At 34.3% G+C, this 72,089-nt stretch overlaps 3 protein-coding genes across 3 annotated transcripts; 2 read left to right on the plus strand and 1 right to left on the minus strand.

Annotated features, from left to right (window-relative positions):
• The first annotated feature begins 18,370 nt into the window (after positions 1–18,370).
• Positions 18,371–21,680, plus strand: LOC133291846 (ADP,ATP carrier protein 1, mitochondrial-like). The gene is made up of 4 exons (XM_061490174.1): positions 18,371–18,390; positions 19,734–20,202; positions 20,306–20,677; positions 21,269–21,680. Exons 2-4 carry the CDS (start codon positions 19,744–19,746, stop codon positions 21,563–21,565), a joined length of 1,128 nt encoding a protein of 375 aa, XP_061346158.1. The 5' UTR covers positions 18,371–18,390; positions 19,734–19,743; the 3' UTR covers positions 21,566–21,680.
• Positions 21,681–27,843: 6,163 nt separating this feature from the next.
• LOC133291847 (E3 ubiquitin-protein ligase BIG BROTHER) lies at positions 27,844–34,501 on the plus strand. Its single transcript, XM_061490175.1, has 8 exons — positions 27,844–27,991; positions 28,397–28,573; positions 29,197–29,425; positions 29,998–30,032; positions 32,269–32,313; positions 33,214–33,341; positions 33,907–34,015; positions 34,111–34,501. Exons 2-8 carry the CDS (start codon positions 28,433–28,435, stop codon positions 34,159–34,161), a joined length of 738 nt encoding a protein of 245 aa, XP_061346159.1. The 5' UTR covers positions 27,844–27,991; positions 28,397–28,432; the 3' UTR covers positions 34,162–34,501.
• A 24,740-nt stretch (positions 34,502–59,241) lies between these two features.
• LOC133291848 (uncharacterized) lies at positions 59,242–59,809 on the minus strand. The gene has a single exon (XM_061490176.1). It carries the CDS (start codon positions 59,735–59,737, stop codon positions 59,537–59,539), a length of 201 nt encoding a protein of 66 aa, XP_061346160.1. The 5' UTR covers positions 59,738–59,809; the 3' UTR covers positions 59,242–59,536.
• Positions 59,810–72,089: the final 12,280 nt, after the last annotated feature.

The following is a 72,089-nucleotide window of genomic DNA, read 5'->3' on the forward strand; positions in this document are numbered from 1 at the left end:
AGCAGCAAACAAAGTAATCATGGACGGTCTTAAAAACCGGATGTTTGAGGTCGAAGAAAGTTGGGTTCAGCAGCTATATTTCGCCCTTTGGGGATACAGAACATGTACCCAAACTGCAACAGGGGAACCCCTTTTCGACTAACATATGGTTGTGAAGCCATGATTCTGGTGGAAATTGGAGAACCTTCTTGGAGGAGGTTGAATAGTGTCAAACAAGGCAAACTACAAAATAGCAAACTGCTGACTATTGAGTTAGATCTTGTTGACGAAGCTAGAGTTATAGCTCACTGCCAGGATATAATGGCCAAACAGCAAACAACGGTCAGATATAATAAAAAAGTGAGATCAAGAATCTTTGAGAAAAATGATTTGGTACTCAGGAGGACATACATTGGCAATAAAAACGCCAGGGACGAAAAGCTAGCTGCAAATTGGGAAGGCCCATACCGAGTTAAAGAGAAGCTCGAAAAAGGAGCTTACATCCTAGAGACAATAGAAGGAAAAGGAATTAAGAGAACCTGGAACACGGATAAGCTAAAGCTATATTACAGCTAAATCCGGGATCCGCCTTATGAGTTTTGCAATAATTCAATTCAGTTATATTTTCCTCTATTAGGGGTTTAACTAAAGCCGAATATGTCGGCAAATTTATGTAGCTAACAATTTGATATCAATAAATGAGGAATTTTTTCTTTTAAAGATTTATCCTTATATATTTCTGATGCATAAATGTAAAATCCGAGGTACAAGTGCAATCTGTCACGATGACTCTGATTAAGTCGAAATGCTTCTTACTTTGGTCAAAGAACCAAAAAGAACAAGTGATAATGTTGTCTTTACCTTAGATAAAATTGGGTTATAAAACTCAAACTACAATAAATGGTTAAGTTAGTAAAGACAAGACCCATTATTAATACAAACTTACCAAAACAGTTAAGTCAAAACAAACATGCGTCATGGAAAATGACATAAAGCGGAATTCGTACAATGCTTTGACCTCGGTCAGGTCAAGAATATAACACTCGTAAAATGCGCGGGTTTAATAAATTTATCTGAGTTGAAAAAATCACCAACGAATAGGGGATAAAACTCAGATAAAACTTAACATATAAGTCGTAAAAGAACGGGTTAAAAAAGTAAAACCTACCCGAGTTGCAACTCAAACAGGATAGAGCAACTCAGACAAGGTTTGAAATACGTGACAATTGCCTAAGTTATAAACTTAGATGACAAAGGCACAAGCCCATTTGTCAAAAAACAATGTCGTACTGAATCTTTAGAAGTGTTCAGTAAAAGTTCCAGGAGAACACGGCATACTATGAAAATCAAATACCTAGATAAATGCATCTATAGTAAATTTAGAAAGTAAGAAATGCAAGGCGTCAAATAATAAGGCGGAATATGAGGAGATAAGAAAGGCTCAACGAGCAAATTAAAAACTGGAGTAAAACCGGCAATATTCAAAATAAGTTAAAAGGGGGCTCAAAGGCCCCAACTAAAAATTACAAAATAAAACCGGCATTCCGGTTCTTCACGCCGCAGGGGTAGCAGGTCGAGTGCTAGCCTCTTCACCTTCCTCCACCATGATTCCCTCTCCGCCTTTTGTCCAAGTAACAGAATCGGAAGCTGGAGATTCTGGGGGAGGACCAACAATCGCGCCTTTGCTGACATAAGCCTTAGGATGTATCCGATTGTGTTAAATTGCAGTTCTGGGTTAACAACCTTCAACTGACTAAGAGCGTTGTCGAAAGAACCCACTACTGACTTTTCAAGTTCAACCTGGTAACGTTGGGCAGTGGATTCAGCTTCTTTCAACTTCGCCTCAACCCCCTCAAACGTAACTTTGAAATCAGTCAATGACTTGTGATTAAAGGCATGTAAGGATTGAAGTTCATTATGCTCTTTTTGAAGGTTGGTGAAATTCTATTTAGCCTTCGCTAACGCTAGAATTGCCTGGTCTTTTTCCTCCTTCACCTGGGCCAAGTCAGCAACGACCTTGGCTTTTTCCCCTTGACATGCATTCAGTTCATTAAGGGTGCGAAGATAGTTATTCTTCAAAGATAGCAGCGGCCTAACCATGGTGGACATTTTCATACGACCCACCTCCATATCCTCCAATTCTTTTACTTGTGTTGAGGTGAAAGGAGACGAGTTAAAGAAAATCTCGGAGGGACAAACGGTATCCCGAAGAACACCAGTTATTTTGGATTTCCATAAAGCATGCTTGGAAATCCTGGAGGATGGTGGAGGCATAGCAGACTTCGACGCAGCCTGGGAAGAAACAGGGGCACCCTTATCAGGATTTCCCTTGGCCTTATCACCAGGGATTCCTCTGTTCTTCTCGGCAGCAAGGGCAAGAGGCTTCTTAGATTTTTCTTCTGGGGCTTTCCTTTTCTTGCCTGTCGAATCAATAACCGCCGCCTTGGAACCCCGGTTTAAAACTGACAGCCAGCTAGGTTGATCGTCCTTTTGACCTTGCTGCCCGTCTTGATGTTGGTCTGCCATATCAGGAACTGCAAAACAAAGCGGTAATCGGGGTCATAAAACGCAATAGCATAAGCATCATAAGTGTAAAAGTAAACATAATTAATTCTGCATCAAGCTCTTCTTCAGACTTATAAATGAGAGATGTGACACTAGCATATTTGAATGACCGCAGATATGTACCAATGGCGATTGCACTATTGATGTCAGCAGGGTTTAACTCCGACTCGTTGAAGCGGTAGTTTGAAGGAGGAAATTGGAAATGGTCAGATGACCAACACAAGGAAAACTTTCCCTCCACATACTCGGTACCACGGTTATAGAGAAACCATACCTCTTTATCGGGATGTGCAGAAACTTTAAAGAACTTATCTTTAAAATTCTTAAAAGACTCAGTGTACACTCGAAAAAGCCTACGACCTGAAATACCCCCTATGGTAACCCAACCTTTTCGTTCTGGCGGTTCACGACCAGTTCGACAGGCTGAAGAGCAAGGTATGCACAAAAATGCTCAAATGCCTTAACAAAACCCCAGCCATTGGGGTGAAGTTAGGTCAGTGATATATGAAGATGATTAAGAATATCCATTTGGAACTCGGTCAAAGGAAACTAAATTCCAAGTTGAGTCACGACATCACTGTAAAAGAAAAAGAAACAAGGGTTCTCTTCTGTTCTCCTAGAGCAAACCGGCTCATCTTCTTGCGGAGGGGCTATATCATAGTTTTCCAGTTGTCCAACGGGAAGACCAGCCACATCATCTGAACTCATCTCGGACATTGTATTTAAACCTCATTACCCAGGGAGACCGGGATACCAGAGAGGCTGTGGGAGACTCAAAACACGACTCGGCAGAACCTGACTCATCTACAGCTTCTTGAGGAGAAGATGCCATAAAACCTAAAACAAAGAAAACAACTCGATCAGAAGAAGATAATGGGCATACCTGGATCAAAAATGCTATCATAAGAATCACTAGAAAAAGATGAAGTCGGCAAGTCGAAGATCATAATGGGATCATTTGCTCCACCAGATGCTGAAGTAGATTCCAGTATATCTCCATGTCGGCAACTAGCCAAAGTAGACTCGGCCAAAGAGTCACATCCTTGCTCGATAAGCTTGGAACTCAGATAGACACAAGAGTAACAAGGAACACTCCTTGGGGGAGGAAAAAAATGGTGGAAATCCCGGACGGAGGACAAACAACTGTGATGGAGCATAGGTCTACTAGAAAACTTGGACCCGGGTTGGGAAATTTGATGAGAAGCACGTTTGTTTAAATTAAGACGACTACTACCCCGGCTTGAGGAACCTCTACCCCGGGAGGGCCCTAACTCCCTACTAAACAACCTGAGCCTCCTCCGAGATCTGCCACCACGGCAACTGCGAAACATGGCTTCACGTTCTTCCTCTTCAGTCCTTGGAATTCCCCAAAGCCAGAAACGAGCACCAGGGGGAATCTTTTTCAAAACTTCAGAATCTTCCTCCTTCTCCCCTTACAAAACAAAGCTGAAGAATGAGGGGTTTTCCCCCTTATTTGGTTAAAAAACGAAATGAGGCCAAGATTTAAAATAGCAAAAAGGGATGACGAAGGCAAGGTGATGAACACTAAAATGCCAGAAGGGAAGCAATACACAACCCATTGAAGGTGCAGACTGTGGGTGTAATGAGAAAACAAAAGAAAATCAATGCAAAGGCTTATACAGGGCAAACAATTCAAAATTGAAAAATCATGCTCGGAGACAGATGACCAAACGTAGGCATCTCAAAACAGAAGCAAAAAAACAGAAGATGAGTGAAATACCTGTTGAAAAAGATGAACTAGCAAGAAGATGGAGAAATGCATTTGAGACGCTGAGACTCGAAGAAATGAAATTGCTGCACAATGCTCAGAAGGAAAACAAAAGCACGTAATATGAGACAGAGGCTTATATAGGCATGAATAGTGACCACTGGATTTATGAATGGCAAAGGTAAGGGCTACTAAGGTCATTACTCTTGTAAGTGGTAAGTGGTAACCGCAGCAATCATGCGAAATAACCGCAGTAGTCGTGGCTAGTAACCATAGTAATCATAGGTGGTAACCACAACACTTACGAATGGCAAAGGTCAGGGACACCAGCGTCTTTGTACTTGAAAAAAGGCAATGATTAGACAACTGAAACGATGCTACTAATAAATGCGCACAAAATGCGAAAATGGCTGCAGTACGCTAAAGCATACGGACAGTAGCACGTGGCAGAAGGGAATGAGTACCACTCATAAACCAACAAACAAGACAATATATACATATACAAAGCTCAACCGAGTTGAACGCCTGATGCTTGGGGCAACCCGCCAGTTGAATCCCAACGACTCAAGCATATCCGTTACCCGGTTGCCTATGTAAAACTATTTGTCGGGTTCATGCAAAAATTCGTCGTCCGCATAACCAATAGGAAAAATCAAGGCACGTGTATAAGGTATGATGCTTGGGGGCAACTCGCCAGTTGGATCCCAGCGACTCAAGCACATCCCAAAGCCGAGATAGGTATAAAGGCTGACGCTTGAGGACAACTCGTCAGTTGGACCCCAACTACTCAAGCTCACCCCTAATCCAGAAAAAAGAGATACGAAAAATATCTCACCGGGTTAATGCTCAGCCCGTCGACATAAGGGGCAAGAGACACCCCGATGGAAAAAACTCCAGAATGTGAGGAGCATGCAATAAATTTTTAGCTACCTAACTTCAACTTTTTGTACATATAGAGTTGGCAAATTTTTGAGTTATTATGTTTAATATAAAAGAAGAAGAACAAAATTTTAATTTAATTACAAAAAAATATAGGCGAACCAGTCCTCCGGACAGACTCCACTTTGCAACCTCTAATTGTCAGCATTATTATATACCAGCATGCAATAAATTTCTATATTTATCCGCACGAAAAAGTTCTTATATTTGCATCTAAGTTTTTATATTTTATTTCAGACATGGACTTTCGTTTATTACAATCAGATTTAAAAAATAATAATAAATAAATATTTTTTGCAAGGATTTGCGTCGTTTGTATTTGAAATTTTACAAATTTGTATTTACAAAAATTAAAATCAGATTTAGGAATTTAATTATAAAAGAAGAATGATGAAACTTAATTTAATTATAAAAATGTTTGGTAGGTCGGCCCTCCGGGCCGAGCCCAGTTTGCCACCTATAACTATTTGCATGTAATAGATTTTTATATTTATTCACAAAAAAGACTCTTATAATTGCGTCTTGGATTTTATATTTTATCTCAGATATGAACTTTCATTTATTACAATTAGATTTACAAAATAATAATAAATAATAATTTTTTTGCAAGGATTTGTGTAGTTAGTATTTGAAATTTTATAAATTTATATTTACAAAAATTGAAATCTGAATTATGAATTAAATTATAAAATAAGAATAGTGGAATTTAATTTAATTATTAAAACGTGTTGGGAGGCGGGGCATGCAGGCCCTCTGAGCCAAGCCCAGTTTGCAACCTTTAACTATCACCGTTTTATGTAAATAATTATTTTTTTGCAAGGATTTGTGTCATTAGTATTTTGAATTTTACAAGTTTGTATTTACAAAAATTAAAATCTGATTTAGGAATTTAATTATAAAAGAATAAGGATAAAAATTTAATTTAATTATAAAAATGTGTTGGTGGGCCGGCCCTTTGGGCCAAGCCTAGTTTGCCACCTCTAACTATCAGCATGCAATAGATTTTTATATTTATCCACACAAAAAGTTCTTATTGTCACTTTTAGGTTTTTATATTTTATCTCATAGACGAACTTTCATTTATTATAATCAGATTTAAAAATAATAATAAATAGTTTTTTTTGCAAGGATTTGTGTCGTTTGTATTTGAAATTTTACAAATTTGTATTTAAAAAAAATCAAAATCAAATTTATGGATTTAATTATAAAAGAAGAAGGATGAAATTTTAATTTAATTATAAAAATGTGTTGGTGGGTCGGCCCTTCGGGTCGAGCCCAGTTTGCCACCTCTAACTATTAGCATGTAATATATTTTTACAATTATCCACAAAAAAAGGCTCTTATAGTTGCGTCAAGGTTTTTATATTTTATCTCAGAGATGGACTTTCATTTATGGCTTTAATGTTTTTAAAGTGAATATAGATAAGTTATCTACATTCGCTCCTAAAACGACGTCATTTTAGGTTAAAAAATTAAAATATTATAATGAAAAAGATTATTATAACGCTGAAATAAATTATAATTACAAAAATATCTTGATTTTTGCCTCAAAACGACGTCGTTTAAGGCTCACTGTATCTACATTGACTATAGAAAAAGCGAACCCTTCATTTATTACAGTTAGATTTACAAAATAATAATAAATAATTATTTTTTTGCAAGAATTTGTGTCGTTATTATTTGGAATTTTATAAATTTGTATTACAAAAATTGAAATATGAATTAGAAATTTAATTATAAAAAAAGAATAATGGAATTTTAATTTAATTATAAAAACGTGTTGGAGGGCGGGGCGCGCAGGCCCTCTGGGTCAAGCCCAGTTTGCAACATTTAACTATCACCATCCTTATATTTTTTGTTTAATCTATAATTTTATATTAAAATTAAAATTTCTTATACATATATATATATATATATATATATCTTTTTCCCATTACAGAAATATTAAATGCTGAACTATTTTTCACTTATCAAGTTCAAAAATCAAATTTATAAAAATTTGAATTTTAAATATTATATAATTTTCCACCTAATAAACATAAATTTAATATTATTAATAGGTTTCATAATTTTTCATACAGAAAGTAGTCATAAACATGCATAGAAGGATGTGCACATTCTCCAAGTAATAATTTCTAGTTTTCATTTACAACATAGGAAATTGTTTTTTTTTACTCTTACATCAAAAGAATGAAAGTTTAATTTATTTCTTATATATTAAATTAAAACTCGTATTGTTATAGTGATTAAATTTTATTTTTATTTTTTTTTACAGAATGATAAATGCCATTTTTTATTTTCGTTGTGCATATTTTTTTATATTTGTAACACAAATATAATGAACAAATATGAGTTGATACTAAAAGTATTCTACTATATCGAATGTTTGGTGAATTGAATTGAATTGCATTTAATCTAATCGAATTTTTTTGTATTAATTAGACATATTTTTGAAAATTTTAATGTTTTTCTCTTTTAATTTATAATTTTTATATTTTTTAATATTGGTTATACATATATATTTAAAACGTTTATGTTAAAAAAATACTTGTGTGGAAATGTTTTTCTCTTTTTGTATTACGTTTTAAAGTTAAATTTTTAATTTATTTAAGGTTTAAATAAGTTATTTCTAATTTTATCATTTAAATTTCAAATTTAAATTATTTTTTATCAACTATACATATTTTTTTATAAATTTTAAATAATTTTTTGTTTAATCTATAATTTAACATATTAAATTTAATTTTATTATATAATTTTTTTCACTACAGAAATATTATGCGGAATTCTTTTTCCACCTATCAAGTTCAAAATTTAAATTTAAAAAGTTTGAATTTTGAAATATTAAATATTTTTCCACCCAATAGACATAATAACAAATATTATGAATAGATTTAACAATTTTTCATACTAAAGTATGTGTATTTGTGACATGTATATTAGACGAAGAGTTGACAAATATCAGAAGAAGAAAAATATGTTGGCTGATGGGATGGGTCGAGACCAATTTGTCATCTCTAACTATCAATATTTTATAGAAGTAGATAATAGGTTTTTATATTTTAAAATACAAAAAAAAAATATTTCTACAGTGATTGCAGATAAGTTATCTGAATTCACTCCCAAAACGATATCGTTCTCAGTTGAAAGATTAAAAATTAGAATGATAAAGACTATTATAACAATGAAATAAATTAAAATTACAAAAATAGATTAAATTTATAATTTATTTTCTACAGAACGATAGATATCATTTTTATTATCTAAGTTTAAAATTTAAAATTTAAATTCTTTTGTATTAAGGATACATATTTTTTGAAAAATTAATTATTTTTATCTTTTCTATAATTTTTATTTTTGTATATTTATTATACATATAAGTTTAAAACTTTTATTTTTGTATATTAATTACCAAATGAAAAGACACAGTAATACATATCCTATTTATACACAAAATAATTCATCTTTTAATAATTAAGTCCAATAGTGGGATATTAATAGGGTTAACAATTATCTACGCAGAAAATAGTGGGATATTAATGATGACCTCTTTTCTCACTTTTAAGTTTAAATTTTGAATTTGAATACTTTTTCACCTACCAATGCAAAAAGTAATGGGATATTAATACTTTTCCACCTACCCATGCAGAAAGTAGTGGATTATTAATACATGTGTCTTCCATTATATATTTTGAACTATTCTTCCCACCCACCTTTTTATATTTATCAACAAAAAATTTTCTTATAGTTGCATCTATATTATTAGGGATAGGTTATTGTGCCTACTCCCATTTTACCTACTTTTGCCTACCCCTTTTGTTACCGTTCGATTATCATCTCATCCAACGATCCATATTTGTGATATAAAATAAATCTTTTTCTCTCTCTCTTTCTTCTCACTTTCTTCCGTACCCTTACTCTTTCCTCCCCTTTCTCTCTTCTGCTGCCATATACCTTCTTCTTTTTTCCTTTATCGTTAATCTTTGCCCAGATGAACGGCGCGGAAGCATTTGAAATCAATTACCACAGCATTTGAAATCATCGTATGATGGTTCCAGAGAATGCCAACATCGCTAATATGGATCGTGATTTACATTTTTTGTGATTTTTCAATCATCGTTTCAATATTTTGAAAAATAAAACAAAACAAAATAATGAATAACCAATCATCAACAATAAAATAGAAACGATTTCGATTGAAAGAATTTCACATCCTTATAACAATTACTAAAGGTTGAATAAAGACGATTTCAAAAACCATTAAGGGTGTGGATCAAAAGAAATTGTTTCAAAAAGCATAAAGGGTGTGGATCCAAAGTAATTGTTTCAAAATCCAGGGCGTGGATCAAAAACGACGATTTCATCCTTATGGTAATTGTTTCAAAAAATCATAAATCCACATAACAAAAAACACAAACTATTTCAGAGAAGGGGCTTATTTGTAGTGCAGACAAGAGTTTTAGCATAAACATGATGTTGTTGAGCAGAAAAATCTCAGCACCATTCCCAGCAGCAAGCAAACCGTGATGCTGTTTGCGGAAGATAAACACATATATGTAATTAATTAGAATATAAAAATATAGATTTAAAAACACCTCCGGTAACCAAAATCAATATTCATTGCGTATCCCTAAACAAAAATCTCCAAAAGGTGCTTATTCCTTAGGGTTCATAGAGCGGGTATTAATTTCACTGAGCATATAGGAACTGATTAAGGATGTGTTGGGATCTGATTCGTTTATTTGTCGTTTCGTTTATTTGAATCTTTCGATTGTTGTATTATGTTTTGTGTTTATTTGTATTTTGTTTTGATGTTGTATTGATGATGTAATTTTTTCATCGATAATGAGGAAGAGAGAAAGTGCATAAGAGAGAAAGGATGCGGGAGAAAGTGAAGAGAAAGAAAAGGAAAAAAAATGTTTATTTTATTTCATAAATATCTACCGTTGGATGAGGTTGTAATCTAACGGTATTGAAGGGGTAGGCAAAGGTAGGTAAAATAAGAGTAGGCACAATAACCTATCCCATATTATTATCTATCTATGTTTTTTATAGTTGTCTCAAAATCGACTTTCTAAAGTGTGTGCATTTGTGGCATATATATATTAGATGAAGAGATGACAAATATTTGAATTATTATATTTAATATTCTAATAAACACTTAGCCACACAAAAACGAGTTTGTTAGACAGTAAATATAAGAAGAAGAAAAATAGGTTGGCGGACAGGATGGGTCGAGACCAATTTGCCATCTCTAACTATCAATATTTTATATCAGCATATAATAGATTTTTATATTAAAAATTACAGAAACATATTTCTACTGTGATTGGAGATAGGTTATCTGCATTCACTCCTAAAATGACATTGTTCTCGGTTGAAAGATTAAAAAATTATAATAATAATAATAATAGGGATAGGATATTGTGACACCCAAGTTATGTTACACCCATGTGACATCCAGTCAATCTCACCGTTAGATCGCTTATGTTGATCCAACGGTTATATTTATTTCCATCTTTGTATGGTCATGATTTCCCAAATTTAATATTTTATATTTATTTCTACCTTTGTATGGTTATGATTTCCCATATTTAATGCTTTCACTTTAAATTTGGGAAATCATGACCATACAAAGATGGAAATAAATATAACCGTTGGATCAACATAAGCGATCTAACGGTGAGATTGACTGGGTGTCACATAGGTGTAACATAACTTGGGTGTCACAATATCCTATCCCATAATAATAATAAAAACTATTATAATCCTGAAATAAATTAAAATTACAAAAATACCTTAATTTCCGTCCCAAAATGTCGTCGTTATGGGTTTAATGCAAATATGTTATTTGCCGTTGTTGCAGAAAAAAGAACCCCTTAAAAATAATAAGTTATTCCTGATTCATATTTTAAAGTCACATATAATTATGTTATCAAAAAAAAAAAGTCACATATAATTTAAAATAATTAAATTTAATTATAAGTATAATTTTACTTTATTTTTAAGTATATATATTCAACTCTTTGGTTATACTTATTTATAATTTTTAAATTATTTTAATTTGGTTATTCATATGTATTTAAAACTTTTATATTAAATATGTTTTTAATAAAATACTTGTACGAAAAAATGTTCTCTTTTTGTATTACTTTTTTAAATTAAAATTGTAATTTATTTTCTTTTAAATATTTTCTTTTAAATTATAAATATGTCATCTATTATTTTTTTTGCATTTAAATTGTTTTTTATCAACTATACATATATCTTTATAATTTTAAATATTTATTTGTTTAATCTATAATTTTATATTAATTTAAATTTTTATATATATATTTTTTCCTACCGCTGAAACATTAAATGCTGAACTATTTTCCGAGTCTTAAAGTTTCAAAATTTAAATTTGAAAAGTTTAAATTTTAAATATTAAATACTTAATAGCAAATATCTTTTTACGATGCATAAGTTAGTTTGTCAGTGGCACTGCTCACTGAATGGTCATTCTTTTTTTAATGATTAAATTTATAATTTATTTTCTACAGAACGGTAGATATCATTTTTAATATCTAAGTTTAAAATTTAAAATTTAAATTCTTTTGTGTTAAGGATACATATTTTTTGAAAAATTAATTATTTTTATCTAAGTTTAAAATTTAAAATTTAAATTCTTTTGTGTTAAGGATACATATTTTTTGAAAAATTAATTATTTTTATCTTTTCTATAATTTTTATTTTTGTATATTGATTATACATATAAGTTTAGAACTTTTTTTTTGTATATTAATTACCAAATGAAAAGACCCAGTAATACATATCCTATTTATACACAAAATAATTTCGTCTTTTAATAATTAAGCCCAATAGTGGGATATTAATAGGGTTAACAATTACCTATGGAGAAAGTAGTGTGATATTAATGATGACTTCTTTTTCCACCTTTAAGTTTAAATTTTGAATTTGAATACTTTTGCACCTACCAATGCAAAAAGTAATGGGATATTAATACTTTTCCACCTACCCATGCAGGAAGTAGTGAATCACTAATACACGTGTCTTCCACTATATATTTTGAACTATTCTTCCCACCCACCAATTTGAAATTTCAAATTTTAAAAATTTCCAAAAGAAGAAACAATTCAAATTCTTCCAAGTGTGAACACAAACCTAAGAATGAAGGAGAGAGTGACACGTCATCAAAGTTGCCAAAGTTTGGATGAAGATTTTATATATTATTGCATTCCTATATTTCTTTATTAAAAAAAATAGTTCTACTAAATAATGTTTCATTTTAATTAGGTAATATTTTTATCTAAGCCATCTAAATACTTTTCCAATGCAGTATCTGGAAAGTTTGAGGGGATATTATGATAAAAACGAATGGATAGATTGCTTGAGTTTGCCTTTTCAAATACTGTTAGTTGTAAAACGAAACAAAGCAACTCTTGGTATTCCATAATCGTAATAATAATAATCAACCATAATATGCTTTACAAACCATTTTTTGATGACTATGATTATGCATGATTATTTTTTGTATATGAAACGTTATTAAGATGACAATCCATTGGTGGCTTGTCCTTTTCCATTGTAGTAATTTAATTAACATGAATATCCATTTAACAACGTCTGTTCATTTCTATATAAATTTTTTAATGCATAATCTTATGGGAAAAAAAAATAAAGACACTCAAAAAATTTAATGACATGGTGGCTCCTTGTTTCCTAAAACATAATGATCAAGACATGGTGGCTCCTTGTTACATGTATTATATGAAACATTTTTTTTGCTTGTATGTGTTTTAATATAAATTTATTTTATTAAATTTTATTTATTTTTCAAAATTAAAACAAAGGAATTAGTATTTGAATTGCTCCTCATTTTTGTTGAGTTAAATTTGGAGGATTTCAATGATTAATAGACTAATACATGTAACAACTATAATTATTATTGGTTCAAGGAATATTAAAAGATATATAGCTTATTCAAGACAAACATGTGAGAACAAAATTCTAGCAACAAAAGTATAGAATTAGAGCAACATTCTAGCTTATTCTATCTTGTCTTCTTCTAAATCACCATTTGAAACTATGTTGCTGGGTTGCATTGATCTAACATCGGGCACACTTCGAACATCCTTTGAAGAAATAGATGATGGTTTTATGAGGTCGAAGTAGTATCATTCATATCAAACTCATCACTTCCACCATCACGGTAAACATATCTGTCAAGAACAAAAATAAATTAAAGAACAACAACAATAGTGAGAAACAAATTATGTATGGACAAAAAAAATAGAAGGGAAAACTCATCTTGCTCTTACAGGTATTAAAGATAGAAAACATAAGGACTTTAAGATAAAAGAGAAATCGTGTTGAATTTTGAGATGGTGCCCAAGGCTAAACATAAATATTTAATCATTTAAAAGTAAGGACATTTTATTATATCATCGCGTTCATGATATTGTGTTATGGAAAAAAAATACTTGTAGAAGAAAAAAAGATAGAGAAGAATGTCATACCTTCCTTTGAGGAAGTAAAGAAATACATATTCTAGTGATTCCAAATTATCCCGTTAGCTTTACTCTACAATAATGCTACAAAAAAATTAAAAAATTACATGTTCATCTAATAGAAGAACAACTTGATAAGATGAAGAAGATAAATAGACAAAGAAGAGAAGAAACATACGCACAAAAGCTAATTACCAAATGAAAAGACCCAGTAACACATATCCTATTTATACACAAAATAATTTCGTAGCCCAATAGTGGGATATTAATAGGGTTAACAATTACCTATGCAGAAAGTAGTGCAATATTAATGATGAACTCTTTTCCCACCTTTAAGTTTAAATTTTGAATTTGAATACTTTTCCACCTACCAATGCAAAAAGTAATAAGATATTAATACTTTTCCACCTACCCATGCAGAAAGTAGTGGATCATTAATACATGTGTCTTCCACTATATATTTTGAATTATTCTTCCCACCCACCAATTTGAAATTTTGAATTTTAAAAATTTCTAAAAGAAGAAACATTTTAAATTCTTTCAAGTGTGAACAGAAAGCTGAAAATGAAGGAGAAAGCGACACGTCAGCAAAGTTTAGTTCTCCTTTCTATATAGTAAGATAAGGAATAATTATGCTCTATTATTCTCCTTTTATTATAGTTAATTATATTTATATCCTCTTCTTAAAAAAAGTATACTTTTGTTTTGTTAAGTATATATATATATATAAGAAAAAAATATTTCTACAGCCACTTTAGATAAGGTTATCTACAGCTACCCAAAAACTACGTCGCTTTGATTAATGAAAGGTGTTTCTGTAATTTTGTTTATTTTTTTTATCATATGCATTTTACTGAAACAACCTTCATTAATTCACCTAAAATTACAGAAACACCCTTCATTAATCAAAACGACGTAGTTTTTGGGTAGCTGTAGATAACTTTATCTAAAGTGACTGTAGAAATGTTTACCGCATATATATATATACATATATATATATAAATAGGGGTGTTCGCGGTCTGGATTAGATCAGTTTTGGAAGTAAAAATCATCTGATCCAATTCCTTCAGTTTAATCATGTAATCATTCATTCGGTTTGAATTTTTTTCCAAATCCGATCCGATCCAATCCAATTTTATTCGGTTTGGATTGGATTGATTTCCGGTTTTTTGAAAAGTCTAAGATTTGTATGATGATTATTGTGCAAATAACATATCTTTTGTATGTATCGGCATTGTAAAGTTTGTATGATGATTATTGTGCAATCTAGAAGCATTATACAACAAAAAGTTAAATTATCATCTTTTTCTTCCAACAAAAAAATTATAATATGGTTGGTTGATATACGAAGTAACCAGTTGTACTATATTAACCTATGTAATAAAATATCATATGTATCTTACCAAAAAGAAAAGAAAAGAAGCATAACATAGATCAAGCACAACCCATTTTCTCCAACATGACAGGTTAATGGGACTTGAATTTAGAATTTTGCTATATGGTTTTTGGGCTATGATTGAGAAAGGCCCAAGTAAGTAGATGGTAAGGTTAGAGAATCATTGGATTAGTTTGGATTGGATTGGTTTTCACCAACTCATCCAAAAACCGATCCAATCCAATTAATTTTTGCGATTTTTTTTTGGTTTTTCGATTTTTTGGTTTTCGGTTAATTCGGTTTTCGATTTTTAGGTTCGGTTACCGCGGTTTCAATCGGTTTGGATCGGTTGATGAACACCTATATATAAATATAAATGGGATAAGATCCTTTGATACCGGTGTCAAATTTTAAAATTTGACACCAAATCCTAACATTTGATTTCCGCCAATTAATGATTATTATTTATTGGAAATCAAACTTATTAATTAATATTAAATTTCAATAAATCATAACCGTTGATTGACGGAAATCAACGGATAGGATTTGGTGTCAAATTTCAAAATTTGACTTCGGTGTCAAAGGATTCTACCCTTATATATATATATATATATATATATATATATATATATATATATATATATATATATATATATATAGGGCAGGTTCTTTTTACACCAGTGTAAAACTAAAAAGTTTTAGTTTTACACATCTCAACCGTTAATAGACATAAATCATCGGTTGGTATTTATAGGGTAATTAATGGTTAATTAATATTAATTAATTCGTATGTCTTCCTATATTATAACCGTTGGATGTATGAAAATCAACGGTTGATATGCGGTGTAAGACTTATTAGTCTTACACCAGTGTAAAATGATCCTGATCCTATATATATAGGGTTCGCTTTTTCTGCAGTTACTGCAAATAAGTTATCTACAGTAAGCCCAATACGACGTCGTTTTGGGGGGGGGAAATCATGGTATTTTTGTAATTTTAATATAGTTCAGGGTTATTATAGTCTTTATAATTATAATTTTTTAATATTTCAATCCCAAAACAATGTCGTTTTGGGAATAAATACAGATAACTTATCTGCAGTAACTGCAAAAATATTTTTCTCATATATATATATAGTAAAACATTTCTCCAGTCAATGAAGATAAGTTATCTCCGGTGAACACAACACGACGTCGTTTTGTGACGGAAATCAAGGTATTTTTGTAACTCTAATTTATTGCAGTGTTATATTAATCTTTATAATTATAATTTTTTAATTTTACGACCCCAAAACGACGTCGTTTTTGGCTCACTGGATATTTGAGAAATATTTTTCCCATATATATACAAAAAATATTTTTGCAGTTACTGCAGATAAATTATCTGCATTTACTCCCAAAATGACGTCGATTTGGGATTGAAAAATTAAAAAATTGTAATTATAAAGACTATAATAACCCTTAAATAAATTAAAATTACAAAATACCATGATTTCCGCCCAAAACGACGTCGTATTGGGCTTATTACAAATAACTTATCTACAGTTTCTGCAGAAAAAGCGAACCCATATATATATGGGTAAAGGATTTCTCCAGTTACCGGAGATAAAGTTATCTCCAGTGAGCTCAAAACGACGTCGTTTTGGGGCGAAAATCAAGGTGTTTTTGTAATTATAATATATTGCAGGGTTATATTAGTCTTTATCATTATAATTTTTTAATCTTATAACCCCAAATTGACGTCGTTTTGAGCTCATTGGAGATAACTTTATCTCCGGTGACTGGAGAAATACTTTTCCCTATATATATGTGTGACTTATCATTTCTCAAGTTGCTTGAGATAATTTTATCTTCGGCTACTAAATCATAACTGTACAAAGATGGATCAATGGTGATAAAGGAAGAGAGAGAAAAAGAGAATCATAACTATTCAAAGGTGAATCAATTAATATAAGGAAATAAATAAATAAAATGACGTAGTTTTGGGTGGCCGGAGATAAACTTATTTCAAGTTGCCAGAGAAATATTTTTCCCACACACACACACATATACATATATATAGGGGTAAATATTTTTACAACCACTTTAGATAAGGTTATCTACAGCTACCCCAAAAACTACGTCGTTTTGATTAATGAAGGGTGTTTCTGTAATTTTGAGTGAATTAATGAAGGATATTTTCGTAATTTTATTTTTTGACAGGGCAGAATCCTTTGACACATGTGTCAAACTTTAAAATTTCTCGAATGATAACAGTTGATTTTCGTCAATCAATGGTTATCAATTTTTTGGGAATCAAACTTATTAATTAATCATTAATTCACAATAAATGATATTGATTGACGAAAATCAACGGTTATAATTTGGTTTCAAATTATATATATATAGGGAAAAGTATTTCTCCAGTCACCGAAGATAAAGTTATCTCCAGTGAGCTCAAAACGACGTCGTTTTGGGGTTATAAGATTAAAAAATTATAATGATAAAAATTAATATAACCCTGTAATATATTATAATTACAAAAACACCTTGATTTCCGCCCCAAAACGACTTCGTTTTGAGCTCACTGGAGATAACTTTATCTCTGGTGACTGGAGAAATCCTTTCCCCATTATATATATGGGATTTACATTTCTGCAGCTGCTGTTGTACGTGCAGCAATCAAATATTTGCCATATATATTTTGAAAGCATTAAATACGGGGAATCATAATTGCCATCAATCAAATTTTTTAATTAATTATTAATTCTCAATAGATCACAATCATTGATTGGCAAAAATTAATAATTATGATTTGATATCAAATTTCAAAGTTTGATATTGATATCAAAGAGTTTTATCTGTTTTTATAATATGAGAAATATTAGTCTCTAAAAATATAGGAAAAAATATTTATGTTTTTGCTACAAAAAAATTTATCTACTACACTCACATAAAAATAAGTGAGTCTTTTTGAGAAAAGATTAATCAAACTCGTATTTACTTTTACTTGAGTATGATAAAGAAATTTTTCCTACAGTATGCAAAAATATATTTGGTAACTTTCTTAATATTTATAAAAAAAATTCATCAATTTTTTTGAATCAAAAGGAATATTTGTTTAAAAAAAAGAAATCCACGTGGCAGTTTCTTATGGGCTTACTGTCACGGCTCCAGTGGGGTCAGCTTTGGTGTGTTCAAAGCACGTCTCGTATTTCACTCTCAGCCCTAAGCCATTTCGCATATCGCATCGTTAAAACCATTTGCATTTGCGAAAGGTCCTCACTTCTCCAACAAACTCGCGCAGCCACCCACATTCCTTTCGAAGGTTAATAAAATCTGTTCTCTATTGTTTGATCTTGGTCTCTCGTTTTTTTTAACCCATTGATCTTTTGTTTTTCGCTTCTGGGGTTGTCGTTTTCTGAGTGTAGTATCCAAAACTGTTGCATTGGCTTCATCTGTAAGCAAAATCTATTTTTTTGTTGTTTTTTTGAAGTGGGTTTGTAGAAAGTGCTTTCCTTTTCACTCTTCCATTGATCTATCAATGTTTCAATGAATTAGTAGTTTTGGGTGGTTTTTTTTTTTTTCTCTCTTCTATTTCAATTTCGTTTGTTATCATGGCCCTCGCTAATTGATATGTTTGTAAAACTTGAGATTTTAATGTTCTGTTTTTTTCAGAGTTTTGTTTGCTTTTGAAGTTGTGTTGCTATATGATATCTCACAAAATGGGTTTTTTTTTTTTTTGGTGATTTATACTGATCATTATTTTAATATAAAAAATATGAAAGATTAATAGTTATAGTGATCATTATTTATGATTTATAATGTTTCATTTTCTGCCTTTTTGGATGACATAACATGACTGATTGATTGTGACTCTTAAGAGTACTTTTATAATATGTATAAATATTGTTAGAGAATAATATAAATCATTAAAGAAGTCTTCACCCAACACCTTGAGGTTTTGGGTTGAAGTGGTTCTTTACATGGTATCAGAGCCTCGTGTCCCAGGTTCGATCCTCACCGCCTCCCACTTTAAAGTGGAATTAAAAAAAAAAGCACAAGGTAAAACCAAAAACATTGGGCCTGTGCAATATCCACACTTCTAGTCCAAAGGGCTCTTGCGTGAGGGGGTGTGTTAGAGAATAATATAAATCATTAAAGAAGTCTTCACCCAACACCTTAAGATTTTGGGTTGAAGTGGTTCTTTACAAGTATAACAGAAGCTTTCTTGTATATAAATGACACGATTGCTGATTATTAATCATGTTAATGTTTAGGAGCTGTTACGTGATATGTTCCATTTTATCATGGAAAAACGTGAATTTATTATTACAGCTACTCCTTTGATATTAGAGCTTGTCAATGTTGGTATGATATGATTTTTATGTTTTTTTTTTCTTTTCCTGTTGTTTGCCTTGCCCGGCTGTGACTTGCCTCTGACATTGTTTGGTTATTGTTTATTATTTAATATAATGAACTAAACAAGTGGATACATACATTACAATGAAGGATTATTTCTGCTTACTTTATATTTCAGTTTACAATAAACCTTTCTTGCTTGTTTAGATTTTTACCATGTGTTTTGTGTCTGTTCTGTTTGATCACATTCTTATTTTTATCTTCCTTATTTGACATTGGGTATGTGCATTGTTCAGGAAAGTCACAATGGTTGATCAGGTTCAGCACCCTAGAATCATGGAGAAGGTTGCAGGCCAGCTCCATCTCCGTTCTGGTGTTTCCTTGTACCACAGGCGCTCATTTGGGAATTACTCGAATGCTGCATTGCAGTATCCAGTGATGCCAGCATGCAGAGCTACAACTGATTTTTCTACTGTTGCAACAACAGGCTCTCCTATCTTTGTTGCAGCTCCTGCAGAGAAAGGAAACTTTATGGTTGACTTTCTCATGGGTGGAGTTTCAGCTGCTGTATCTAAAACTGCTGCTGCTCCCATTGAACGAATTAAGCTTTTGATCCAGAACCAGGATGAGATGATTAAAGCTGGTAGACTTTCTGAGCCCTATAAGGGTATTGGTGATTGTTTCAAGCGAACAATGCAGGATGAGGGTGTTGTTGCCTTATGGAGGGGCAACACTGCAAATGTCATCCGTTATTTCCCCACTCAGGTTACTTAATTTGTTTTTATCCCTTTTGATTTTTACCCTGCCCCTTTACAACTCTTTTGGTTTATTTTATGTGATGCTAAATTTGCAATTCAAATTCTACTAGGCTTTGAACTTTGCATTCAAAGACTACTTCAAGAGGCTTTTCAATTTCAAGAAGGATAAGGATGGTTACTGGAAATGGTTTGCTGGCAACTTGGCCTCAGGAGGTGCTGCTGGTGCCTCATCCCTTGCATTTGTTTACTCCCTTGACTATGCCCGTACCCGTCTGGCTAATGATTCAAAGGCTGCTAAGAAGGGTGGAGAAAGGCAATTCAATGGTCTTGTTGATGTTTACAAGAAGACATTGGCATCTGATGGTATTGCTGGTCTTTACCGTGGTTTCAACATTTCCTGTGTTGGAATCATTGTGTATCGTGGTCTCTACTTCGGAATGTATGATTCCCTGAAGCCAGTTCTCCTGACTGGATCTTTGCAGGTTGGTTTCATCTCTCTTATTATGCATTATCTTCTGTGTCATGCAATTTGAGAAAATTCTTCTAGTATGACCAACTCAAGTGTGTTAGTATGTATTTTTGCTCTCGTTTTTTTTTTTTAAACAAAATAAGGGGGCGAACCGGAGCAGTGGTAAAACTGTTCCTTCATGACTGAAAGGTCATGGGTTCGAATACAGGAAACAGTCTCTTTGCAATTATGCAAGGGTAAAGCTGCGTACAAGGATTTCCTCCACCCCACACTCGCTAGTCGGGTTTAACGGGAAGTGGTTTTCGCTAGTCGGGTTTAACGGGGAGTGGTTTCAAACAAAATAAGAGGGCAATCTTGGTGTAGTGGAAAAACTATTTCTATTGTGACTAAAAGGTTACGGGTTCGAATTTGGAGAATAGTTTTTTTTGCATATATGCAAAGGTAAGGCTGTATATAAGAATTGCCATCACTCCGCCCTCGCTAGTCAGGTTTTAATGGGGAGTGGTATTGTTTAACAAATTGATGCAAAGTAGGTTCTTTTGATTTTTCTTTAGAACTTAAATCATTTGCTGACAGTTATTACCATTTTCCTTGATCATTACAGGATAGCTTTTTTGCTAGCTTTGGTCTTGGGTGGCTCATTACCAATGGTGCAGGTTTAGCATCATACCCAATTGACACTGTTAGAAGAAGAATGATGATGACCTCTGGTGAAGCCGTCAAGTACAAGAGCTCCATGGATGCATTTGCACAAATCCTCAAGAACGAGGGTGCCAAGTCCTTGTTTAAGGGAGCTGGTGCTAACATCCTCCGTGCTGTTGCTGGTGCTGGTGTGCTTGCTGGTTATGACAAGTTACAGGTGATAATGTTGGGGAAGAAGTACGGTTCCGGTGGTGCTTAGTTAATTTTTCAGAGCCTTATTCGTATTTTAGCTTTAGATGGTGATGAAGATCATTTAGTTATGAGAAATGACTAATCATGGCGGCAAATTTTGCTCAATAATTTTACTCGATGGGATTTGGTCCCAAACCCGTTTTTTATTTTTAACTTTGGATCAGAATTTTATATTTCAAGCATGATTTATTGAGTGGCAGGCAAAGCAATTGTCACTTTGAATTACATTTTGTTTGATTTGGAATTTTGAGAGATGCTCTATATTTTATATATTATTCTTGCGTTATTGTTATCTCTAGTTTAAAATGCTTTTGCACCATTTGATTTTTGTACGCGCCTTACAACGGAACGAAGAAAAACTATTAGCACGGTGGAGGCTTAGATTCGTTATTATTCCTATGTTTCAGTCCCTTTTTAGTCTTTTTCCTTTTCATTTCTCCCTTTCTTTTTCTTTATCCTTTTTCCCATCTTTTTTCTTTTCTATTTATTTATTTATATTGTTTATACCCATTTTATTTTTATATATTATTATTATTATTTTATTTATTTTTATTTTTATTTTTATCCCTTTGTATATTTCATTTGAGTTTATTTACAATTGACCCAATTAATTTGGGGTAAATGTGTTCTTGACGTTGAAGATAGTAAATCTCTTTGAACCAAGTTGATCATTGTTTATTGGGTAGTTTTTTTCACATCCCACTAGTCATCTTCATTCCTTTCTCTATCTCCCTCGCATTCTCTTATTTTTTTCTCAAGATATTGGTAATGTGAAGAAATGTTAACTGAAAGCTCTAGGCTTTGTTTAATTATAATGATAGTGGGAAGAGACACTCGGAAAAGATAAAACGTGTATTGATGGTATTTTTTGTTCACAAGATATAATTTTTCATGCAGAAAACTTACATTTAGTAAGTTTGTTTTGTTCATTGTGTCTACTATAAAATTAATAACAAAAACACAAGCTAAAATGTTTTAATAAAAGAATGTTCACGAAAAGAAAGTACAGTTTAGTTTTTCACAAAAAAAAGTACAGTTTTGTTTGAAAAAGAAAAAGAGAAGGGGGATATGTATTTTTTAACAAACAAGTGGTTGATTCTACACATCGTAAAAGAAAAGAAAACCTGTGAGAAAATAGGAAACTCATTTGATGTATATGTTCCTATGTACTACTTTTCTTAAAATTATTTTAATTTTCTTAGGGGTATCAAAGTCTAACCTTGTATCTTGAACTACTTTTTGTTATTATTTTAATTTACCTTTATTGGGTAATCTAACCCTGTATCTCTTCAGCTTTGTCTGTTTTCATTTGTTTTTTATTTTATATATTTGAGGTACACTTGCCTATATCTTTTCCTTATTGTTTAATTAACTTCCCAATAAATCTCTAGACCCAAGAACAAATAGAATTTCAACAACTAATTTACCCTTATTTTTAAAAAAAATATTTGTCCAATACAAAGATAACATTATCCATTATATACATTAAAAAGTCAGCAAATAAAATAATAATATTTTTTTATGTGAAGGCGTGCCTTTAACTTTATATTCTGAATCACGCTTTATATACAACAAGGGTGAAGCTGCAATTATGAACATAACATTAATCAAAATACAAAACTCTCCTCTCTCTTATTTCTTTGTTTGGGTTAACCACTTTCTACCATTGGTCACCAAAATTAGCTCCTTTCCTTTTATATTCCAAATTATTTGCACTAAACATTCTCAGATTTATAACAACATCATAGAATTCTACCTATCTCTATTTTCCTATTGCACCCAAACACCCTAGCTTTTTTTAGGAAGGTTGAGAGTACAATTATACAAAGGCCACATTGGAGTTTTCAAAGAGAGTTGAATCGTTGAACGAGACACCCCTTTTGTTAATTAATTAGCCCTATTCATGATTTACCTTTTATAAAGTTGTTGGTAGTTTGGGGACCAAACCCTGGTTGGAGATTTTAGGTCTACAATTGGTATTATAGGTACACAGATTGTAGCTTCAATTGCAGCAGAGATTTCCCTCTGATAAATGCGGCTTCCACAGATTTTACATGCCATTCAATTCATATGTGATATGTGCACTATATTTATTACCACTTGTTAAATGTTTCGGTTTTAAGGGAATGCATTTATTTATGATGCTATTGCATAACAGAATGAAGTTGCATGCAGAAATTCTGTTTGAAAGCTCTATTTTAATCTGAAACAAATTAACTAGGCAGCAACTATTTTATTTTTTATTTTTTATGTATATATTATGATGCTATTGCATAATAGAGTGAAGTTGCATGCAGAAATTCTGTTTGAAAGCTCTATTTTAATCAGAAACAAATTATTAACTAGGCAGCAACTATTTATATATATATATATATATATATATATATATATATATATATATATATATATATATGTATATGTGTGTGTGTGTTTTCTTAACATTTCCAAGTGTTGCCAAATATATATAGGGTATTTGCTAGTTGCTATGTTAATTAGCTTGGTTTCTATTTCTAATTTATACTTTTTGAAATAAGGATTTCTACATAACTTTGTAGCACTTGCACTCTCGTGGTTGATAATATTTAATAAAATTGTAATTGTGTAATCCATCGATGAATTTATTAAAACGTCAAAAAACTACGTGGATTGTGGTGTCATTTCTTTAAAACGTTTGTTTAAAGTTTCAATGGAGAGTGAAAGATGTCCATGACAACGAATACATGACACTTATGTTTGTTTCTCAACAAAATAAATAATTTTAAATTGAAAGTTGTTTGATATCAGAGGATTAAGTGTTACTGTAGGTTCTGTGGGTTAATGGTATCTATGGAGCTAACGATGTCCAACGAGGAGGTAGCGTAGATTACTGGCATGATGAGTGACAAAAATATCAAAAGGGATGTCGTGTGTGTCCAGTAATACGTGGCAAAGTAGGCGGACTCTCCCATCTCACTGAAAAACCAGTCAGCCTCCGTTCTATTTTTTAAAATGGGTTGAAAAACTCGGTCCGCCAATTCAAACATGTTTTACATTATCTCGCTTGTCCTGTCATTAATCTGTCAAAAAATGAGCCAACCTGTCCCGCTCCGCTTCACTTTTGAGAGTGAACTGTAAAAACTCAGTCCGCCCTGCTTTATTAGTGGGCGGGTCGACCCGTCGATCCGAGTTCATTTTGTCGGCTCTAGTAATAACAAAGAGATTATGATTTCTAGATACAAATTTATGAGGTTTAACCTTTCATTTATACATAGTTTTATCCAATGTTATTAAAACCGGCCCGGTCGAGGTACTGGGTCACTGGTTCAACCGCATGACCCGATAATTATATGTAATTTTACAATTTATATGAAAAAATTATAAACATACTCAAATATCTAAGCAAAAATGACAAAAAATTCAAATATTTTAATATAAAAAATAATGAATCACATATTATTATACAATAAAGGATCAAACAAAAATATAATGATCGTGATACGGGGCTTTAGGTTCAGAAAATGACATGTCTAACTATAAATCAAATCAAAATTTCTGCATAGTGCATAATTGAGATATTATTAGTGTTATAGGTACATAACTTATGTAAGTCAATAAGAAAAATATATATTTAAATATGTCCATTATGATATTTTTTTTTGAAAAAAAATTTAGAATTTTTTTTGGAAGCGGGCCGGGTCACCAGTTAACCGATCGGGTCACCGGTTTTCATGAAAACCGGCCGGGTCGGACCGGGTCGCACCGGTTCTGATGTATGGCCAGTCCGTTGCTTGAACCAGACCGGTTATATGACCGATTTACCGGTTCCCGGGTCGACCCGGCCGGGTCGGTTCGATTTTAATAACACTGGTTTTATCTAAAGGTGGATAAATGCCATTTTGCCTAGCTGCAAAGCATAGTTATCAGTATCGTATGATATACGATACAATACAATTCACAAGCCCAGTGACACGTATCGTGATGTATATTAGAAAGGAGTTTGTATTGGACAATATGATACTATATCGAATGATACGATACGAAAATTAAATTAAAATTTGTAATTTTTAACGTAACAAAAAAATAAAGATTTGATTTTTAATTTAAATTAAAAAACGTCTAAAAAATTATTATTATTAAGGAAAAGAAAATAAAGATTTGATTTGTGCTTCAAACTCAAAAATTAATATGAAATATCTGTATTAATAAAGAAAATAATTAAATAAATATTCTAAATCTCTTCAATCTCTAAGGAATAAAGATTTTATTTTTGAAAACCATTCAGAGGCTATGAGCTTCCAGCGAATCCGGCGAATCCAGCCAAAAAGAATAATAAGGAAAAAAGACTTCATATTGTTGAAGAAGAATTGAGAGATGAGTCAAATGACTACCTTAGGGGGCGTTTAGTACCAGAGAATTTTTTTTATCCTAGAATTAATTATTACTGGAATGTAGTGGAGAATATATTTTACTGGAATATTATTAAAAAGGTATTTGATAGATCTATATTTTCCCGAAAAAATAAAGTCAATTTTACTGAGTTTGTGTTTGGTTGATTATGAAATATTAATGGAAATGTGAGGTTATCTTACTAAAATAACCTCACCTTCATCTTTTGATTCAAATATTACAATTAACGTGTTGAAGATTTTGGGTGGTTTGGTAGATTCACCTTTTGCTTTCCCGGGAACTCAACAAATCCACATATTTTATGGATCAAACATTTGTCATACTGTACAGAAATTAACACACACACATTTTCCCGGCAAGAAATTTGCTGTGGAAAGTTATCACATTTGAGCTACCAAACGTTGCTAACATTTTTCCCCCACCATGCATTCCCGGTCATTCTAAAAAAAGTCGCATAGCAAACGCGCCCTTTAATGAGAAGGATGATGGATTAGTTATGTCACTGATAGATGCTGATAGTAATAGTAGTGATGATATTAGTTTTAATGATTGATGATAAGGAGAATAAATAACTTGTTTACACTTTTTTTTTTTTTAGAAATATTCCAATCGGTTCATCGCTTCGCAACTAATCCGATTAGGGACGGGTTTAGGATTAAGGCTTTAAACTCCTCCCAAGAGTGATACTGAGGAGATTCGAACATATGCTCTCACCCCCACCTGCTTAGCTCCCATGCACGAATTGAGCTACCACAATTTGATAACTTATTTACACTTTAGTTACTCATGTATTTTGCTTATTGAATCCTTTTTGGAATTTGGATTTATATGATATTAATTATATTATATATTTTTAAATTATTTTTTATTATATTTCTGTATCTTATAATTTGATATTCACGATAGTCAACACAAAAAATTACTTAAATAATATATGATACATATTGCGATTGAACAACTTTACTGCAAAGAGCTCGTAACATAGTTTTTTTAAGAAAACAAAATACAAAAGTGAAATAAATTTTCTTAATAAGAACCCGAGATTTCTTTCTACTTGATGGTTACCACTTACCATTCAAAAGAAAGCATTTGCCATGATTGCCACGAGTTGTTTTTAGTTGGAAACGAATTAGATTTTATTTCAATAATTTATTCATCCCGTATGATATATTTTATTTATTTATTTCTTTTATTATACTTTTTAATATGGTGAGACTATTTATTTCTTTATTTTCTTAATAGTTAAGTTTTTGAAGTGATATTTAAATCATAAAGCTTACTCAAGGTTGAAAATTGAATTAAACTTTATATTTTATGCTTACATTTACTACATTATTATTTATTTAATATAACTCACAATCTTTTTAATGAAAAATACTAATAACACTTATTGATATTTTCTTGTAATATTTGTTATTATTAGATTAAGTTCAGATTATTGAATGAAATAAACATAAAAGTTTATTTAATGATAAAATTAATATTAAAAGAGGAATAGATTATATTTACAATTTGATTTTATAGATGGTGGGATCATTAGGTCCAATAAGAAAAAAGACCCTACTATCTCTTTTCCGTTAATATAATTCTTTACAATCATTTTTGTTATTATTAAATTAAAATCAAATTAATAATTACAAAATAGCATCAAGTAAAAATCATATAAAAAATAGATTAATAATATTTCTAATTATTAATTTATATAAATACATAACAAGCAACAAGATATTGTTAAACTAACTAAAAATATATAAACAAACAACAAGATATTATTAAACTAATTAACAAAAAATGAGTGTAAACTTTATGTATTTTTAAAATTGTTTGTTGAGCACAGTGCAAAGAAAAAGTAAAAAAGAGGGCCAATTGTGTGGGGTGTGGTTCTGCTACTCCTAACACCTTTTGTTGTAATATCGGAATTCCGGCATTAACAAAATCGGAATAAAGAAAGAGAGAGAACCAAATTTCCACATAAAATCAAAACCCTCTCTCTCTCTTTCTCTCCAATTTCCTCTTTTCTCTTCGAACCATTCCGAATGTGCACAAGGTAAATCGACTCTCGAACTTTCCTTCTTCTGTTTGGTTCCCGAGAAAATCTTACACACACTGCAATGCACCAATGCTAATTTTCTACATTCTCCTTTTGCCTCTTGATTTTCTCTCCAATCTCTCTAACACAAGGTTTTTCACCGAGTAGAAATGAAAATTAGATTTTTTTTTTATTTAAGTAAAGTTTTCCGGTTAACCGTTGATATTTCGACTGAAGCATGTATTGATTCCTTCAAGTTTCTACCTGGTGTCACTTTTTTTTTCGTTTTTGGTTGGATTCAAGAGAGCTTGATCATATAAGGGATATGATTTTTTTTTCTGTTGCTTCCTATTCCTGTTAGGAATTTATCTGTTGTATAAGGGTGTGTTTGGTGATGTTTAATGTGGCTTTTTTTTTTGGTAGTTGTTGTTGAAGAGTAGTGGTTTTTAAAACTGCAAAATGAATGATGGTAGACAAATGGGGGTGCATTACGTAGATGCTGGCTTTCCTTATGCTGTTAATGAAGGCTTTTCGGATTTCTTTCAAGGCCTCACACATGTGCCAGTGAATTATGCCTTTGCAGGGTCAATGCCTGATCAGGTTTTTGTTTCTACTTGTAATTTTATTTTTTTTGTTTGAAATCTCAACTTGCTGGATGCTAATACTTTTGGCTACAAGGTTGTAGATTCGTACTACCCTTGAATGGGAAATGTGTTTTGTTGCAGGAATTTATTGAAATTTTATTCTTAATTTAATTTTACCCCAAAATTTGGGAATAAAAGTAGAAATCTCCATCCTTTTATTATTATCATTGCTACTGCTACCTAACGGTTAAGTAATAGAACTCAGAATGTTTGGCAAAGGACTTGGAATTTTTTTCTTATTTAAAATTTTTAATACAAATACAAAGATCAAGTACATATTCTACAGAAATAATGTGACAATGATAATTTACTTTTCTGAGTTGAATTGTAACAGCAGATGGGTAATGCTGCGTTGAAAGCAACTATGTGCCACAAAATTCTCTCCCTTTAACATGTTTATATCTTTAGTTTTGAGTTGGTATCATTTATAAATGTATTTATCTTCTCCAAAAAAAAAAAGTTCTCTCCTTCATTTGTTTTATTCAGTCATAATTAGGATTTTCTTTATCGTTTGTGTAAAAGTGATACTGTTCTCTAATCAAACATGATCATAATTATGTAATCATATGTTCTGTCCAGGAAAGTGTCTATTGGTCAATGAACATGAATCCTTATAAATTTGGATTGTCTGGCCCTGGGAGTACATCTTATTATAGTTCTTATGAGGTAAATGACCATTTGCCAAGAATGGAGATCAACAGGGATGAGTGGGAATACCCTTCAGTAATGATCACTGAGGAATCAGCTACAGCAGATTCTCCACCTAGAAGAGATGGAGTCACAAGCATGCAGACTATCCCTGAAGAATGTTAGTTTTGAAATTTTACTTCCTTTTACTATAAGCACTGGCCTATGATCATATAATTGGTTTTTACAATTTGGTTGTTGCATCTTAATAAACCTTTTTAATCACTTTTTAATGCCATGCCAGCAGCAAATTAGTGTCTATGGAGGGGGGGTTGGTCTCCTCTGGTTGGATGAAGCTCATTATTAGTATTATTATTTTTTTCTATTGGAGTTGAATTGAAACTTATTTATTTATTCTTATTTTACCCCTTCGTACCTTTCATTTAGGTTCATCTACCACCGACCCAATTAGTTTGGGATAAAGGTGTTGTTGATGTTGATGTAGAGTTAAATTGAAACTATTGTTTGGAATTGCAACTATGCAAGAAAGCATGAATACTATATGATATCATCTTTATATTTTGGATTTCTTTTGCAGGCAATCCAAATCATGCAAACTTTTTAAGTGAAGCTTTTTATTTTTTTACCTCTATTTTGAGTTGAATTGAAACTACTGTTTTAGTTTTTAATTATTTTAGAAGAACTATGAGAATCATGATATAGTATCTTAATTCTTTTGAATTTCTTTTGCAGGCAGTCCAAATCATCATGAGTCCAATAGTAGCCAGGTAGGGAGCCCTTTTATTAACAGGTCCTTAATTTTAGACCTTAACTAATTGATTTTTGATTTAATAGTTAATCATTTGTCCCTGGTAGGGACACTTTGTCCCCTTTTCTTGAAAGTTGAGAGACATTATTTCAATGATAGTTGGGCTGATCATGGCATACTTACAACACAAATCGAAATATATCCACCCTACAGTTTTTTGTATTCAATAACTTTTTTGTTATTAAATGTTAATCAAATGAACATTACTCCATTTAACTTGGACCCCTTGGCCAACTGTCCCCTGTGGTTCCAATTTTGGCAATTAACTTCCTTAAACTTTCAGTATGTTACAAATATCCCCTGTAGTTTTAACTTTGGCAAATAGTCTGCATAAACTTTAAATTTGTCCCAAATAATCCCTGTGATTTTAATTTTGGGAATTAACCCCATGGGATTATTTGTCATATGTTGAAAATTTAACCCGGTTAATTACCAAAGTTGAAAATACAGGATGCTATTTACAAAAAGGTCGTAATTAAATGGAGTATGTTGCATGTTAACCATAAATGTTTTAGTCCCAACTATTGGTACAAAAATTGAACCTTGTAATTCAATTTAAACTGAATTGAGGATTATATATAGAACTATGTCTTTTAGCTTGTTAGGGTTGGTTTTAGGGCGTAATTCCAATAACATTGGAACATCAGAATTATATCCTTATGATTCAAAGGCTGCCCTGTCAGTAATATCCTTCACTCATGTCATCTACAAAACAGACAAAATTACCTTACTTTTTAATTGATTATTTCCTGCAACTTACTGTTTTGCACTTAATTGCCAAGAAACAGAAAGGAGTTTTGAAGTTGGGCATCGTTTATTTTACATTATCATTTCCAGTGGACCTTTCTTTGTATTGCCTATCTCACTTCCTTGTCTAGGGATAGTTATTAATAGATGAACTTAGCATCAAATAGTATTTGTAGTTTTGGCAATGGTATTATTTTACGTATTTTTCTTGCAAAGTTGTTTACATACGTAGGTTTTTAGACTAGGTTTTGTCCAGAAAACAGTTTTCGTAATAGAGCCAATAACTTCTTTATCATATTTCACCTAAACCATCCTCAAAGTTTTATGCTCGCAAGAGCTCTCCCTGAATACATGTTTCCTTTATGAGTAAACTTAGCAATGGGAATGAATAAAATTTAGAGAAACTTGATTAATTTTGATGTGCCTCTAACGTACTCCATTTTTGTATTATTTAGAAAGTAGGATTCTTGTGGCTAGGGGTGTACATCAACCGATCCAAACCGATTCAAACCGCAGTAACCGAACCGAAAAACCGATAACCGAAAATCGAAAAATCGAAAACCGAAAAAAAGCTGCAAATTTTAATTGGATTGGATCGGTTTTTGGATGGGTTGAGGAAAACCGATCCAATCCAAACCGATCCAATATATTAATTCTCTTCTACCTACTTGGGTTTTTCCCTAATCATAGCCTAAAGATTTCTAAATCCAAGACTCATTAACCCATCAACTAAACCCAAAAAAAAATTAAGTCACATCTTATCAACAAAATCTTATCTTTGTAGAGCTTCATATCTCATTGCCAAAAAAAAAACTATAATATAGTTTACTAATGCTTTTGTATTTCAAATTTTTTTTTTACAAAGCCACTATATACAAAAGATGTTATTTGCAGAATAATCATGAAATAAATTTTAGAATTTTCAAAAAACCGAAAACCGATCCAATCCAAACCGAAAATAATTGGATTGGATCGGATCGGATTTGAAAAAAAATCCAAACCGAATGGATTATTATATGATCAAACCGAAGGGATTGGATCAGATGATTTTTACTTCCAAAACCGATCCAATCCAGACCGCGAACACCCCTGCTTGTGGCTCTGACATTTTTTTCTTTCTATTCCACTAAAATTCATTATTTCAGGTCAAAATATAATTTATAAAGATCTTTGAAATTTTGAATACTCTAAATTGAATTCACGTGATACCTGAAATAACTGTTTTCTTTGTTATAAGCTCTGTAAGACTCAGAATTATATTGTTTTAAATGAAGACCATAAAATATGGAGTTGGAATCACTCTTGCATTTCAAGTACAAAGCTTAAGCTTTTGGGATAGTTGTTTTATGACAACTTCTGTATGTTGTTTTCCAATTAGAGCTTGATAATCAGAATCAGTATAAAAATGTATCCACTGAAGTCTAATCCTTTTGTGTTGATTGCTGCAGGTCATATGGCAAGATGACATTGATCCCGATAATATGACTTATGAGGTGTGATGCCCTTTATGTTTTCTGTGTAAATACTGATTTATGCATGCATGAGTGTGCATAGTTTCATATTTTTAAAATTTTTGTTTTACTTTTAAACCATTGATTATTATGTTTAGTTATGGTTTACTAAACATCAGATGCAATTAATTCATGCTTTGAGCATCTAAAATCTAAGGTATTAACTATTCAGAGGATAAGGAGCCAAAATTAACATGTTTCCAGATTCTCAGTTTTTTTTAGAGAATGGCGATATTTTTGCAAGTTATTGTATTTATAAATTATGTTGTAAATGTTTAACATTGTTTCCATCAATAAACAACTTTACCAAAAACTTAAGTTGTTTTGTAAAGACTCTTGAATGGTTTTATATTTAACAAGCCTTCTCATGCAAGAGTCATTTGGACTTGAAGTATGGACAATGCACAAGCTTACATAACTTGTGCTTTAATTCAACTTTTAGTTAAAAGAATGGGTGGCAAGGATCGAATACCTGATCACTTGGTCATAGACGCTCTAATTTCATGTCAAGAACTAAATTTTCCAAGAGCTTAAGCTATTAGGTCAAGGCTCATGAATGATTTTACGTCCAGTACTTTCAGAGAACATCAAAAGCTTTTTACAGACACGGTACTTTATATGACTTCAAATTTGATTTGATTAGTTATTAAGCCAAAAAAAAAAGGTGGGTTGCCTTCAGGATTTAGAATGTTTGCATTTCAGGAAAGTGCCACTATGAGAATATTGCTGATTTATTTGATGGTTGAACTTACATGTCTTTGAGCTTGGTGGGGATTTGTATTTTAATATTTTTTACCTTTCAATTTTATTGGTATGTTGAATAGAAGTAGAATTAGAAATCAAGAAGATCAATAGCTATATATATATATTTTTATGTGGCAGGAACTACTAGACCTAGGGGAGGCAGTTGGAACACAAAGCCGAGGCCTTTCCCAAGAACTTATTAATATGCTTCCAACCTCAAAATACAAATTCAGTAGCTTATTCAAAAGAAAAAATTCGGGGAAAAGGTAATATCCTGGTTCTCAACCTTACGGCTTTTATATGGAACAGGTGAAATATGGGTAACTGAAGGGAAAATTAGTATATGCTTCATGCTTGTTGTATTTATAAATTATAGATTTATCAATTTGTAATTTTACCATATTTTCATTACCCTCAATAAACCTAAGAATAGTGAAGAAATTCATTTGTACATGAACATTTTCATTTCTCTTATTTTTTTCTCTCTCTTCTACCCCATTGCCCTTGGAAATAGAATGATTGATTATTTTCTTTTGCATTGTGGTTGAGGGTATACAAGGTTTAGATAGTCTTAATTAGGAAGACTTGAGTTCGCTACTTTTATCCTTTGCCCAGAGAATTGGATTCAGTAATCTCTAGTTTTATATGCAGGGCTTACATTAATTATGGAGGTTTGATTTCATTTTTTTTGCTCATTCTGAGTTTTCTAGATTTATGATATCTATCCGCCTTTTCCATGGTTTCAGACTCCAGCAAGATATATGTATACATATAGTCCATCCTCTTCTTCCTATTTTCAGTATATACTCAATCAAATTGCATTGAAAACAGGTGTGTAATTTGTCAGATGACATATAGAAGAGGCGACCAGCTAATAAAATTGCCATGCAGCCATGTTTATCATGGTGAATGCATTACCAAATGGCTCAGCATTAACAAGGTAAGTAAATACGTCCTTCTGAAATTCCCTTGAATCCCATGTCTACAGAATTTGTCGTCCCCACTTCTCCATCTCATTTACGTTATTCTTTTCAGAAATGTCCTGTTTGCAATATCGAGGTGTTTGGTGAGGAATCAACGCATTAGCATCAACATGGCAGAAAGGACCTTTCCTTGCTCTATTAATTTTTGCCCCTCCTCATCTCTCTCTCTCTCTCTCTCTCTCTCTCTCTCTCTCTAAGTTTAAATTTCTTACACTTAGGTAGGTGTAGTATGAAGAACTGTGGCACTTGTCACATAATACATGTTCTGTTTACTAGAAACAACCAAACATAGTCGCATCTTCCAAGTGGTTAATGTGTGATCTTGTGTAACCGTGCTATATATTATCTTTAAGCTGTGTACCTTTGATATTTAGGATTTGGGATTGAGAAATTTGCTTCCCAGCCATTGATTATCATAAGATGTTTTGGGATTTGGGAATGAACATGCTTCATGGATTGAAAATGACTAGTATATGTTATTAATACTCTAGAATATGGAGATCTTAATTTGAGAAACATCTTGCATTCCTATGATATCAACAGTCTATGAGTCTAACGTGAGCATCCCAATTCCTAGCTCAATGATGTTGCTTGTAGGTCTTGAAATGTCCCTTGTATTGGATTTTCTTCTATCTTCATCTATGAGAGAAATCAATTAAATTGGACACTGGTTATCATACTCTGTTGCAAAATTACCAAATTTTAGGGAGTCAGAACATATGATAAATGAAAAAATTAAGATTTTTATGGTACTTCAGTACGTCAGTATCGACTTTTGTAACTTTTAAGACATTAATATTTTTTAATTTTTTTTCTTTGTAATTTCATTATAAAATTCTGGTATATTTTTTCAAAAATTTTGTAAATGATCCAGGAAGCTGAATGAGAAAAATTTAGTTGTTATAAATATAGATTCATAGTTGTTTTTAATGTTAGATGTACATTATATAAAATTAATTCATTACATAAATATCTTCGATGCTAACAGGTTGCTCGATTGAAGCATTTTGTTTGTAAGGTTAACTATAAACTTTCGCAGTAAAAAATCTCCTTAAGCATGTTTTGTTCTTATAATGCAAATGTCTTCTCTTCAAATAAGTTTTATGTGTGACAAAAAGAAAAGAAAAGAAAAATCTTCTGCATGTTAGATTAACCATATTAGAGAAAGAGTTCGACAAATATAGCTAAAGAAACCACATTTTGGAATGCTTAGACTAATGTTCTATGGAGCGTACGTCCTGACATAATGACCGCCAAGGATGCTTGGAAAATCACCGAGAAGAAAATTATTGAAATCATAAGACATATTTACGAACAACACAAAATAAGGGCTATAAATTTTTTTTTTTGTTATTAGTGCTGTTTCGATTCTTCTATTTTTAACTTTTCTTCCTCTTATAAACAAAAGTTAGGCCAAACAGATTTTGAAAAAAGCTCTTATAATAAAAAACTCTTTTTTTTATAAGTAGAAAAAAGCCAAAAATCAAAAGCTCACAACAGGAACTTTTTTTTAAGTTCTTATCAGCTTTTCTTGAACTGTGTGTTTTTTTTAAATGAAGAGTCATAGAAATAGAGAAAAAAACTTTTTTTGAAATGTGTGTTTTTAAATAACTTTAAAAATAAAATTTTATGTAAGGGTTTTATTAATCTCATGTTAAAGGAGATAATTATCTTATGTCATAGAGACAAACTAGTGGGATTCACCATCTGAAAAAAGAAAAAAGAAAAGAAAAGAAAAAGGTGGCACAATTATCGAAGGGTGTATAAGATAGAAAACTTGTCTCATGTGACATGAGAATAGTTTTTCCCTTTATGTAATCACCAAACAGTTTTTGATTTTTTTTAAGTTCTTTTTTTAAAATTTTAGCTTAAAAGTAACTTCTAATTTAAAAAGAGAGAGGATCCAAACAGACTCTTAGTTGGTTCAGTTGATTCATTTATCTTAGAATGAAAATAAGCAAAGGATTGAAAGATAGTGAAGGAGATGAATGGGGTTTCAAGGAAATAGTGGAGGAAGATGGATATCTCCAACTTTGTGTGAACAAAGTCAGCAAAGCAAAGGATACAGATGCTGTGCACCCGGATACTTATTGTCAAACTACTTGGCAGAACAGTGGGGTGTAGACTATCTCATGATGAAACCAGTATTTTAAAATCCCGCCCCACCCGGACACTAAGGATTCAGGTTAATAGTTAGACTCTAGTTGCAAGTTGACCCCTCTAACCCCCGAAATCTCCCGATTGAACCCGTGACTCCCGGGTCAGAGGGGTCATTGCATTTTTTTTAAGAAAAATTATATATGAAATGACATCGTTTGATGTGTAAAAAAAAAAAAAAAAAACTCGTTGCTGCGTAGATTTAAAACTAGATCTGAAATCTGAATCGTTCTTCTTATTCTCTTCTGATTTTCTCTCCCAGACTCAGACCCAGTCTCTCTGATCCGGTTATCTCCTCCACCGTGCTGGTTATGCTCTCTCCATCGTTAATTTGTTGTGTCGCCGCCTCTCCTCCGCTATTCTCTATTGGGTAAGGGATCTCCTTTCACATACTGTTCAGATGCATGAGAAGCACAAGAAGGGCTTGAGTTTGATGATATATTTTTTCATTAACTCCATTGGAATATGTGTTTTATACTTTGATAGTTTAATACTTTGATTAGCTTGTGAATATTGACTTGTGAATGTAATTGGTTGAATTATGTTAAGTATATTTTGAATCTTTAATGATGGGTGATTTGATTTGTTTGAATTTTTTGTATAGAATATATATTTATATTTTTTTAATGTATAAAACCGGGTCAGCGAAGTGACCATGTGACCCCTCGGTTGAACTCGTGACCCTTGACCTCAGTCGAGTTGATGGTCGGGCCCAATTTTTAAACACTGGATGAAACTAGAAGGGCGTATAATGACTTGGTAACGATATATGATATAGGAAATGAATTTTTTACTGTAAAATTCACAAGCAAAGTAGACCATCAAGGTTTGATAAATGTATTATGATTTTGTTATTTTATTATTTTCTGAATTATTAGTTTATTTTAAGTTAGCGGATAGAATTTTGGTAGGTAAGTGCTATAATGGGTATTTTATTTTAGTTCAATAAGTTTAGTTTTTGTAGTGGGTAATTATTATTTTCAAACTCTCATCATATAGAATAAGAAATCATTAAATGAATTATTTGGAAAAAGCATTTTGTGCAAGAAGTCAAGCTTCCTCGATAAAGCTACCTTTCTATATATGTAACAAAATGGTGGACCATGGATTTAATATAGATGAAGCCAACATAATGAATTGTACTCTAGTTTGTTTTTATTGTGGAACATATGGCCACTCCAAGGAATGGTGCCCATCAAGTCTGTGTGGCCAAGAGAATAATGGAGCAAATGTGGAAAGCTCTAAAGGTAGGGATGTTCAAAATAACCAAAAAATTGAACCGAACCATGAACTGAACCAAACTGCACTTAAAATAACTGGTTTTTAAAAACCAGTTCATGAACCGAAATGGTTTTTAAAACCAGTTCAAGAACCGAACCGAACTTAACCATTTTCGAACTGAAGCGAACCACTTTCGAACTAAACCGCTTTTTATTACCTTATTTCTTTATTTTTTTCAAAAGAAGGTCGACCTGAACCAGTTTCGAATCGAACTGAACTTTTTCCAATCAAATCGAACCATTTTCAAACCGAATCGAACCGAACCGATTTTGAACTAAACTGAACTATTTTTGAACCGAATTGTCAAAAATATCAGTTCAATTCGACCCATGCACACGCCTATCTAAAGGTGATGCTGGTAACGAAGTAGCTGTAATCTAGGAGTAGTCCCTGAATGTTGAGGAGGACAACACAAGAGGAAAAGAACTAGGGAACGTGGGCAATATTCTCGATGCAGTTAGTCCTCAAACTCTACCTAATAAGGAATGATTGGGCCTTGGATGATTGTTAACCATGTGTGGCGGCAGAGATAAAATCTGGCAGATGCTCCATGGTAAAAGACTAGCAACCAGGTAACCATTTACAGGAATGGTCGCGCAAATTCAGGAGTTAATGCCAATGATGGGAGATAATTACGCAACAATTAAAACACAGTTAATGTATTATAGTATGTGGAAAATGCAGTGTTGTGCTGAGATATGCTCAAGGATATGTAGGAGTAAAATGCGCTGGAGCAAATATTATTGTAAGGAGCAAGTAATCAATATACACATCAAGTAATACAAGGTTTTATATGAGTCCTAGATTATCATTCTCAGTGAGCAAGAATAAAAACGACGTTAAAAGAATTATAAATAAGAAAAATAACTCACTGAGAGCAATAGAAAATAAAGAACACTTCTCTTAAGGAACCAGATTGTTCTAAGCTTAAGATTTACCAAAAAGAATTTGTCATCAGTTAATTGAGCAGGGTCAAAGATTCTAAAGTGACTAAATACTAGGTTATCCCTTAAACTTAATTGAACTTGACTTGAAAGAAATTGGAAAATATTGGAATTTAGAGCAACATATAGAGAACGGAAGAAAGATGGGAGCAACAATTCTAAATCATTAATATGAGAATATTAACAAAAACAATAAGCAAAGAGAAATGTGCTTGATAAATTTTTACAATTTTTAACAAGTAACAAAAAGTAGATAAAAATAACGTTGACTCAAGAATAAAAAAGTGTAGGCTTTGGTTGGTATTTTTTACCTTCTAGGTCGTTCCTACAACTTCATCCAGTTTTTAGAAATAAAATATGCTTTCAGCAACCTTTCAGGCTATCGAGTCAAATTCCTCTGTCTACACGTTTTGCTCTATAAGTAAGTTGAGGCAAAATGGCCTTATTTGCTCCAAGCTACCTCGAGAGTCTCTTATGTTGAAACTCAAGGGACATTATGTTGTCTTCTTCAAAGAAGTAGGCTGAAGAACTGCTAGCAAAAGCAATTTACACATAACAGTGCTTCCTACTTCTAAAAATTCCTCTTAGTGAGAGCAGATATCCTAAGATTTGTGATGATGCTCCACATTACCTTGTGAGGGTCTCATCTGCCAGGGGTTTAGCTTTTGAATGACATTATAGATAAGGGGTTTCACAAAATCAAACATATTAAACCAATGAACAACACATATTTCATTAAGAAAAATGGATTTACATTACAAGTCCAACTTAAGACAAAGAGGGCTACTTCTACTTCATCTTAGCCTACAAGATAAATTTAGATCAAGATAAGGAGCATGATGAAAACTAATTACAGAAATATAACCAGAAAACCAAAAAACTTAAGAACCTAAGAAGGACAATGAGTTCTTTCAAAATAGTGCCAAAAGTTCCTGAAGGTAGGGTCTCCTTTGGTATTTATAGGTGAAGAAGCTTTCTCGAACTAATCACATCCATTGATTAGTGAATGGTCTGGATTTCCTCTGTTGCTCTCCAATTAGGGACGTGCTCCTAGACATGTCAGCCCTAAATATTCCTTTGTCCCCTTCTCCTTCTACTTTTGCTGAAATTCTAATGCTGAGATGTTTGCAAAAAATTGCATAATTCTTCATATTTTGTTGCTGACGTGTCTACTCCTGGTTGGTTGCTTTCCACTCCAAGGACATTGCAAAAGGTGCTTTTCTGCTGCTTTTTCCTTTATTATCTCCTTTTGTCTTTTTACTTTCTTCTTTCCCAAGTTTTGCCTTCATTTTGAATTAGATTTTCATTTGGTCGGTTGTTAGGGTTCCTGAAAAATGAAAGTCAGCCCATTAAGCCCAAGAATATTAAAAATAAACTAAATTATACCCAGTACTTCCTAATTTCTAGAAACATTAGTTGCTCCAGCCTAATTTACTATTAAAGTGTTCTAGGAGGCAAACTTGATCAAAAACAACAAAACTTAACAACAAAAATAATGAATTCAGAAATACAAAGCAAGAGTAGTTCTTATCTTTTTAGAGCTATCACACAGCGAAAGGAATTAAGGCGCATAGTAGATCCCATGATTGGGCTAGTGGGGTAACGAATGCGAATGCAGTAACTATTATTTTAAAGAAAAAAAAACATATACTCAGTTAGTGGAGGAAACTAACTGATTAGTATTGACTAGAATGACCAAGAACAAACAAGAAGGGCAAGAGGGCCATCCACAAAACTCACAATGAGCATATTCACTAGGCCAAGTAGGACAACAAATTCCTATGTAATACCATTTGCTTGTTGTTGGGAGCTAGGTGCTTTGTAGGATGTTCCCTTACTTAGTCTATAAAGAGAAACTTATTCGTTCTCAAGATATTGACCAAGTTGTACAAGTGCACACATCAAGTAATAAATGGGATTATTAATGCCCAGATTATCGTTCCCACGATGATAGTAACTCTAAATAGTATTTTGAACTAATCTTTAAAGAATTTGGAAAGAATAAAAGAACAGTTTTTGAACTGCTTGGTCTTTCGTTCCCTAGTATCTTAGGGACATTCCCCTAAAATAATAGGTGCAGATTGACTCTAAACAACTCCTCACGTCGTTATATATTCAAATCCTTCCAGATTTCAAGAGGAACGACAATTCATTGGAGGTTTGATGTTTTGATACTGAATCGTAAGTGCGAAATTTAAAGTTAACAATAATTTAGAGACAACAAGGTGATGTGATAAGCAGAAAACAATTTTAAAACAAGGAACAGATCTACTGTTCCATTCTTAACTAGCTATGTTCTCAACTCAAGACTTAACCTTTCTGAATTTGTTCAGGTCTTTTCACTTCCAACTCTTATTCCTCAACTCATGGACTAAACGGCTCACAAGTTTCCATATTTCTATAGCTCCCTTGACTTCAACAGTTACTAATCACAGAACCTTCAAGGAACGAGGTGGTTCCTTATTCCTAAGGTAACGAGTAAGATTGTTTCCACAATCTTACCTTCCTCCATGGATTAAGTTGTCTGAAATCCCTTCCTTGAGAAAGTTTCTTTCTCAGTTACGTTCAATTTCCATTGATACCCAAATATTAAAAAATACTTAAACCATAGAAATGCAAAAGGTTCAGTGTAAGAGTTTTAAACACAGTTCTTTAAGAACTTTTCAACTTTTCCATTTCAAAATAACTTAGCCCATGGCTAAAAATACAAATATAATTATCTCAATCTGAAGTCCCAAAGACCCGAGATTCAGATTGAAGAGAACGATTAGATAAGAGAAGAAAAAATAGACATATATTAATAAACACAAGTTGATTACAACGATAAGAAATAAAATGGAGAAAATGGAAGTTCGCTTGTGAGGAGTCTCAAATGGTGATGAAGGATGGAGAGAAGAGTGTTGTCATTTAGCTATTGTTAAAACTACACAAGTTACAAAATAGAAACTTAAACTATGAAATATATGGTCTCCTTCTTAAGGAACGAGATTGTTTCTTCGTCTTGGGCTCTCCTATTTATAGGATGAGGAAGGTGATGGCAAACTTGTGATTTTCCATCAGTTTTTTCGTGTTTGTGTGGAGGGCCGGTGAACTGCCATTCTGACAGGTGAGGAAAGTCGTTCGAAGTGACAACTTGGGGTTAAACTTTGCCTTTTTGCTCTGAAACCCAAATGTCTTTACTGTCCTTTTAACAAATGCACACTCTTCCTTCTTTGCTGTACAAGCTCCTTGCCACTTGATTATTGTGCTCTTTCTACTTTTGGAAGCTTCTTTTCAGCCTTTTTCCTGCAAAAGGATTGGTCAGGATAAGGGTTAGCAGAGCAGGTACAGAAATAAGTCAGTATGTTCCCTTTTATTTCCTTTATCAGTTGTTATGTTGGCATCCATTCCTTTTTCAGTATTTTTGTTCTCATTGTCTGGAAACATCTTTTAACAGCAAAAAGTGATCCTGGCAATGGAATGGATGGGTATTTATTGATAAAATCTGCTTAGATGGAAACAGATTTTCGTCCCATCGAACACCCCAAAACTTAATTGTTGTTTGTCCTCAAACAACTCAGATATAGTGACTTAGCTGTCCAATTTCAAAGAAAAGCTCAACATAAACAAGTTTGCAATTGAGAATCAGAATTCACTCAAAAATAAATTCATGTTTATAGTTTTTAGAAAAAGAAAGAATATAACCAAAGATAAATGAAGGGTATTGATCTTTTGTCTCATTGATTACTCAAAGTTGGTGTTTCTCTGTCCGTTCCTAAGGTGTGATTCCTCAAACTTGCTTATCTTCTGCTTCCTTATGAAGTACTTGTATTCTTCAATCAAAGGGACTTTTTTATGGATGAGCTATTGAACTGGGGTGAAATTGATGGTTTTGTGAAAGGTGAATGGTCTAGAACAAGGAACGTTTGTATCTTTTCTTCTGCTGGAGTACTTCTTAAGGCTTTCATGGGAACGTTTTTGTTGCTGCACTGCTTTTCTTTCTTCTTATTTGTAATTTCCTTTTGGAAGCTTTCTTTTAACAGTTTCTTTTGTTCTTTTTCAATTTCGTTCCCTTTTTTGCTTGTTGTGATGTTCTTTGTTCCTAGCAATTTTGTTTTGTTGTGTTCCTTGTCCCCTTCTTGTTTGTACAGTGACTTGTGGTTTATGAGGGATGATTGTGAAGGTTTTGATGGGAGTGTTTGGTATGAACAGTGGTGGTATTCTCTGGCTCAAGGGACTGGTTGATTGATGGTCCTTGTCCTCTTGGAGTTTTACAAGTATCTCTGCAGTACTAACAGAATCAAAGCAAGTTCAGAGGTTTCAATGTGGTTGCACCTTGGGAATATTCTCATGAAAGTGTGTTTGGCTTTTTCGTTCCTCACCTGTTGGTTCGCACAGATCAACATCCTTCACAAATCTAAAGATTAAATTCAACTCTTTCTTTCACCAATTTCAGAATTCTAGCTAAGAGTAAAAACTGTTAAATCAATGGCATTCTACTTTATGCTTTCACCTTTTCAAAATCAAACGTCAGAATTACTATAGATGAGTTATTTTTACAAATATAGTGGAAGTTCATAGAGCTAAACTTTCAAAAAGATTTATACTGTTATAGAAAGATTTGTACAGTACTGAACAGAAAGAAAAGAACTGACAATCTAACAAAATGCCAAATAAAGTGCAATAAAGATATTTTTAGAAGTTTCGTCCCCTCGTTGTTGTGCCTCTTTCTTCCTTTTTTCTTCCATCTCTTCAACCCCCTCTTGTGTCAATGGTTTCTCTTTCAATTTGTCTTTGATTTTTTGCAATTCTACTTCAGGGAACCATTTTCAAGCTTCTCTTAGCAGGTCCATGACCATTGAGGTGAGATGGTCAATAGTGTTTCTCATTAAAGCTCTACCATCATTTATTTGTCTCAGCTGGTTTTTCATTTCTCCCACCTTATCCTCTAGTGCAGTGATTCTATCTTCAAGGAACGTTCCAAACACTCTAAATGCTTCCTTGGCTTTTGCACATTCCTCAGCATCAGTGTTCAGCAGACGCTTGAGTGTCAGATCAGCTCTGGTATTGTGCATTGCATGGGCATGCCTTAATGAGTCAGCTGCATTCCTGACTTCGTTCCTAACAACTTGAAGGGTCACTGGAGAGGGAATAACATTTCTATTCCTTATGGCTGCTGTGACAGAGTTGAGGAATTATTATCTCTCTGTCTTTTGTTGTTTCTCAAATTAATTAAAAGCAATAGAGAGTTGGTTAACCTCATTCCTCTAGGACTTCAATTCTTCTGCTATGTCCTTGTCTTCTTCTTGAGGAACGAATGTTGGATTAGGAAGAAGTTTTGCCATCTTGTTCCCCATCATTTCGAAAATTTGTGCAAGTCCTATTTGGGAGTTTCTTCAGGTTGTTAGAGGTATTGCTGGAATGGGAGAGGATAGTTGTTTCTTTTTTTTGAAGGGCTTTTGTTTTGGAGAGGGAAGAGGTTAGCTTTTTGGGAGGTGGCTTGTTGGTTGAGGCCTCTTGTTGGTTTGGCATAGAGGGAAGTGTTGGTAGAGGTACCTCCATCAGTGGAGGAACGTTTAGCCCTTCTTCCTCAGCTAAAGCTCTAACTATCGCTTCATCCCTAGAAGTATCAAGACAAGAAAAAGAGGAAGAGATAGGTCCTCTGAGGTTAATTTCCCTGAGGATGGTTATCTTTTTTCTTTTTGGGTGGACTCGAGGCAATTCCCTTTCCCCAGCCCACTCTCTTCTATGGCTGAGCTCCTTGATCAGCTTGACGTTCCTGCTCAGCCACTTATTTTTCCGCAGTCTGGTGCTGCTTGTCTTTCACTTTGTTGCCCTTTTTCCTCTTACTGCTTGGAGAAGGGCTATTGTGCTTCTGATTGCGGTGGTGGTGATGATCTGGGAGGTGATGCCTGAAATGAGGGAACGTCAGAAAAACCAGAAATCTCAGTGCTACCCAGGGACGTCTCCCTTGTAATAGGCTGGGGCTTCGAGGCTACGTTTTTCTGTTGCAAACTTGTGCCATTTCAGTGTTACCAGTGTCGCAATCACAAAGGTTGGTAGTAAGGTTTCCTTGTCTCCCAACTAGATGTACCTTTCAGGATAGAGGGTGACATTGGGCTCTGTAATCTCAGGTTCTTGGTATAGTCAGTAGTAGGTTGCACAGTGACTTTGGCTCTGATCATTTTGTGAGATTGGAAAAGATTAGAGAAAGGTAGAGTTTGGGGGAAGCTTGAGAGTTCTGAAATTCAACAGGATGGATAGAGTTGAAATGTGAAGAGAGGAAAGAGTTAAATAAGCATGTAGAAGAGAGAAGGAAGGCATTTTGGAGACGTGCAAGGTCGTAGTGGGAATTTAGAGAAGTAGTGGGGGAACATTTTAAAATGAGTGGTTAGGAATCATGGGGATGAACTTCTAGTGACACGGTTGAGCTAACGAAATAGTTTTAGGGTAGGATCGTGGGAGAGAGAGGGGGAGCAGTAGTTGTCTTAATGGTTGAGTGGATGCTTGTTTTTCTGCGCGCGTTTCCCAAATCTGCAATGAGCACAAGTCAGTAACGACTGCGTGGATATAACATGCTGTACTTTGTGACTCAGCAGAGACAGATGTCCCCTGTGATATGATGTTCTCATCCAATAGGGTTGGGGACATTTTTCTCTGGAACGATCCTTAAATAAACATAAATACAGAAAGATATATATACAATTCCTATATATATATATATATATATATATATATATATATATATATATATATATTTACTTGGGGTTATGTGGATGGTTAACCACCCGAAAACTACATTCCTAGTACGAAACGAGTTTTATATACAAAGATGAGGGTTGAACATCAGATGTTTCCTCATTTTTGGGGAAATTGTGGTCAAGAAAGACCAACCCAAAACTTTGCTCCTAATAGTGCTAGGGAACAAAGGTAAAAGGCTGGGTTGCCTCTCAGTTAGCGCTTAATTTTAAGTCTTTAGCTAGACTTAGTGCTCAACTTTTATGCAGAATTAGAAAGAGGGATACTTTCTTATTTGTCTTTGAAGGTTTCATCAGAATATAGTTTCAACCTGTGTCCATTGACTTTGAAGGAACGACCATGCTCAGATCCTTGAATTTCAAAAGCTCCATTCCCCAGGTCTTTGGTGGGACCAGTCTATCTTGACTTGAGTTTTTCAGGGAACAGTCTGAGCCTTAAATTGAATAGAAAGACCTTTTGGTCAACTTTAAACTCTTCGTTCCTTATTCTTTTATCGTGCCACTTCTTCATCCGTTCCTTGTACAATTTTTGGTTCTCATAGGTATTTTCTCTGAATTCTTCCAACTATTATAGTTGGAGTAGCCTCTTTTCTCCTAATGAATTCTCATCCATGTTCAAAGAAGAGATTGCCCAATAGGCTTTGTGTTCTAATTCCAAAGGAAGGTGCCAGGATTTGCCAAAGATTAATTTGTATGTGAAACATCCCAGTGGTGTTCTGTAGGTTGTTCTGTAAGCCCATAATGCCTCATCAAATTTGATAGACCAGTCTTTTCAAGAAAGATTGACAACCTTCTCTAAGATTCTCTTAACCTCTCGATTAGATACCTCAATAAGCCCACTGGAGTGAGTATGATATGGAGTTGTAACTTTGTGTCTTACTCCATATTTCTCCAATAGTTTTTTAAATTGGTGGTTGATATAGTTCTTCCCACCATCACTGATAATGCAGTGAGGCGTTTCGTATCTTGTTAAGATTTTTTTGTTTAAAAATCTTACCATAACTTTGGCATCATTCGTAGGTAAAAGCCATAGCTTCAACCCACTTACTCAAATAGTCTACAACTATCAAAATAAACTTATTCTCATATAAAGGGGGGATAGACCCATAAAATCAATACCCCAGACATCAAATAATTCAACTTCTAAGATAAGATTAAGGGGCATTTCATTTTGCTTAGTTATGTTTCCTTCCCTTTGACATTTATCATATTCCTTAGTATACTAGAGTGCATCTTTAAAAAGGGAGGGCCAGTAAAATCCTGATTAGAGCACTTTTGATTCAGTTCTGATTCCTCTTAAGTGGCCTCCATATGGTGAAGAATGGAATTGGAACAGGATCTGTGCTTGTTCTTCTTCAGGAATGCACCTTCTAATCATTTGATCTGCACATCTTTTGAACAGTAGTGGTTCGTCCCATAGGTAGTTACTGCAATCATGCAAAAACTTTTTCTTTTGCATTTTGTTTCCCTCATAATGTTCTAACCCTGCTGCAAGATAGTTTGCATTATCAGCAAACCAAGGAACGTTCTTATCATTAATGACAAACAGTTGTTCATCAGGGAGCGTCTCCTTAATACGTAGACTAGCTTCAGCATGTTCTAATCTGGATAGACGATAAGTAATTTGGTTTTCACAACTTTTTTTTCTTTGTTCTTCAGATTGAATTCTTGCAGCAACACGATCCATCTAATCAGACTAGGTTTGGCTTCCTTCTTGGCAAACAGGTATCTAAAGGTTGTATGGTCAGTGTGGACAGTAACATTTGAACCCAGGATGTATGGCCTAAACTTCTCACAAGCATATACCACTGCTAGTAGCTCCTTTTCAGTGACTGTGTAGTTCACTTGAGCCTCATTCAAATTTTTACTGTCATAATATATGCTACAAATTTTTTTATCCTTCCTCTGCCCCAGAACAACCCTAATGGCTTAATCACTTGCATCACACATTAATTGAAAGGGAGGTTCTAGTCTAGAGGTTGGATAACTAGTGTAGTGACCAGCTTACCTTTCAAGACTTCGAAGGCTTTCAGGGTCGAATTCAAACTTTGTATCTTTCTTCAATAGCTGACAAAGGGGTCTAGCCACCTTGGAGAAATCTTTGATGAATCTTCGATAAAATCAGCATGCCCAACAAAACTCCTAGGAGTTTTGACATTAACAGGGGGTGGCATTTTGGCTATGGCTTCTACCTTGGCTTGATCAACTTCTAATCCGTTCCTGGAGATTTTATGTTCTAAGATAATTATTTCTTTTACTATGAAATGGCATTTTTTCTAGTTGAGAACGAGATTAGAGGAAATACATCTTTGTAAGACTTGTTCCATATTTTTCAGACAGTGTTCATAAGAAATAAAATGGAGAAAATGAAAGTTTGCTCGTGAGGAGTCTCAAATGGTGATGAAGAATGGAGAAAAGAGTGTTGTCACTTAGCTATTGTTAAAACTATACAAGTTACAAAACAAAAACTTAAACTATGAAATCTATGGTCTCCTTCTTAAGGAACGAGATCGTTTCTTCGTTTTGGGCTCTCATATTTATAGGCTGAGGAAGGTGATGGCAAACTTGTGATTTTTCATCAGCTGTTTCGTATTTGTATGAAAAGGCGCGTGTTTGTATGAAAAGGCGGTGGACTGCTATTCTAACAGGTGAGGAAAGTCGTTCGAAGTGCCAAATTTGTATTGGATTTTTCCTTTTTGCTCTGAAACCCAAATGTCTTTACTGTCATTTTAACAAATGAACACTATTCCTTTTCTGCTGAGCATGCTCCTTGCCGCTTGATTACTATGCACTCTCTGCTTTTGGAAGCTTCTTTTCAGGATTTCTCCTGCAAAATGATTGGTCAGGATAAGGGTTAGCAGAACAGGTGCAGAAATAAGTCAATATGTTCCCTTTTTATTTCCTTTATCAGTTGTTATGTCGGCATTTGTTCCCTTTCCAGTATTTTTGTTCTTATTGTCTGGAAACGTCTTTTAACAACAAAAAGTGATGCCAGGCAACAAAATGGATGAGTATTTATCAATAAAATCATATTAGATAGGGACAAATTTTTGTCCCATCACTTGTAACCCTATAACACCATAATCACCTTCGGACCAAAATCTAAGTGCATCAACAAGAGCCGAATTAGAAAATCTTGCTAACCCCATGGATGTGTCAGAGGGCTTTGTTTGGTTGGGTGAGATCTACTCAGGGAGTTATAGGAGCAAAATATGAGGAGCAATGGTTATGTACGAGGAGCTATTAATCATTATGGGAGAAAATCTACCATCAATGCGCAAGCGCACACATCTAGCAATATATGGTCTTACGAGCCCAGATTATTGTCCTCAGAGAAAAGTTGTAAAGTGGTTCTTTAAAATGGTGTATGAAAACAAATAAGAAGAAAACAGAAGTAAAGAGCGAAAGTGATCAAGGAGCCAAGCTATCCTCAATACAATTTAGCCTTTAAGTACTGCCAACAGCTCAATCAAACAAGGTTGATGAATCTGTAATGGACATGTACTGAGTTTATCATTGGAACCTCATCATGGCTCTTTCGAACAAATTGTAATTAAGCAAGTAAAGAGCAATTCTTGAGAATCAGTAGTCAGAACAATGAACTGGGAGCAAAAGTAACTAAATGTTAAGAAAAGAAAAGAAAAAGAAAAAAAAATGTTACTTTGAAATGATAAAACTTTTAAACAGTAAATTATCAAATAAAACATGTTCTTGGGTATTTTTCAACAAATACAGCTACCTTGCATGTGAACAATCACAATATGCTGTCAAGTATTAGCATGTGTGCAAATAAAGTTAATGCTAAGTGATGGTGTGTCACCTAGAAATAAGCATAGGAATACTTTTATCCATGACATTATGTTTGTGTAACCTCCTAAAATGTAAGTGCTTAATCAATGATAAGAAGATGGAAATTTCTAGACTTATACAAGATCTGTGGTTCAATGACTCTAATGTTGTTTAACTTGAATAATCAACTATTGCGAGTGATTCCATTCCATCCTTTTCTGGGTTAATCAATTGTGTATTACTGTATTCTGCATAGGACCTAACAAGACAACTTAAATTGTCTAGGAACTGCTCATTTACATAACATAATTCATTGACAACTTGGGGTTACCCAATTTCTCAGTACTCCTTTACATTTTCTGCTTCTTACTATGTCACAAATTGAGTATGTTTACCAAATTATTTCAATGTTCTTAGGGGCATTGGTACAATGTTAAATTTTTAATCTTAAATTTGGGAATCTGAGATAGTGGAAAGTATTTTCGGTCTTCTATAGCTGAATACTATTGAAATAATGATTTATCTTAATTGATTTATTTTGAAATATCTTACAAGTGAGAATAAATCATAAAATCATTTATTCATATATTTTTTATTTTCTTCACTGGACTCGAACTTAAAACCATAAATTAAAGCGAAACAATCCCTCATCAGTTGATTCACATGATTGGCAGTTATTTTTTTTTATTTTTTAACCTAGATTAGAATTTCTATAACGTCCTCGTAAAACAATGATTTTCTATTGAGGTTGATACTCACTCTTTACTGTAATTATTTTTAATTAATCGTCTTCTATGCTGTCCAAATTCTTGTATATCATGAGTATAAGAATCTGAAACACTTTGCTCTTATTTTTAGCTTTCTACAGTTCCATAACAGCTTTTTTATTTCTTTGTAAGAAAAGACAAATAAAAAAAGCTCAATAAATCCAACCTCTGCTGTCGTGGCTCGTTCTTTCAGTTTGTGCACCACTGCACCAATCATAGTGCAAGTAAATTAATATAAAGTATGTTATGCAGTAATATAGAATCATGCGAGTGGGGTGGGGCAAACCATCAGGTAGTGTTTGGATCCGGAGAAATTTTTTTTTATTAAGGAAATGTAATTGATAGGGAAATGGTTGAAAAGTGAGTTTGGTAGGAAAATGTAAAAAAAGTTGTTTGGTTGACCGAAATATTACCAGAGAAATTTATTTAAATATGCAAAATCTATATTCGGAAGAAACTTTGCACCTATTTTTTCACTTCTCCAGTTATCTCAAAATACCACATCTCAAGTGGTATTCTGTAACAGTGAATTTCATCCAAAAATCAACACAAAAGTCATTTTCTCATCTATACTATTTGCCTAGTATTTTTTGAAAAAACTTGAACCAAACGTGGTATTTTCTAATATCCACTTACACTTTCTTATCAATCCCAAAATAAACTTTCAACCAAATACTACCCTAAGGTCTTCACCCGCTAACATTAATTTAAGGTGTTGTTTGGTAGGAGGAATATTTGTAAAAGTCTTGGAAAGTGAGGTTGGCTAAATTGGAATCTAATGTTTGGTAGCCAAAAAATTAAAATTCTCCCGGGCAAGCTTCTTTCTTGGATTTTCATATCCTATGTTAAAGTGGATGAGAATACCAATCAAAAAATACCACAGATTTGTTGGTATGGTTACTTTTCCGAGAAAATGGTAAATTAACCGCAAAACATGTTACCAAATTATCCCTGAAAATTCTATCGAGTCATTGCTAAAGTGAAGCTTATGAAGAACTGCATATGAGAAATACAACCATGTTTATCGCTGAAATTATTGGGAGTGATTATATTTAATTTCAGTTTTGCTATTGATTTGCTATTATCGCGAAAGGATGTCCCTGTAAAACAAATTTAGTGACCGCTGTTGTGGATCCGACTTTTACATCAGCAAATAGTTGTGGGGAAAACAGTCAAGCAGTCACAGAAAGTGCATAAGTTGATGTGTAGTTGTGGTTTGTGCAATATTTTTGTGGGTGAGGAGAGGATGGCCTTGGAAAGTATGAAGAACTTGAGTCCAGATCAAAGATCAATTAAATACAGCTGACATGTCGACGAAGCATAGAGAAAGAGAGTTGAGAGAGAAGAAAAATAAAAAGGCTGAATAAAAAAAAAAGATTAAAGGTTTTTTTTTTGAATTACAAGGAAAACAGATAAAGCCAAACTAATCACTAATCCATCTAGGCACCTCAGTGCCTATACAATTATTCTCCAATAAACTCCTGCACCCTAGTGGGGGACTAACCAGCCAAAGGACTTCCTAACTTGGAAGCACACCATAAGTACCCAGCCAATCCGCTAACTGATTGCCTTCTCTATAGACATGGCTCAGCTACAATTTCCAGCATTTAGACATAAGGATTTTGATTCTATTCACAATCTCAAAACAGAGATGTGAGCTATTACATCCCTCTTCCACCAAATGGAGAGCCATCTTCGAATCACACTCCACAATAACCTGCTTGAAACCGGACTCCCAAGCCCAATCCAAACCTGTATATATTCCCCACAATTCAGCTAAAAGCACAGAGCCTGGCCACAGTTTCCTTACAAAGCCCATAATCCAATGGCCCCATTCATCCCTTATAACTCCCCCACACACAAGTCTATTACCATCGTCCTTACAAAAACCATCAGAGTTAATTTTGATCCACCCACTAGGAGGGGCCTTCCATCTAACCAATATCTCTTTGAATTTAACTAGAGCCAGTCCAGCTTCAGATAAGACTTTCACAGCCAATAAAACATCACCAATAAAAACAGATACCTGGAAGAACAACTCCTGGGGAGAGCATCTTTTATCATTGAATATCAAGTTATTCCTCTCCTTCCATATGTACCAGCAGATAACTCCAAATTTCATACTCCACTCTCCATTGTGATGCCTCTTTTTTATGTTATCCATAATCCAATCAGTCAGGCTCAAGCTGAGAAAAGCATTCAATCCATCTCTGTCCACCCATAGCTTCCACACTTCCTGAGCCCATGGACATCTCCTGAAAATGTGATCAGCATCTTCCAAAGGGAACTGACATCTAGGACAAGCAGCTGCCTCTGTCATATGCCTACGCTTCCTCTCTGCATTAGTGAGCAACCTGTTACCAACAAACAACCAAAGAAAGAATTTGACACGTTGGGGGCCCTCCCATTTCCAAACCAACTTCCAATCCACAGAATTAGATGTGATAGTCCGAGCAGTCAAAGCCCTGTAAGCTGAGCTAACTGAAAACATTCCAGAGCTGGAAAATTTCCAATTAATCTTATCTCGACCCTCACTGCTGGAAGGGGGAATTACATCAGCAATAATTGATAGAACTTCATCCGAAAGATAAGGACTGAATTTATCCCACTCCCACTCTCCATTAGTAACACATTCAGCTACCTTCCAATGTTGAAACTCCTCAGGGAAACTGACAGAGACCTTATCTAACAGATTACCATCACATGGCAACCAATGGTCTAGCCAGAACTTGGTAGATTCCCCATCCCCAAGGGAAATTCTAGTACCTTCCTTGACTACCTCCCAGGAATTTTGTATGCCCCTCCAAGTATTAGAGACATTCCTACAACAATTTAATCTGGGCATAAGATCATCCCCCACTTTATATTTACTGCACAGTACCTTGGCCCAAAGATCATCCCTGTTAGCTAGCAAACCAAACCCCAACTTCATAGAGAAAGCCTTGTTAACTTGGTTCTGCTCCCTGAAGCCCAGACCACCTTCTTTTTTTGGTCTACAAATCTTCTTCCAGCTCACCAAATGGGTCTTCCTATGCTCCTTAGTAGAGCCCCAAATAAAACTCCTAGTTAATTTCTCGATCTCAGAACATATGCCACTGGGAACAACAGCTGATTGCATAACATAGGAAGGTAAGGCTTCCAGAACAGCTTTTGCAAGAACAGATCTCCCAGCAAGGGAAAGGGAGGACTGGTTCCAGCTGGACAGTCTTCTGTGAACCCTATCCAGGACAAATTTGAAAGAATTCTTAGTAACTCTTTTATGATGGAGAGGTACCCCTAGGTACTTGCCCAAATCAACAATGATCCCAACTCCCAAGGACTCACTAATCTCACTGGATCTACTAACATGGACATTTTTGGAGAAAAACACCCGAGTCTTTTCACTACTAACTTTCTGGCCAGAAGCTTCAGTGAATACCTTTAAGACCTGGTTAATCACATGGGCTTGTTCAATGCTAGCTTCAGCACAGATAATTAGATCATCAGCAAAAAGCAAATGTGAAATAGGAGGAGCACCCTTTCTCAGGATAATAGGCTTCCAAGCACCAATATCCACTGCCATATTAATGAGATGGGAGAGTCTCTCAATACACAAAACAAAGAGATAAGGGGAAATAGGATCCCCTTGCCTTATACCTCTGCCAGGTAAGAACTTACTTGTAGCTACTCCATTCCATAAAAGGCTTAAGGAAGAAGTGGATATACAACTGAGGATTAACTGAGAGGTAGACTCAGGGAACCCAGCATCCTTCAAAGTATCCAACACAAACTTCCAACTAAGCCTATCATAGGCCTTTTCTAAATTCACTTTGATCATCATCCATCCTTTGTTTCCTTTTCTACTACGCATGGAATGGATGACTTCCTGAGCTATGATGATATTATCAGTACCTTGCCTCCCTTTTATGAAGCTACACTGGTTTGGAGAAACAATTCTAGGCATCAAATTTCTCATTCTTTCAGCTAAAGTCTTAGTGATAGCTTTATAAATCACATTGCATAGGCTGATTGGGCGAAAATCCTTCATGCTACTAGGACTATCCTTCTTAGGAATAAGACATATCAATGTACCATTAATATCTTTCACCTTATCAGGACAAACAAAAATCTCAGCAATTAGCTTATACACTGAGTCTCCTATGGAATCCCATTGGCTATGAAAGAAGATAGCACTCAATCCATCCGGACCAGGAGCTTTAAATTTGCCCATCTTAAAAATAGTCTTCCTTATTTCTTCCTTACTAGGAATAATAGACAAAGCTGCTCTGTCTCCATCAGACAAGATAGGGAACATATGCTGAATAGGGAAAGAACCATCACACTCCTCATCCATTCTAAATAGATCCTGATAGTAGGAGATAGCCATATGGACAAGCTCATCAGAATCAGTGATCCACCTCCCCTGGTCATTCTGAAGAGCAACAATGCTATTAAATCTTCTCATTGCCACTGTGGAAGAGTGAAAAAACTTAGAGTTTTTATCACCATATTTTAACCATTGAATTCGAGACCTTTGGAACCAAGTCAATTCCTCACAAAGAAGAATAAATTGCAGCTCCTTCCAAAGAGATTTTTGAAGAATCTCCAAGTTATGATCATAATAACCAGCTCTGTAACTCTCCAACCCCTTCAACCGAGAATAAATTCTGTTTTTCTGAATCATGTTCTTCCTAAAAACATTCTGGTGCCAGTTTTTAGCTACAGTCTCAAACTTGTTCCTAGCTGGGATCCACCCCTCATTATTCTCCCAACTATCCTTGACCAGATTACCGAACTCTGGGACAGTGAGCCAAGCTGCAAGAAATCTGAAGCTTCTAGAGTAATCCCTAGGCCTAGCCCCATCACCATTTGCCACCAGAATAGCTCTATGATCCGAATCAAAGAAAGGCAAATGAGATACAAATCTGTTAGGCCAGGCTAGGTTCCATTCTTCATTAGCACAGGCTCTATCCAAACGTTCTTGGAGTCTACCCCTCTTCCAAGTGAAATCAGGTCCTTTGAAACCCAAATCAGAAACATTGCACCCAAAAAGACACTGTTGCAGCTCATACATACTACTCCAACAGATCTCCTTACCTCCTATCTTCTCAGAGCAAGATAAAATGGAATTAAAATCGCCCATCAACAGCCAAAGGCTGTCCACCAAGAGGCTTATGGAAATTAATTCTTCCAAAAGGATTCTCCTCTCAAGTCTCCTAGGACTACCATAGATGAATGTAATGAAGTCAGTCTTCAGAGAGTCAAGATAGTGAACCCTTGTATGCACAAATTGGTGATGAGTCTGTAACACATCCAGTTTAACCTTTTTCTCATCCCAGAGCAGCCACACACCCCCTGAGAAACCCACAGGATCCTGTCTGAAATGGCTCGAAAGCCCCAATTGGTTAATGATCCTATCACCTCTAGATCCACCAACTCTAACCTCCAGCAAAGCCAAAACACTGACTTTAAACCTGTTATTTAGATCTCTAATAAGGGGAGGGAAGCTTCTCTTCCCTACCCCTCTACAAGTCCAACATAAAACAGACATAAAAATTAATATTAAAAGAAAAACAAAACAAATCAAAAGGTACGACTCCAAAGCCATACCTAGGCACTCAAGGAAGAGGAGCTCCCCACCAAGGAGGGAGGAATATCAAGCACCAAACCATGCTGTTTAGGAGAATTAATCCCCAGGGAATTCTGCCCAGCTACACTCAAGCCCTTCTTAGCTGCCATGTTGTTCCCATCCTCAACAAAATCTCTTACATCCAAGGTCCCTTTACTTCTAATCCTGACTTTACTGGTCCCTTTGGGTTGGCCCTCAATCCCAGCATTCAGAGGAATATTCTCAACACCTGGCTTCTTTAGAATGGCCTTGGGCTGGATCTTGGCTCGCTCCTTAGGATCCCTAGTTACATTCCTCTTTGACTGATGATCAGGAGATTTTAAGCTCCTTTGAGCTTTCTCACCAGAAAGAGCTTCCTCCTTAACAGCAACATAGATACTAGGATCAGTCACTTTAGCTGGAGGAGAACATACAGCAGGCGGACTGATGTCAGAATTAACCACCCCTGAGACTTTGGGTGGGCTTCCTACAGACAGATTCACCCCTATAGACTTAGTGTCCTGCACCACCGCCTCATGAACATCCTGCTTGACTGGCTTGGCTTTCAACTTACGACTTCTAGCCTGCCTCTGGACAACCATCCAGGTACTAAATGCTTCCCCCTGATTCTCCTTGGTCACCTCACACACATGCTTGGCATTGGAAGGAACAGCTTGCCCCTTACTGGACTCTTCCACGGTAGTCTGAACCTCTGGAGCTTGGTCCGCTGGGCATTGATCCTTCCTGTGGCCATACAAGCCACACTTGAAGCAGATGAGGTGTAATCCCTCATATCCAACATGATAGATCTTGCTCCCTATGGTAAACTTCGACAGGAAACTCTTTCTCAAGTCAACTTCTACACAAATTCGAGCAAATTTGCCTCTCTCTGTGATAACAGCATCACCCAATTCATTTTTCCGAAGTGAATTTCGATCCACCTTCAGCGTTCTACCAAAGAAATTCCCAATTCTCCATAGTGGCGAGGTTTGTGCACCTCAATGGGCAAACCCGGAATCCTTATCCAAACAGCAACTTTCCTAAAATCCTCATCATAAGGATCAAAAAGTGGCCTCCAACGTTGAACAATGACATAGTGATCATTCACTATCCACGGGCCCTCTTCCAGCACATGACGATAATCATTGTCATCTTGGAATCGAATAAGCAGATATCCATTATCTAAATCAATCAGCTCATAGGAACTTACCAAACACCACAACCTCACAAGTCTGGACATCAGGAATCTAGCCCCAATCCGCTTCCCTAACATCTTGATGATGAGAGCCTTCCTCCATTGCTCACAATCACGCTTGTGTTCCTCTACGGGAATAGTGTAGCGCGGGCAGAGTGGATCATCAGGAAGGACCTGATTAATCCCCTCCAACAGATCAGCCTCTTCTTCTTCCCGTTTCTGAATAGAGATCCAGTCCTCTTCGACATCCAGTTGTCCTCCCAGACCATTTAAACGAAGGAGTTTATCCCTGTAAGTCACCACACGAGGCTGGGTGCTGCACTTCAGATCCCCTTTTACTCCTTCCGGTAGCCCAGAAGCAACCGGTGAATTTTCAGAACCTACCTCTCCTTTGTCTTGCATGGTCTCATCCATGACTAGATCCTCCACAGCCTCACCCTTCGGCTTCTTCCCACACCGTAGCAAACGATCGTCTTCAGCTTGGCCTCTATTTCTAGAAGCCTTGACATCGTCCTCCTCCATCGAGTCCTTCGAGATCACAACCTCAACTAAAAAAGAAAAAGAAAAAAAAGATTAAAGGTTAATTATGTAAATTCGCTCCATATTTCCGGTAATATTTTGCAATCAACCAAACATAGAATAGGAAAATTGACTCAATATTCCTGGAAAAATTTCAGCCTACCAAACAGTTTTTTTGTAACATTCCCGGCAAATTCTCTTTCCTATCATATTTCTGTAAATCATAATTTTCGGATAAAAAAAATTTCTCCTCTACCAAACGCCCCGTAAGAGTAAAGTGTTTTTGGGTCATTAACAAAAATTAGGAACCTATTTTAACTTCTTAAAAAAAAAAAAGTAAAGCTCTAAATATGATCTCTATTTTCGTCACTTACAAAAAAAATACTCATATTAATTCTTTGTTAGTGATTAATTTGGGTCTTCATTAAATTTTTGAAGCCCACATTTTCAAAGAATTATAATTATAGAGGAATCAAAAGTTGACTTTTGTAAAAGACGAAAATAGTGATAGTATTTTTTGTTGGGATAGGATATTGTGACACCCAAGTTATGTTACACCCATGTGACACCCAGTCAATCTCACCGTTAGATCGCTTACGTTGATCCAACGGTTATATTTATTTCCATCTTTGTATGGTCATGATTTTCCAAATTTAAAGTGAAAGCATTAAATATGGGAAATCATAACCATACAAAGGTAGAAATAAATATAAAATATTAAATTTGGAAAATCATGACCATACAAAGATGGAAATAAATATAACCGATGGATCAACATAAGCGATCTAACGGTGAAATTGACTGGGTGTCACATGGGTGTAACATAACTTGGGTGTCACAATATCCTATCCCTTTTTTGTTAGAGACCGAAAAGAAATTTTACTCAAAAAAAATTAACTTGTGATTCATTTAAAATTCAAAATAAATCTAATTAAGTAAAATTAGGATTCCTTTAAAATTCAATAAAGATCCACATTAATTCTTTAAGTCAATTTTTTTTTTATGTAAAATTAAATTAGACCCGTAACATTTGTTAAAGATCCAAAAAATATAAGGGATTTGAGTAATATAAAAACAAAAATCATGCCAGGGCCAATCTATGGGTTAATTTGTCGTTTTGTACATTAATTGTAAAACCGAAAACCGTGTTCTGCAGCCGCAATTCGCAAGATCCAAAGAGAAAATTTGTATTTTCCAAAAGATAAAGCCAACGCCCCCTCTTCGGTTTATTTATTTGAAGGGATTTATTTAGGTGCTCTTGTTTGCTTGTTAAAGAAATAACATATTAAACGAAAAGTAATTAATCTTTTATTTTAAATTTATGTAATTAAAAATACTAATTACGAATATTAATTGTTCTTTAAGACAAAAGCTGTCATTGAAAAGCCAAAATAGTTCAAATAAATAAAAGTATAACATTTATGGAAAATATATTTTTCATGAGATAATTTTTATCTCATACACATAAAAAATGAATAAAACCTATATACCAAAATAAAATAAAATGAATAAAACATGTTTTTTTTTCTTTCTTCTTCTTAATGAATCTCCTGTATGAGACAATTTTATTTCATATAATATGCAAAACATATTTTCTAATATTTATTTATCTCATATAATATGAAAAGTATATTCTCCAATATTTATCTCATGTTTATATGTAGTACCTCTTGTCACGGCATTTTTTTTAAGTATTATTGCATGTTATTAGTGTATGAATAATTAAAAAAGATATGTTACACAAAATAATATATATTAAGAGAATTATTTACTACAAAAAGCACCTAACTAATAATGTTATCCCCTTTTTTTTTCTTTTTTTTTTGAAGAAGCTAATAATGTTATCCTTTTTTGTTGGCGGAATGTGATTTACAAACAGGTGGCACTACCATTGTGGCCCAAATCTTGAATAAAACAAAGGATCAAACTACCTCATCATAACAATCACATATTTCATTGATCAGCAATTAAAAAAAAAAACAACAACATTTTTCTAGACTACGATGAACCCCAGAAAGTTCTATTATTTTTTTGTAAGGTTAGCTATGGCTATTGAAGAGGAATCACCTTACAAAATCAAAATAATTAAAAAAGAAAAAAAATTATATTATTTTAAAGAATATAAAATTATGTGATCTTAAGTAATAAAAAGAGATAAATCATGAAAAAAAAAATAAGAATCTAATTTTTTATTTTTTTGGTAAGCTAATCTCTTTATCACAGTAAAATAAAACAAATTATATTATTTAAAATGAAAAAGATTCTTCCCTTAACACAATCACAACAATTCTACAGCATAATCCGCAACAAGAGCAACACTGCCCAAGAACAAACTCATCACAACATAGCAGCTTTATGATAGGTTGGGAATTGAAGTAAATGCAACAAAGAAAAAAGGACTGAAAGACAATCTAGAGCGAGAAGAGGGGTTCAGTAAAAAAAAAAAAAAGGAAAATATTTACAATATAAGATCTGGTTCAAACTCAAAGCCAATCTCAAAATCTACCTTGTGTTGCAGAGCATGATATCCATGATCCTAGACCAAGCTACCCTTAGGCGAGGGTAAACTCTGTTGCGGTATGTTCTTGATTCTCTTACCATATATTCCATGGTTTCTACAAAGAGGTTTAAGCTCCTGATTGGTGGAACATAAAGGGTCAAAGGAACCGCAGAGAAAGCCACTGTGAAGAACAACTGCAGCATATTTTTCTTCTTCCCTGAGACACCCCACCAATTGAAGATTATCGAAAGAAGCAGAAAGAAATAAAGCTGAATCCTTTAAAGGGTGTTTGAATTTGGGTTTTGTTCAATTTTCTGGGATATGAACAAATTTGACTCAAAGGTTGAGGAAGAAGAAAGAGGATGTTTAACTGATATATAAGGGTATTGAATTAACAAAGGAAAGCAGAGAGAGAGAGAGAAAGGTCAAAAAGCAATTTCTGGAAACTTTAGGAAGCTTGAACTAATCGAATCTCCAAGATGATGTATATATTGTATCTATCTCTTCACCCCCCAAGATGCTGATAAAAATTTTACCAAAATAAAATAAAATAATAAGATGCAGATAAATATATTAAAATATGTTATTTTAGTTAAATTATTATATTTTATGCTAAGAAAAATAGTTATACAACAAAAATCATGATTAGAGAATGAGAGATTATTGATATTTTCTTTTGGCAAGCCATAATTTTTTTAATTTAAATATCAAATAAAATATATTAATTTTAAATATATATATATATATATATATATATATATATATATATATATATATATATATATATAGGGGAGAAACTGGGTCAGCCGGCTTTCGGGGGCCTTCGGCTCGACCTACGTCAGGCCATACCTGACCTAGTATATTTCGTAAAATAGGCCGGGCTTGGGTCTTGAAAAAACTTGTTTAATAAAAAGATCGTAGACTCACTTTCACAATGTCTGGCTTATAAGCCTACAGGCCGACCTATATTGTACTATTTATTTAAAATGAAATATAATAAGTATGAGAAAAAACAAAAGATATAAATTTAATCAATTGCAATTATTTATAACTTAATTATATTTGATTATATTTTAATAGAAATCTGACTTTATTTCTTATGAAGAAGTAACCAGCATCTCAACATGTTAGATTGTATATATGAATATATTAAAAAGTTTTTGAGAGATTATACATACTACAAGCATCATGATGTGTTTGTTGGATTCATGTAGTTATTTTAATTTACATAGTATGGATTTGTTTGTTGGATCTGATGAAAAATATGTTATTTAGTTTGAGCTTTTTTCTTTTGAAAGTGACTTAAATACAAATTGTATGAGTTTTGTTGTGATTCATGATTCTGTTTAGACGTTGAAATTATGTTTTTTGGTTTAACAACAGAATTTGAGTATTTTCTAAAGTTGATTCATGGTTCTGCTTGGAAGTTAAAAATTAACAGGCTAACGGGCTAGGTCAGACCATTTGTTTTTTAATAAACGGGTCAAGCCAAGCTAACAGTTAGACTCGTACTAGGCTTGTGTCAGGCCAATTTGAAATTTTTTGACATAGGCTTGGGCTTTTCGAGACAAAGCTTGGCCCAGCCTAACCCACTTTCTGCCCTATATATATATATATATATTGAGAGCATGTTAATTAATGACTCAATTACTCATTTCAGTGTTATTTTCCTGTTGATAGTCTGGTTATTAAGCTTAGCATTTATTCATATACCTCTAATGTGTCTTTTCAATCTTTAGCTAAACTGAGGTGGTTTTGGTAAAGTAATTAAACAATAGTTCTATTATAAAGCCTACTAAACTATTAACGTAGTTTTATCCGAATTTGATATAAATGAAAATGAGATTTTTTATTTATTTATTTTTTATATGCCTCCCCGTATTTTTATAAGTTTCAACTACTAATTCTGAGTCGGGACTTAGTCACAGTTAAATTTTTTTGTTCTGAATACCAAAGAAAACAAAAATATCCCTCCTCAAAGATGTATTTGATGTGAGAACTCGCATTCTCTCTTTCTATGGAATTTTTTAATATGGTCGAGTACTGGTCCTTTCACTAAAAATTTGACACCTAGACCAAACTTTTTTTTCTTCCTTCTCTCCTCAATATTTTCTCTCTTTCTCTCACTTGAGTCCCATCATACTTTTTTTTGGTAACACATTAACTTAGCTCCTCTCTCTATCTACTCAACTTTGTATGGCTAATTGAGTTTTATAAATTAATTAGGTGGAAAATGGAAAATGATAAATAATTTTAAAAAGCAAAAAGCTATGATGCATATCACATCAAATTAATGTCATTAAAAACGTGCTAATGGTAAATAATTTAACTAATTTGCTTAAAATTATAAATTTAAACTTTTTTTAGTGATAAATTTAAACTTGTATGTCACATTATTAAAATAATGGTACATCACAATGTTATTAAACTCGGCCCGGTCTTTGACCCGGTCAAGGTATTGGGTCACTGGGTCACTGGTTCAACCAGTGGGTCACTGGGTCAATTGCATGACTCGGTAAATATATATAAATCTATAATTTATATTAAATTATAAGATCCGTTTGATACATCTAATAAGAAGAATAGGATAAGATAGACTATTTTATCAAGTTCTTATCTATTATTTGATGAACAATTATCCTATTAGCTTTTTTTATGCTACTCACCGTGTAATATCTAAATCCAAGGGGGCCTTGGGTTAAGAGGGGAATAAAACAGGATAGGGAAAAAATTAACCCTTTTTCTAAAGGGCCTTCCATGTTCATTAACACGACACCGGTTGGAGAAGAGCACTGCCTCCTTCCTTCCTCAACGGTGACGATGGCGACATCGCCTCTTTCCTCGACAGCGACCTCAAAAATTAACCCTTTATCTATTCTCACGTTTTGCATTGGGTCTCTGAAAATTATGGGCACAGGTTGGAGAAGAGCTTTCTGCAATGGCGACCCACAATCAACAATCCATAACCAACACAGTGTTAGGAGTTAGATATTTTATGATTAGTTGTTTGACTTGTTCCTGAATCAGAAAATTTTAGTTCGTTTAGTCATTAGTGGGTCCTAAACTTTAGCAACAAGTAGGATCACAATCTAATTTGTTACAAGTCTGTTTTATCTTTTTGTTTTTTCCCGTTGTAGTACAGCCTACATATAGGCCATCAGTCATTCAATAAAACTTATAGAAGCTAATTGATTCTCTCTTTATTTTTATGTTATCTATTTGTAACAGTGGTATCAAGAGCCAAAGAGTACACAAGTGAGAGAAAATTTTTAAAGTGGGTGAGAGTTCCTAGAATGAGCATGTGAAGTCAGAAAAGTGGGTGAGAGTGCTTTTTGCTTTTTGTAGCAAACTAAAGTGAGATAAGGGAGAGCATATACAGTGAGAGAAAAAAAGTAAGTGAGATTTTTTTTTCCTTATCAACGAAAAAGGACGAGAGTAGCCAAAACTGAAAATAAGAGTCATGTGCAGCGATAGTCATGGCCACTGAAACTAATTTTGTCCAACCAGCAATTCCTCGCTTTGATGGTCATTATGACCACTGGAGCATGTTGATGGAAAATTTCTTAAGGTCCAAAGAGTATTGGGATGTCATCACTTCTGGGATTGCAGAACCAGAAGAAGCCACTTTGACAGCAGCCCAACGAACAACTTATGAAGCGACAAAGTTGAAGGACCTCAAAGCAAAGAACTACTTGTTTCAGGCAATAGACAGGTCGACCTTGGAGACAATCCTTTGCAAGGATACTTCCAAGCAGATATGAGATTCTATGAAAAAGAAGTATCAAGGCTCTGCAAGGGCAAAGAGGCAGCAGCTACAAGCTCTTCGTATGGAGTTTGAAACACTACGGATGAAATCAGATGAGTCAATCACAGATTATTTTTCAAGAACGATGGCAATCGTTAACAAGATGCGAACTCACGGAGACAAGACAGGGGACGTCACCATTGTTGAAAAAATTCTTCGATCCTTTACGCCAAAATTCAATTTTGTTGTCTGTGCCATAGAAGAAGCTAAGGATATTGAAGAACTTTCAATTGATGAGCTGCAAGGTTCTTTATTGGTTCATGAGCAGAAGCTCCAAAGCCAAGACCGAGACATAGAAGAGCAGGCCTTGAAGACCTCTACTAATTTTCGTTATTCCACAACAACAAGAATGAATGTTGGTAGAGGGAGAGGAAGAGGTAGAGGATTTTATCAACGCAGCAGCATAGACAAATCTAAAGTTGAATGCTTTAGATGCCATAAGTATGGACACTACAAGTCTGAATGCAGGACCAATCTCGGTCAACGTGTGGAAACAACAAATTTTACTGCAGCAAATGAAGATGATGCAGCAGATGTAGAACAAGATTTTGCAGAAGCAAACGAAGGAGAAGTTCTTCTAATGGTATGTCAAGAGAAAGAAGTGTCTTCACCAGGTTTATGGTACATTGACACTGGTTGTAGCAATCATATGTGTGGTAGTAAAGAAGCATTTTCTTCCATTGACGATACCTATCGCACCAAAGTAAAGCTTGGAGATGATTCTACTATTTCTGTCATGGGCAAAGGTACTGTCCAAGTCTCTGTAAAAGGGAAAATGCAATCCATTACTGATGTTTTTTTTGTTCCTGAATTGAGGACAAATCTCTTGAGCGCTGGCCAATTACTTGAGAAAGGGTATGAAATTGCATTTAAAGGTGGAGCCTGCAAGATATATGATCATCACCAAAACATGCTTGTTCAAGTTGAGATGACAACAAACAGAATGTTTCCACTCTGTCTTCTTAAATCTGATCATACTTGCTACATGGCTAAATTAAAGGAGGCAGCATGGATTTGGCATTTTAGATATGGGCATCTTAATTTTGGTGGTTTAAGGACACTATACCAAAAGCATATGGTGGAAGGACTTCCTCCAATCACAGTTCCATCAGGAGTTTGTGAAGATTGTGTTATCAGTAAACAACACCGAGTTCAGTTTCCACAAGGCAAGGCTTTGAGGGCTAAACAACAGCTGGAGCTAGTCCACTCAGATCTTTGCGGTCCAATCTCACCAGCTTCTAATGGAGGTAAACAATATATAATCACATTCATTGATGATTTTAGTCGGATGGCTTGGGTGTATTTCTTGCAGGAAAAATCTGAAGCTTGTGAAGCATTCAAGAACTTTAAAAGTCTTGTTGAAAAGGAAAGTGGCAATCTAATTAAAGTTCTTCGTACTGATCGTGGAGGGGAGTACAAATCCCTTGAGTTTGATAATTTTTGTACAAAGCATGGAATTCGGAGGCAACTTACTGCAGCCTATACACCACAACAAAACGGTGTATGTGAGAGGAAGAATCGAACCATCCTCAATATGGTTCGAAGTCTGTTGCAAACAAGCGAAATTCCAAAGAAGTTTTGGCCGGAGGCAGTAAATTGGAGTGTCCACCTCTTGAATAGAAGCCCCACATTTGCTGTTCAAAATATGACTCCTACAGAAGCTTGGAATGGAAGAAGGCCGGTAGTTGATTACTTCAGAATTTTTGGGTGTATTGCATATGCCCATGTTCCAGATCAGAAGAGGAAAAAGCTTGATAATAAGGGAGTAAAATGTGTCTTTCTTGGTGTAAGTGATCAAACAAAAGCTTATAAACTCTATAATCCTCTAACCAGTAATATCATAATTAGTCGTGATGTAGTGTTTGATGAAGAAAGGTTCTGGCATTGGGATGATCAAGCTAATGCGGTGGCACCAATTGCAACTGATCTTGAAGAAATTGGTGAGAAAGATCAACCGCACAATTCAGCCTCAACTTCCAACAATTCTGACTCTATAGAAGAAGAGGAAGAGGAGCCTAATCATGAAGCTACAACACATGAACGCCCCCAACGTCACCGACAAAGGCCAGCATGGATGCAAGATTATGAGGTGTCCGGAGTTGATCAAAGTGAGGATCCACTAATCCATTTTGCTTTGTTTGCAGAAAGTGATCCAACTACTTTTGACGAAGCAATGAAACATCAAAAATGGAGAGATGCAATGGATGCAGAAATTGAAGCAATTGAAAAAAACAACACTTGGGAATTAACTAATCTTCCCAAAGGCCATAATACTATTGGTGTCAAATGGGTCTACAAGACAAAGCTAAACAAGGATGGCAACCTTGACAAATACAAAGCACGACTGGTCGTAAAAGGCTACAAGCAAGAGTATGGCGTAGACTACAAAGAGGTATTTGCGCCAGTTGCAAAACTGGACACAATTCGTTTGGTTATTGCATTAGCCGCACATAAATCTTGGCCTGTCCATCAATTAGATGTAAAGTCTGCATTTTTACATGGTGATCTCCAAGAGCTGGTTTTTATTGACCAACCTCCTGGGTATGTGAAACATGATTCTGAGCATAAAGTATACAAATTAAAGAAGGCTTTATATGGATTAAAGCAAGCTCCCCGAGCTTGGTATAGTAGGATTGAAGCTTATTTTTTGAAGGAAGGATTTACTAAGTGTCCTTATGAACATACATTGTTTATTAAGATTAGCAATGGTGGAAAAATACTTTTTGTATGTTTGTATGTAGATGATCTCATTTACACAGGGAATGATGGTGCCATGATGGAGTTATTTAAACAATCAATGATGCATGCATTTGAGATGACAGATTTGGGGCTGATGCATTATTTCTTAGGTATTGAAGTTGATCAATATGTTCATGGTATCTTTGTTTGCCAAAAGAAATATGTGCAGGAGATGTTGGAGAAGTTCTGGTTGAAGGATTGCAATCCAGTTGCCACGCCAATAGAAGTCGGATTAAAACTCGCCAAAAATTCTAGTGGAAGGAAAGTAAACAGCACCATGTACAAGCAAATTGTAGGGAGTCTCATGTACTTAACAGCAACAAGACCAGACATCATGTATAGTGTTAACTATATTAGTAGATACATGGAAAGTCCCACGGAAGAACACCTTCATGCTGCTAAGCGTATCTTACGTTATTTGAAAGGGACTGCATCGCTTGGGCTGTTTTATAGGAAAGGAAAAATTCAAATTTATTTGGTTTCACTGATAGTGATTACGCAGGTGATATTGAGGACCGAAAAAGCACCACAGGCTATGTGTTTATGATTGGTTCAGCAGCTATCTCATGGTCTTCAAAGAAACAACCAATAGTCACTCTTTCAACAACAGAAGCAGAATTTGTGGCTGCCACATCTAGTGCTTGTCAAGCTATTTGGTTGAGGAATATTCTTGAAAACCTTCAGTTCAAACAGAATGGAGCAACCATAATTTTTTGTGACAACAATTCAGCCATTAAATTGTCAAAGAATCCAGTTCTGCATGGGAGGAGTAAGCATATAGATGTGAAGTATCACTTCTTAAGGGACCTTACAAAAGATGGTGTGATTAATCTTGTTTACTGCAGAAGTGAAGATCAAGTAGCTGATTTATTCACAAAGCCCCTGAAAATTGCCACATTTCAGAAGTTACGAAAGCTTCTTGGAGTCTGTTCGATGGATGCCTAAGAGGAGAGCTTGTTTCTAAATTTTAAACTGATCACTTGTGGTTTCAGTTTAAGGGAGGGCATGTTAGGAGTTAGATATTTTATGATTAGTTGTTTGACTTGTTCCTGAATCAGAAAATTGTAGTTCGTTTAGTCATTAGTGGGTCCTAAACTTTAGCAACAAGTAGGATCACAATCTAGTTTGTTACAAGTCTGTTTTATCTTTTTGTTTTTTCCTGTTGTAGTACAGCCCCATCAGTCATTCAATAAAACTTGTAGAAGCTAATTGATTCTCTCTTTGTTTTTATGTTATCTATTTGTAACACACAGAAGCCAAATTCCCCCTCCAACATGTGTCAGTCTGGATTTCCTTTCCAACAACTCACCTTTCCACACCACCACTGCACAACCATCAATCAACAACCAGAAATGAAAGTCTCAGCCCCAGATTTCAAAGCAAAACCACACCCAACTCAAATCCAACCTCTCCTCCAACTTGTGTCGGCACTTGATGATGAATGAGAAGGACAAGATTCTGAAAAGCCATTGCCAAATTGAATACAATACGCTGATAATTTTCACAAATTCCATACCAGAAAAGGAAGGTGGAAAGTTGCAGTTTTTCTTGGTGGTTTGTCTCAGAAGATGTATTCAGCGTTCGAACTCCCACATCGACCAAAACGTGAAAACGCTAGCGCTTTATAAGCCTTCGGACACAGACACGTGATAACTAATGTTCGGTAATGCCTCCTTGTAAGATGGACGGGTTTTAATAATGGGTCGGGTCACTGGTTTTTCTAAGACCCGGCCAAGTTAATGTCGAGTTAACCGGTTCGCAACGGTTCACTTGCACGACCGATCGGATGTGCTACTCGGCCCGGTCCCTTGACCGGTTCACCGGTTTCCGGGTCAAACCGGCTGGTCCGGGCCGGTTTTAATAACACTGGTACATCACATCAATTAGTTGTCTATTTTCCCGTGCCACTATTTTTCTTTTTTTCTTTTTCAGAGGGTATAAGGCTAAGCAAAAGTGAAGTAACGTTTGTCATGATTTATAATCACATTGACAATAAAAAAGCACCTTGTCTTTAGTGATAGCCCTAAATCAATTCAGATGTATTTGTCAATTATTACGGTGTTAATAAGTACAAGTTATACTCTAACTTGTATTCTGTTTTATTCATGTTGGGAAATACTTTAATTTAACTTCTATTATATTACAGGGTAATATCATAAAAAAATTAAACAAATTAACAAGTATGTATAATTATTGAATTTATGTATAATAAAACTAATATTTGTTCAAAGACCTACATTCAATTGAATAAACTATACATTATATGTGTATTTATACTTACAACTATATCTATATATGTGACCTTCTATACAATTATATTTTAATAAAAGAATTAGTTTAATAAATATCATTAATGATAATATAAATAGTCTGAAATTCAATTAGATTTTTGTTTGATTCATTGAACTCTAACCCAAAAAATTTCTATAATTCAATTAAATATAACCCAATAAAAATTTTAATGTGATTATTTTCTTTGAAACAAACAATTTTTTTATTCTTAATTATGATATTATCATAAACGATAGATAGAATTTATGTAGCAATGATACCGACACGGGAAACGATACGACACGACACTCCGACACGTTAATTCTAAAAAACATTAGATTTTGACACGTTATGACACATTTTAATATTGAATAATATTTTTAATTTATGTTGCGTATATTGTATTTAATATTCAATAATTAAAAAAAATAAAGCTAAACTTATAATACTGATAGAGACCCACTACCCGAAGAAGGAAACACAGACAGCCATAGTAGAAGAGAAGGAGATACAGAGGAGATAGATGCGCATCAGAGGATACAAGTGCCTGTTAGGAGGAGTGGTCGACTTAAAGTCCCATCCAAATGGACCAACGATTACGTGCTTGAGACACGTGGATGACGAGTGGCAACATGAGGATACCCTTGTGTCGGTTAAACATTGCTGAGGCTTTATTGTAACTGGGCCAGTACCTTAGCCCATTTAGTATAATTGCGTTTAGTTAATAGGGCCAAGCCATTTGGCCCAATTGTGATTTCTCTTTATCGTATAATAGGAAGTAGAAGTGTGGGAAGGAGGGTATTGAGAATCTGTAACAAACTTGTCTTTTCTCTCTCTCTCTCAACTGGCTATCTGGAGTAATCAGCAAACTCAAATTGCTGAGTTGTAATCGCAAATTTCATTCAGAATTTCTGTTACTTGTGAATCATTAGCTTGAGGCTAACAATTTGGTGCTTTCATTGAGAGGCAACTTCTGATCATCACTATGGCAGAGGGAACTCGCAGCTCTGTTAAGAAAACAGCCATTGACGAGTGCTTGAACCGATTAGCACATCATGACGATCAGTTCAATTCTCTTGGTAATCTGTTGAAGGAGATAAACGTGAAGTTAGCCTTAGTAGAGGCAAAGCTGGATCAGAACCAGAAAGGGAAAATCAAAGGAGAAAGTGCATCGCACGGAGGGTTGGGAGATCTCTTTGGAGCAAATGCATTCAAGTCAGTCAAGCTTACCATGCCACGATTTTCTGGAGGCAATCCGGAGCCATGGATCCACAAGATCCAGCAATTCTATGGGTTTCATACCCTCACTGACGTTGAGAAATTCACACTCACTTCATTCCACATGGATGGATCTGCGGAGGAATGGTACCACTGGATGGATCGCAATGGGAGGTTGCGAACATGGGATCACTTCTTGGTAGCTATACGTGTCAGATTTGGACCTTCACGCTACCGTGATCTGAGGGGCGAGCTGGGACGTCTGACTCAGGGAGCAACAGTGGCTGAGTATCAAACTCAGTTTGAACAATTGGCTAACCAGGTGATTGGAATCGACGATATCAGCCCTTAAAGCTACTTCGAATCGGGTCTCAGACTGGAAATACGCAAGGAGGTCCGTATGCATTTAACTGCAACGTTAGAACAAGCCATTGACTTAGCCAAATTAATAGAAGACAAACTGAATGATAAAAGTACGGTGAGATCGTATTATAACAGAAACAACCTTGGTTCCAATCATGTGAATCAAACCGGAATATTACCCACGCCTCAAAAGGGTGCTGCTCTAGGACCAGTGCAAAACAAAGAGAGTATACCTATCAAGCGGCTGTCATCAGCAGAAATGGCTGACAGGAGGGAGAAGGGATTGTGTTTTAACTGTGATGAGAAATACAACCGGAACCATATTTGTAAAGGGAAGATGTTCATTCTAGTGGTGCAGGATGAAGGGGGAGACACAGTAGATACGGATGCACATGAATTAGAACTGGAGCATGAGGTTTGCAATGAGAAAATAGGTGGAGATGATACTGTCATGCCTGAGATCAGCTTGCATGCAATGGCTAGCCAACACTCCACTAGCACATTACGTGTGAAGGGCAGAATCAACAATGCTGCAGTACAAATATTAGTGGATGGAGGTTCGACCCATAACTTTATACAGGAGCGGTTGGTAAATTTTTTGGGCTTGGAAACCAAACCAACCCAGAAATTTCAAGTACTGGTAGGCAATGGAGAAGTTATGAACTGCTTATGGGTATGTGCAAAGATCCCTCTAGAAATACAAGGCCATGAGTTTTATTCTGACTCTTATGTGCTACCAATTCAAGGTGCTGAAGTTGTGTTGGGAGTACAGTGGCTATCGGTGTGGGGAGATGTAACTATCAACTATAAGCAACTAGTGATGAAGTTTGAGAAGGATGGCAGTGAGGTGGTAATTCAGGGAGAATCCAATTTGAGTTTGGAAGCAATTCAACTCAACCAATTACGTCGACTGACATCGTCCCATTCAGTTGCTTGCTTATATCAGCTCCAAACTATAGAGCACATCAGAGACGACTCCCAGCCAGACCAACAAGAATTGGATGTACGGGTGCAACATGTCCTGCACGAGTTTTCTGGAATTTTTGAGAAGCCTTCAAGCTTGCCCCCTTTTCGAGCAGAGGACCACCGAATACACCTGGAACCTGCAACCACAGCAGTTAATGTCAGGCCATATCGGTACCCACATTTTCAAAAATCAGAGATAGAGAAAATGGTTAAAGAAATGTTAGAAACAGGGGTGATTCGTCACAACCTTAGTCCATTTTCACCCCCGTTCGCAAATTTCATTCAGAATTTCTGTTACTTGTGAATCATTAGCTTGAGGCTAACAAATACACATTAATTTTACAAAAAAAAAACATAAGATATCACAAATATTTATATTAAATTCAATAAAATGGTAACAGTAATCCAAGGAATCTAATAGTTAGAACTAAATACGCAACACAACGCAACCTTTGAATCTTTTTTTTTTTGAGTTTCTACAATGTGCGTTGAAGTGTCGGAGAGTGTCGAAGTGTCGGAGAGTGTCGGACACGACACACTGAAATTTTTGAAATGTCGTTATTTCATAGGATAAAATAGAAGAGTATTTGTTTATTTATGGTTGAGAAGTACTTGTTTATTTATTAGAAAAGAAAGGTCCAATGATTACTTATTGGAATTAATGAGTAATAAATAAATATAGATTGTTAATCTCACTAAGGTTCTTCAGTTTGGTTAATAAGGACAGTCGTACGGTTGTTTAGTTTAGTGAATAAGGACAGTTGGAAAACAAGAATGGCCATGTTTCTATATCATGGACCACATGGGTTCAATAATTAAATACTGGTACTATAATAGAAGGTTAATCACGAGTTACTGTAATTATATTGAAATCACTGCCACAAGAGAAAGTCTTAACCCTTAAGAACAAGGAAAAACAATGAAATACGGGGCAAAAAAAATTCAGCCCGTTTGTTATTTTTTAATTGCACTTTGGTTTACAGTACCATGTCATGAAACTAGAATTGAACTCACTGCATCCACAGTTAATTAAGGTTAACTTAATATACAATTAAGACTAGAGTGAATAATTTGTGAACATATTAGATAAATTTTAATTTGTATAATTTTTTTTTTTGTGAAATTAAATTGTTTAAAGGAAAGGGATGATTTTTTAATTTGTCTGTTAGAGGGCGTTTGGTAGAGGAGATATT

The sequence above is a fragment of the Gastrolobium bilobum genome, unplaced genomic scaffold, assembly GCF_033153095.1.
Source record: "Gastrolobium bilobum isolate Gb01-03AN ecotype WA unplaced genomic scaffold, APGP_CSIRO_Gbil_v1 utg44562, whole genome shotgun sequence".
Taxonomy (NCBI): domain Eukaryota; kingdom Viridiplantae; phylum Streptophyta; class Magnoliopsida; order Fabales; family Fabaceae; genus Gastrolobium; species Gastrolobium bilobum.

Bases quoted from the DNA above. Each gene is read 5' to 3' on its own strand.
- LOC133291848 (XM_061490176.1), bottom strand. From the start codon at position 59,737: ATGCTGCAGTTGTTCTTCACAGTGGCTTTCTCTGCGGTTCCTTTGACC.
- LOC133291847 (XM_061490175.1), top strand. From the start codon at position 28,433: ATGAATGATGGTAGACAAATGGGGGTGCATTACGTAGATGCTGGCTTT. The intron at 32,314-33,213 runs GTGTGATGCCCT...TTTATGTGGCAG, and splicing joins CCGATAATATGACTTATGAG to GAACTACTAGACCTAGGGGA. The intron at 33,342-33,906 runs GTAATATCCTGG...CATTGAAAACAG, and splicing joins AGAAAAAATTCGGGGAAAAG to GTGTGTAATTTGTCAGATGA.
- LOC133291846 (XM_061490174.1), top strand. From the start codon at position 19,744: ATGGTTGATCAGGTTCAGCACCCTAGAATCATGGAGAAGGTTGCAGGC. The intron at 20,203-20,305 runs GTTACTTAATTT...AAATTCTACTAG, and splicing joins TCCGTTATTTCCCCACTCAG to GCTTTGAACTTTGCATTCAA. The intron at 20,678-21,268 runs GTTGGTTTCATC...TGATCATTACAG, and splicing joins TCCTGACTGGATCTTTGCAG to GATAGCTTTTTTGCTAGCTT.